Below are 72,089 nucleotides of genomic sequence, written 5' to 3' on the forward strand. Positions count from 1 at the left end.
GGCTGGATGGATTCAATGGAACGATCAAACACATATATTTATTCCATTCCAGCCACTGCACACATCATAATGTAATGTACCTGTATGCCTTAAAGTATTACCACAACTTTAAATTACAACTTTTCCATCCTGTGTAGCTAAAGGTAGTCAAGTGGTGTGTCCAGTCAAAAGTGTGGACACACCTACTCATTCAAGGGTTGTTCTTTATTTTTAGCATTTTCTACATTGTAGAAAAATAGTGAAGACATCAAAACTATAAAATAACACATGGAATCATGTAGTAGTGTTAAACAAATCAAAATATATTTGAGATTCTTCAAAGTAGCCACCCGTTGCCTTGAGAGCTTTGCACACTCTTGGCATTCTCTCAAACAGCTTCACCTGGAATGCTTTTTCAACAGTCTTGAAGGAGTTCCCTCATATGCTGAGCATGCTTTTCCTTCACTCTGTGGTTCAACTCATCTCAATTGGGTTGTGGTCAGGTGATTGTGGAGGCCAGGTCATCTGATGCAGCACTCCATCACTCTCCTTCTTGGTCAAATAGCCATTACACAGGCTGGAGGTGTGTTGGGTCATTGTCCTGTTGAAAAACAAATGATAGTCGCACTATGCGCAAACCAGATGGGATAACGTATCGCTGCAGAATGCTGTGGTAGCCATGCTGGTTAAGTGTGTCTTGAATTGTAAATAAATCACAGACAATGTCACCAGTAAAACACCCCCATACCATCACACCTCCTCTTCCATGCTTCATGGTGTGAACCACACATGCGTCTCACAAAGACACGGTGGTTGGAACCAAAAATCTCAAATTTGGACTCATCAGACCAAAGGACAGATTTCCACCGGTCTAATGTCCATTGCTCGTATTTCTTGACCCAAGCGAGTCTCTTCTTATAGGTTTTCGTTAGTAGTGGTTTCTTTGCAGCAATTCAACCATGATTCACACAGTCTCCTCTGAACAATTGATGTTGAGATGTGTCTGTTACTTGAACTCTAAAGCATTTATCTGGCCTGCAATTTCTGAGGCTGGTAACTCTAATGAACTTATCCTCTGCAGCAGAGGTAACTGGGTCTTCCTTTCCTGTGGCCGTCCTCATGAGAGCCAGTTTCTTCATAGCACTTGATGGTTTTTGTGACTGCACTTGAAGAAACTTTCAAAGTTCTTGAAATTTTCCACATTGACTGTCCTTCATGTCTTAAAGTAATGATGGACTGTCATTTCTCTTTGCTTATTTGAGCTGTTCTTGCCATTATATGGACTTGGTCTTTCACCAAATAGGGTTGGTATACAGAAGACAGCCCTAACTGATTGGATCAAACGCATTAAGAAGGAAAGAAATTCCAAAAATGAACTTTTAACAAGGCACACCTGTTAATTGAAATGCATTCCAGGTGACTACCTCATGAAGCTGGTTGAGAGAATGGCAAGAGTGTGCAAAGCTGTCATCAAGGCAAAGGGTGGCTACTTTGAAGAATCTCAAACATAAAATATATTTTGATTTGTTTAACGCTTTTTTGGTTACTACATGATTCCATATGTGTTATTTCATAGTTTTGATGTCTTCACTCATTAGTCTACAATGTAGAAAATAGTAAAAAATAAAGAAAAACCCTTGAATGAGTAGGTGTGTCCAAACTTTTGACTGGTATTGTATGTTTTGTGTTTTCAGTTAGAATTGAGATTTGTTATCCGTCATCATGCTGAAATGTGCAGAAATAGGATATTCAATTACATTAGCTATACACTCACCTCATATTCTGGAACTGTGTAAACGGGACAGAAAGAGGGTTGAATATCAAGTCATTGAAATTGGTCAATACAATCTAATAATAATAGTAAATGAATAAAATGTATTTATAAAGCCATTTTTACATCAACAGTTGTCACAAAGTGCTTTAGAGTAAACTGGCCTAGACCTGAAAGAGCAAGAAGAAGCACAACGGAAAGGAAAAAATCCCTAGGGCTCAGAAGGAACAAACTGAAACCAGACTGCCCCCTCTGGCTGTACCGGGTATAAGTTTAAGAGTACATACAGTGCATTTGGAAAGTATTCAGACCCCTTCATTTTCCCCCACATTTTGTTATTTCTATAATTCTAAAATTGATTAAATTAACTGTTTTCCTTATCAATCTACACACGATACGCCATATTGACTAAGCGAAAACAGGTTTCAGAAATGTTTGAAAATGTATTCAAAATAAAAAACAGAAACCTTATTTTTTTTTATTTTTTTTTTAAATCTTTATTTTAACAGGGAAAACAGACTGAGACCTAGATCTCTTTTACGGCTGTGCCCTGTGTAAACATGTTGACATGTACAGTTTTAGACATACAGACAAGAACATTTCAAAACATACACAATTCAACAGAAACAATCACAGACAACATCATATTGATCCTCCATAAACATTTTAAAATGGGCAAGGGACACCAGAGTGTCTAACTTAAGTTGGATCTGCAGTTTGTTCCATAAATAAGGTGCAAAGGAACTGAAGGCAGTCCTACCCAACTCTGTGGAGACCGCAGGAGTCTCTAATGTAATCCACATCTGTGATCTGGTTTTAAAATTAGTACATCTTGTGGAAATTAATGATGATATATATGGAGGTAGTTTTAAAAGAAGTGCTTTATAAATAAACAAGAGAGCATGTTGCTCTCGCCTCACAGATAGAGAGACCCAACCCACATGTTGATATAGGATACAGTGATGAGTTCTGTAACTATCACCCGTGATAAACCTGAGTGCACAATGGTAAATAGCATCCAGTGGTTTTAATGTGTTTGCCGATGCATGCATATAGATAATATCACCATAATCTAAAACGGACATAAAAGTAGCCTGCACAATTTTTTTCCTATTTACAGAGGACAAACAAGCCCTGTTTCTGTAAAGGAATCCTATCTTGAATTTGAGCTTTTTTCCCAATTCAGTAACATGTTTTTTAAAAGAAAGCCTATCATCTAACCATACCCCTAAGTATTTATATGCAGAGACCTTATTGATTTGAGTACCATCCAAGCTAGTGATTACAAACGTGTTTCTAACTGGGAGTTTAGACCTAGAAAAAAACATGACATTTGTTTTCTTAGCGTTTAAAACAAGTTTAAGCTGTAAAAGAGACCCCTGTAGTATCCTAAAATCAGACTCCAACTGCATTAAAGCTTGGTCCGCTGTTGGAGCAATAGAGTACATAACTGTGTCATCTGCATATAAATGGAATTTACAATATCTGACATCATCACCAATGTTGTTTATATAAAGTGAGAACAATAGTGGGCCAATTATTGAACCCTGAGGGACCCCTTTAAGTAACTGTAAGGGGTCAGACTTGACCCCATCGACCATGACGGCTTGAGTTCTATCTTTAAGATAGTCATAAAACCATCGGCAGGCATCAGTGCCCAGTCCTATAGATGACAGCTTACTCAAAAGGATAGCATGGTCTACAGTGTCAAAAGCTTTTGACAAATCTACAAACAACGCAGCACAGTGCTTTCTATCGTCTAAGGCATTTGCAATATCATTTACAACAAGCATAGTGGCCGATGTGGTACTGTGTTTAGATCTAAAACCAGATTGATTGGTACTAAGAATACTGTTAGCAGAAAGAAAAGATTGTAACTGTTTGTTGACTATAGATTCTAGAATCTTTACCAGACAAGGGAGCCTAGAGATGGGTCGATAGTTATCCAAATCACTACCGTCACCTCCCTTATGTAATGGCAGAACAAAAGCTGCTTTCCACACCTTAGGGATATTTCCTGTGCTTAATGTTAGATTAAAAATGTGTGTTACTGGACCAGCAAAAATAGGTGCAGCACACTTAAGTAAGTACGGGTCTAAATTGTCAGCGCCTAAGGATTTCTTAGTATCAATGGCACACAGGGCAATTAGAACCTCTGCTTCAGTTATTTTCTGGAAACTAAAAACAGGGTTACCATTTTTCAGAGTAACGGTTGAAAAGCAAGACGAAAAATCAACTAACTGGCCAGTACCACAAAGTCCACTTTTCCTTTCAAATAAAAAACCAGCAGAGATGAAATGCTTATTAAAAGCATCACAAATATCATTTTTTTCAGTTAGAATACAGAAGTCTGAGGTAATTTGTTTAGGAAGAGAAACAGCAGAATTCCCCCGTTTCAGTGAATTAACGGTTTTCCAGAATTTTGCAGGATCTCCTGCAGAATCTGTCATAGCATTAAGGAAGTAATTTGATTTTGCCTTTTTGACAGCTGCAGTACATTTATTTCTCAATTGCCTAAAAAACAGCCAATCAGCTGGAGTACCTGTTTTCCTCGCCAAGGCCCAGGCCCGATTCTTTTGCAGGAAAAGACCTGACAATTCAGGAGAGAACCAAGAACTGGTTCGGTTTCTTACTCTGTGATTCTTAAGCGGGGCATGTTTATCAGACATAGAGGTAACAATAGAAGACAAAAAAGCAAGGGCTAAAACCGGGTCCAGAAAGCAGCAAGTGGATAAAAGCTCAGAGTGATATAAGTCAAGGATAAAAGCTTGCTGTGAGAAATGTTTATAATTTCTCTTAGATTATACAGGGATCAGAGTGTTTCAGCCTGGTATCTCTAATACAAGCAATAGGGCAGTGGTCACTGATATCATTTGCAAAAACCCCACTGGCTGTGTATTTATGGGGGGTATTTGTTAGAATAATGTCTAGTAGAGTGGATTTTACTGGGTTCTTAAAGTTGGGACGGGTTGGTTTAGTTATCAGCTGAGTTAGATTTAGCTCAGTACAAATGCCTTTTAATTTATCGGATACTGGTGAGAGCCAATCCAGGTTAAAATCTCCCAAAATCAGTAATTCAGAGTTTGCATAATTAGACAGTATATCAGATAAATTGCATAGAGTACAAGGAGGAGCTGAGGGGGGGCGATATACCCCTGCTAGAGTTAAATGAGCATTATTACCAAGTACCACGTTTAAAACTAGACATTCATATTGCTTTGAGACAGAGGTTGATATGGACACAGAAACATTTAAGCAGCATTTAACATAAATCGCAATACCACCACCTCTACCAACTCTATCAGTTCTATAGATATTGTATCCAATCAACTGAACATCTGAATCTGGCACAGAATCACACAGCCACGATTCAGATACAATCAGAACGTCAACATTTGATTGTGAGACCAAAATTTCAATAAAGTCCAACTTTTGGATCAGGCTTCTAGCATTCAAATGAATTATTCCAATACCATTGCTACGGGAATTCATATCAGATGGAGTATCTAAGGTAGCACCTGAAGCTGCACTAGATGAGCAATAAACCATTTTCGAGCTATTGACAGAGCTCAATTTTATGGGGACAAGATTACTACTAACAATACCTCTCTGCATGTGAGTAGTATTCGCAATACGGTGATTGGACAATAAACTAGGAATTGCAGAAGGGTTGTTAACTGTAGTTTGTTCCATATTTGCAATTGAGGAACTAATTAATGAAACTGGGAGAGGAGCATTGAACATAGTCTGATAGGGGAGCGTACAATCCCAAAAGTCAACCCCCGAGAATACACAACGTCAGGTATCAAAGGCTCTACATGAGGCAAGAGTAAGAGACATGTTGGTGGAGAGGATGCTGGAGCCATACCTGTTAAGATGTAAATTGTCCCGAAGAAATAGACCTGGTCGGTCTGTAAAAGCTGCAAAGTTATCCACAAAAGGAATTCTCATCGTGCAGCAGTATCCCTTAAGCCAGGTGTGTAATTGGCGTATACGACTAAAAACCATATCCGTGTAGCGTGAGTTTACATAAGTATTCAGACCCTTTAATATGAGACTCGAAATTGAGCTCATGTGCATCCTGTTTCCATTGATCATCTTTGAGATGTTTACAACTTCATTGGAGTCCACCAATGAAGTAGAGTTACAAGGGCCTTCCCCAATCTTGTACATTCAATTGATTGTACAAGATTTCAAAAAGGCACACTGTCTATATAAGGTCCCACATTTCATAGTGTGGCACACTGTCTATATAAGGTCCCACATTTGATAGTGCATGTCAGAGCACAAAAAAAGCCATGATGTCAAAGGAATTGTTCGTAGAGCTCCGAGACAGGACTGTGTCGAGGCACAGATCTGGGGAAGGGTACCAAAATGTTTCTGCATTGAATACAGTGGCCTCCATCATTCTTAAATGGAATAAGTTAGGAACCACCAGGACTCTTCCTAGAGGTGGTCGCCCGGCCAAATGGAGCAATCAGAGAAGAGCTGTTGCCAGAAAATTTAAATGGATGTAGAAATTAACATTCAATTCTCTAGCAACAGCTCTGGTGGACATTCCTGCAGTCAGTATGCCAGTTGCACACTCCCTCAAAACTTGATACATTTGTGGCATTGTGTTGTGTGACAAAACTGAACATTTTAAAGTGGCCTTATTGTCCCAAGCACAAGATGCACCTGTGTAATGATCATGCTGTTTAAATCAGCTTCTTGATATGCCACTACATGGCGAAATGTGGACAACTGTTCGTCGAATATCTCATTCCAAAATCATGGGCATTAAATAGGAGTTAGTCCCCCCTTTGCTGCTATAACAGCCTCCACTCCCCTGGGAAGGCTTTCCACTAGATGTTGGAACATTGCTGCGGGAAATTGCTTTGAGGTTGAGGGTTGAGGTCAGGGCTCTGTGCAGGCCAGTCAGGTTTTTCCACACCGATCAAAACAAACCATTTCTGTATGAACCTCGCTTTGTGCACAGGGGCATTGTCATGATGAAATAGGAAAGGGCCTTCCTCAACCTGTTGCCACAAAGTTGGGAGCACAGAATCGTCTAAAACGGGTATTCCCAAACTGGGGTACACGCAATGCCGTCAGGGGTACGCCAAATAAAAATGTGATTCACATTTAAAATGTCTTCACATTTTCAAACAGTCCATTTATATTTTCCAACAGGGCTATAGTTTTTTTGAGTCCCCCCCCCCTCGCCTGAGTAGCCTTGTTTCACTGCCAAAAATAAAATTAAACCATCTAGTGTTCAACGAAATAACACAATGTCAAATACAGGTAGCTTTGTCAAATAATTAACATCCAATCAAATTAATCGTTAATCTCTCGCGGGAATTCCACTAACGGTCCGTATATAGCCAAACGTAGCTACTGCTCATTTCATTTCCTCAAAAACGGTTTTAAAAAAGTAAGGCCCGCGTCTAGAGACGCATACCAGCTCTACTGGTAGTAATTTTTTGTAATTTATATTACGATTCCCATTAGCTGACGCCATAACGCTAGCTAATCTTCCTGGGGTCCAACACCAATTAACAAGAAATTACAAACAACCACTATCAAGACTTCAAACATTCAACAAGTAGACAATACAGATAATTTAAATACCTGACAGGAAACACATTTAACATTCAGTTGATACTTTCTATTTGCTGTCCAGTCGTATGGTCTATCACATTAGTTGTTCTCTTATTTTTTTCTTGAAGGTGGATTTACTTTTTGTCTGAGAATAATGGATTGGTAAAAAATTCCATTCAGCTATAGCTCTATATAAAACTGTAGGCGATTTGTCCTTGGTTTGAGTTGTTTTAGCTGCCCTGAATTTGCCTGTCTGGTTTGGTGGTTATGCGTGTTGCTAGTATGTACTAATTGGACAAAAAAGTACTGTGGTTTTTCGAAAAATATAACATACCTAAATAAAATCAGAAGACTAGATAATAATTTGTTTTTAACGTGAAGCCATGAGAGATCGATGCATTTTAATAATATTAATTTGGTTAGAGCAATGAAGAGATAATCTGGCAGCCCTGTTTTGAGCCATTGAGCTTTTTTATATCTTTCTTTGCTGCAGATGACTATATAACCGGACAGTACTCTGTGTGATAGGACCAGGGATTGAATCACCTGATTCAGACTGCTAGATGTTACATACTCTGAACATTTTCTTCTAACAGCAATTCCCTTACCCATCTTAATAACAATATTATCTATGTGTTCTGACCATGATAAAGCTGCGTCCAACATGACGCCAATTAGTTTTGTTTTTTTCCACTTGCTCTACATGTATTCTAATCATCGACAAATTCAATTGCTACTACCAGCAGTACTACATCTGCACCTGTCGACAACACAAGCTGTTCTGCTTCCACGAGCACATCCAATTCTAGCGTCAGTAATTCTACATTTGTTGTTAACCCAGCTAGCATGGACACTAACAGTTGTGAATCTGATGCAGCCGAAGAGCTACTGCCCCCTTACCCGGGAAAGCACCGAACAACATAGGGACGTTGGACCATCGAAGAGGCGCAACTATGATGAGAACTACATTCATTTGGGGGTTCACTTATATTGGAGTAGTGCCTTTCCTCAGCCACAGTGTGTTATATGTGCAAAAGTACTCTCTCAGAACTCGATGAAACCTTCACTCTTGCAGACATTTAGAAACAAAACATGCCAATTTGAAAAATAAGCGACGGGAGTTTTTTTATCGAGAATTAAGACGACTTTCGAGTAGTACGACATTTATAAAAGCAACAGATACCATTAATAAGAAGAGGCTAGAAGAGTCATATACTTAGATGAGCTTGCAAAGTCTCTCGACGGATACTTCCCTACAAGAGAGTCATATCCAGCATGGGTGAAACAGCCGTTCACGTTTAGTGTTGAGACAACAGATGTCAATGATGAATACCTCAATGAAATCATTGAAATTCAGCAGAGCCAGGTTCAACAGCAACTCTACAGAACAACAACGCTTTCAACGTTTTGGTGTCAACAAATGGTAACGTACCCTGTTATTGCTAAGAAAGCTCTGGAGATTTTCATACCGTTTGTTACAACATATCTTTGCGAGCAATCCTTTGAGGATGCTGGACTTAAAAACGAAGAAAAGGAACAGACTTTGTTGCGAAAATGACATGAGAGTGGCACTTGCCAAGGTGAAGCCGCGCATTTCATACAAAAAAAGTATGAATGTATGTACTTGTAAGTCGCTCTGGATAAGAGCGTCTGCTAAATGACTTAAATGTAAATGTAAATTTCTGAACTGGTCTCTGAAAGGCAACAGCAGAAGTCACACTGATTTGCAGTAAATATTCATTATGTTTTTGTTTTTGTGTGAAAATCATGTTTTGATGATTTTGTTCTTTGAACACACAGTGTTGATGTTGATGCACGGTTCATTTTGTGCACCAGTAAAATACACTGCTCAAAAAAATAAAGGGAACACTTAAACAACACAATGTAACTCCAAGTCAATCACACTTCTGTGAAATCAAACTGTCCACTTAGGAAGCAACACTGATTGACAATAAATTGCACATGCTGTTGTGCAAATGGAATAGACAAAAGGTGGAAATTATAGGCAATTAGCAAGACACCCCCAATAAAGGAGTGATTCTGCAGGTGGTGACCACAGACCACTTCTCAGTTCCTATGCTTCCTGGCTGATGTTTTGGTCACTTTTGAATGCTGGCGGTGCTCTCACTCTAGTGGTAGCATGAGACGGAGTCTACAACCCACACAAGTGGCTCAGGTAGTGCAGCTCATCCAGGATGGCACATCAATGCGAGCTGTGGCAAGAAGGTTTGCTGTGTCTGTCAGCGTAGTGTCCAGAGCATGGAGGCGCTACCAGGAGACAGGCCAGTACATCAGGAGACGTGGAGGAGGCCGTAGGAGGGCAACAACCCAGCAGCAGGACCGCTACCTCCGCCTTTGTGCAAGGAGTAGCACTGCCAGAGCCCTGCAAAATGACCTCCAGCAGGCCACAAATGTGCATGTGTCTGCTCAAACGGTCAGAAACAGACTCCATGAGGGTGGTATGAGGGCCCGACGTCCACAGGTGGGGGTTGTGCTTACAGCCCAACACCGTGCAGGACGTTTGGCATTTGCCAGAGAACACCAATATTGGCAAATTCGCCACTGGCGCCCTGTGCTCTTCACAGATGAAAGCAGGTTCACACTGAGCACATGAGCACATGTGACAGAAGTGACAGAGTCTGGAGACGCCGTGGAGAACGTTCTGCTGCATGCAACATCCTCCAGCATGACCGGTTTGGCGGTGGGTCAGTCATGGTGTGGGGTGGCATTTCTTTGTGGGGCCGCACAGCCCTCCATGTGCTCGCCAGAGATAGCCTGACTGCCATTAGGTACTGAGATGAGATCCTCAGACCCCTTGTGAGACCATATGCTGACACATGCACATTTGTGGCCTGCTGGAGGTCATTTTGCAGGGCTCTGGCAGTGCTACTCCTTGCACAAAGGCGGAGGTAGCGGTCCTGCTGCTGGGTTGTTGCCCTCCTACGGCCTCCTCCACGTCTCCTGATGTACTGGCCTGTCTCCTGGTAGCGCCTCCATGCTCTGGACACTACGCTGACAGACACAGCAAACCTTCTTGCCACAGCTCGCATTGATGTGCCATCCTGGATGAGCTGCACTACCTGAGCCACTTGTGTGGGTTGTAGACTCCGTCTCATGCTACCACTAGAGTGAGAGCACCGCCAGCATTCAAAAGTGACCAAAACATCAGCCAGGAAGCATAGGAACTGAGAAGTGGTCTGTGGTCACCACCTGCAGAATCACTCCTTTATTGGGGGTGTCTTGCTAATTGCCTATAATTTCCACCTTTTGTCTATTCCATTTGCACAACAGCATGTGCAATTTATTGTCAATCAGTGTTGCTTCCTAAGTGGACAGTTTGATTTCACAGAAGTGTGATTGACTTGGAGTTACATTGTGTTGTTTAAGTGTTCCCTTTATTTTTTTGAGCAGTGTATATACCTATGTTTTGAATTCGAAAAAATCATAATTTTATTTTTCCAATTAAGAAGGGTTTGGTGAATGCGCATATGAAACTGGTGGGGTTCAGTACCTCCAACAAGGTTAAGAACCACTGTCCTAGACGTTTCCACTTCACAATAACAGCACTGACGAACTCACTTGTTGGAAAGGTGGCATCCTATGACGGTGCCACGTTGAAAGTCACTGAGCTCTTCAGTAAGGCAATTCTACTGCCAATGTTTCTCTATGGAGATTGCATAGCTGTGTGCTCGATTTTATACACCTGTCAGCAATGGGTGTAGCTGAAATAGCTGAATCCACTAATTTGAAGGGGTGTCCACATACACTATATATACACAAAAGTATCTTGGCAAAGGAGAAATGCTCACTAACAGGGATGTAAAGAAGTTTGTGCACAACATTTGAGAGAAATAAGCTTCTGGGAAATGTCAGATTTTTTTATTATTTCAGCTCATGAAAAACTACTTGTAGCATTTACATTTCTGTTCAGCGTATATATATATATATATATCTGAATCTGATAGCTGTAAAATATATTCATTATTTTTACTTTCCTCCACACAAGCAAACTGATTGAAAGGCCATTTCATAAACATACACATCCACGTAATATCACATTTGGTGTCACATGATTTCTCAGCACAAGGCAGGGACTTTCGTAGAGCCTTATTCTCTATCCATTAACTCACGTCATATAAATGTATGTGCTTAACAGACGTTGACCATAGTTTACAATCAACTTGGCAACACTGAACTACAATCCAAAACAAGCCATGCAGAGTACTTTGTCTTTTTTCAGTTGTTCGTCCAATGAGACAGTGAACAAGGATGTACATTCACAGGAAGTCCCAACCCCTAAGTACAACCTGCACAAAGCACAGTGGCCATTGAGATTGTAAAAACAAAAAAAACAAAAGGACATATCAATTGTAGATTATAAAATTACAGTCATTTGGCAAACTTATACAACCAACCTGTAATAGTTACACTTTTTCATGCAAAAGTAACAATCATTTTCAGTTTTCAAGAAACATTATAAAAGACAATTTATAAAGCAGATCATAGAAAAGCTCCTGAAAACTTTACACAGCAGATAAAAAGAACAAGTGTTCTTTGCATTGCTTTTATCTCTGTGGTCTAGCGGAAAGTGATCAAGTACTCAGGATATGCCTGAATGTCGTTGAATACAACGAACATGGATGGCCTTAATGGGTTGTCTGTCACGCTGTCGTAGAGTTGAGCAGATGTAGCGTTTTTAGCTGGAGGCACTATCATCCCCTGTCGTCCTGTTGTGAAATCTCCAGTCAGAACTCGGCAGAGAAAAATATACTTCTGTCCTTGTGGATCTGGTCTTGAGTATGTGTTACTGGCAGAGTAGCTGGCAGCAACTGCAAAATATGTGCCATTTCCATACACTGCAGCTGAAAATTATAGTTTAGATTTTAGACTATTGCAGAGACAAGACAGAGTATATGAGAATGACAATGTTTACATGTGGCTTTTACCAATGACCATAGGAGTAGGCAAGACAGCACAAACAGATCTGCGACCAGGCTACTTGTTCATTGGTATGTATTAGGGGTGTGCCGAGCACTCAAACGAAACAAATAAGAGGAATTTTCCTGATACGATTATGATCCAAGTATGTTTCAAAATTATTTTTCTCCCAATTTCAATCTTGTCTCATCGCTGCAACTCCCCAACGGGCTCGGGAGAGGCGAAGGTCGAGTCATGCATCCTCCGAAACATGACCCGCCAAACCACGCTCCTTAATAACCGCCTTCTTATCCCGGAAGCACCAAGCAGCTACTGCCTGTTGCTACTATGGTCAATCAAATGGCGAGGATGTTTGCTAGCAAACTATCACTGTGCATAATATGTAACAAGTGGAGCGAGGGTAGGAAAAAAAGATAGACCGCTGATGTGCCCTCAGAATGCCTGCTGCAAGTTTAGAATACACACGTCCGCTGCTTCTGATCTGCAGCTTTCCTGGTCTATAAAAGCACAGGTACATGATAAGGTATATTGCCAACCTCTATTTAGGCAATTTAAAACACTTCCATTTTTTCGACCACGAGTATCATCTGATCTGACTATCTATTGTCAATTTAAAGATACGAATACGAGTATGGTCAGATCGGCACAAGCCCAGTATGTGTATCTTACCATTTTTCCCAGCATAGCTCCGATTGAAGCCATGGTGGTTGATGTGATTGATGGTTGTGTGGCACATTCCATGGAAGAGCCTCTTCTCGTTGTTCTTATGACCATTCCTGAGCTCCATTTCATCCTTCTTGATCTGGAGGTTCCTCCACAGGCTTGGGTTCTGGATCCTCTCAATCTGAAATAAATCAGGGAAAAATAATTATTAATCTGCCATTAATAGACTCTAAAATTAGTCTTTCGTACATTCCATAAACCTTAGTTTTTAGATGATTCTTCGCCTTTGTGGGCTAAAATATATATTTTTTTAAATAGCTGGCTACCAGGAAGACTAGCAGTACTGTTTGGTGCTTTATTGTTATTCCAAGTGCCTAACCAAATACTAACAATCAAAGCCTATAATAAACAAACCATTTCATATGGCAGATTAAGGATGTGACAAATCAAACAATTCTTAACGTTTAAATTGCAATTTCTCATTGAAATGTTTTTTTTATCATAACATGACGTGAATTAACAATTCAGATATGGTCCTGTGTATAACCGCTACTAGGGTGTAATGCACTTCAATCTACCGCAGTATTGGCCTCTACCAGACGGCACTCCTTACTGCTGTCCCTCACCCACTCAGCAACAATGGTATTAATGCCGTTTTAGGTTCTCTGTTGTGTGCCTCTCCTCCATGTTCTCAGTTGTCAGTACATTAGACTTCATGTCCCATTTCTCATCAATGTGATAACTCGTCATAGTGATGCATGACAGCATGTTCATAGACGTTCAACAATCTGTTAACGCCACGTATGGTGATTGAAAGCTCACGATTTGTTCTTGCAGAGCATTCATTGTACAATTTCTACATCAGGGCCGTCACGGTTTTTCGACATGGCATCTTGTAGTCTGGTTCTAGATATGCCATTAGGGTATTGACGCCGACATCCTCTACCATTGACAATAGCTGCATATCAACTGCAATCATTTCTCTAATCAGCACTGATTTTCTCACTCCGTCCCTTCTCGCACTGCTGCCAGCACTGGGTTGGGTCTCACGGTGCCTCCCCTTCAGCACTGCACCTGTACAGCCAATGTAGCTCAATTCCACCTCGCAAATTTTGCATTTCATCCCCTTCTCAAAGTATTGCCATACAGATTTCGCTGCTGTCACTTCTTAGCTTCAGTCTTCACCATTTTTCAAACTGTTATCAACGACGACGTTCAGAACGCTTTAGAGCCGTGGCAAATAATTTGCCAGATGCATATCTCCTCCGACTTACAACATTGTTGCATTAGTTATTTGTTTAATATTTTTATTTGCCTTTATGATGATGATCAGGACCTGTTAGTGGTAGTTTTGTGATTTTAACTTGGTAAAAAATGAAATTAAAGGTTTTCGCTTAGGAATTTTTTCTAAACATTAACGATCCCAAATTTGTTTAAATGTCACACCCCTATGGCACATCCTGTGATCTCAAGAGACCAACAGATGAGTGAAAGTGAACAAATCATCCCTCACCCATGCTAATAACACCCAGCATATCCCAAGACATAACAATAACTACAATGGATGTAGCTTTAGGAACAATAAGTACCTTTAAAACGATGTTGGCGCAGGTGGCTTGGAACAAGTTTAAGACTTCATTGTGCTCTGGGCTTCCTGGCTGAATGAGGCAGGAATGGCATGACGTGTTTGCTGGCATGGCATCCCAATGCTGAGGGAGACTGTCAATGGGTTGAGCTGGAGGGAGCACAGAATACAAAGTTAATGTCCTTAAGCTGGCATCTTCATTAATTGTTTCTATATATATATATATATATATGATTCTGTGTCTATGCCATGTTAATCTTCTTGTTGGGGATTTCTAAACAGTGCATTTTCTGTATGTAAAGCACATTTGTGGACAACAGACAAATTGTATCTAATACATGAGGAACTTAGCTTATCCCCTTGGTAAGTATGGTTAAAATTGTAAGAGTTCACGCTGTATGGAATACACATATGCATTGTAAATACCAAAGGGAAGAGTACCTGCAAACTTGTCGATGCGTCTAATTTTGAGGCTGTTGTTATGGGTATCTGTAGCAGGCCCGTCAGGCAGGGTGACCTTGTACATCTGCCCCTGGAAAGAGACCGCTATGTGGGGCAACTTCCTCTCCAGCGCCTGCTCCAGATGGAAGTTGGGGATGGGGTCAAAGCTCTGGTACTGCCCCCCTGGCTGCTGCTGATACTGCCACTCCACCATGTTGCTGGCCACTTCCACGTTCCTGTTGAAGGTCTCTTTGTCCCTGGCCTTCCTCAGCATCTCCTGGATCTCGTTGACTGCATTGAGGACATCCTTGCTAAGGCCCTCGATCGTGAGCATAGCTTCCTCCCTGGAAGAATTGTATTCTATCCTCACACTCACTCCCATGGTGGTCTGCATTTCGTGGATGCACTTACGGTCAGAGTCAGACAAGTTGAGGATGGCGTCATCGGTGATGCTGTTGCTGACTTGCTCCTTCAGGATCAGGTCCTTGATCCAACGCTTGGCTTGGTCCACTCTGGCCTGAGATCCACCGCAGATATGGAAGAAAGCTGGATCTGCTGGCTGGCCCTCGATGACAAAATCCTCATCCTTTTGTGGCATGTCAGCTTTACCCCAGGTTAACAATGCTGTACCAATATTGGACACAGTACATTTATTTAGATGCAATCTTAGGGTATTAGTCAGTGGGAGCTAGTGCTACAGTTAACTTTGTTTAGGTCTATGTGGCAGTAAATATTAGGGGGTAAAGAAAGGCCAACACACAGTAACATATAATGGTGCTCCACAATGCTTTCTCCCGGTGCAGGAAGAAAGCACTGGGGAGTAGCATTATACCTTGTGCTGGCCTTTCATTTCTTTATCAACATAATAAGGTAGCCCTTACATTTAAGTTTTCCCCAGATGCTCCCCTTCTTTTGAGTGTCAACATCTGTGCCCTCTTTCTTCATCATAGATTTGTGGAACTCTGTGAGCATGGCAGGCTGGAAGATGACCATCCTGACCAGCTGCAGTGTGTTTTGGGACTTCTGACCCACCACCTCCACAACAGCATCCAACATGGCATCAGCCACCTGGCCCGCCTGTACATTGCCCTGACCTTCAATGAGAGAACAGGCTAGTTGCCACACCTAGCAAGTGTGGATATGAAGTTCAACAACATGTATATTATATTGCTGAAAGACATTGCCCAGGAATGAAACAAAGAGTTTATGAATATGCCTGTTAACTTTTACTGTCTAATGGAGGGCAAAGTTTAAAAAACAAAGCACTCAGCAAACAGCTAGTATTCAAGTGGGTCAAGTCATGTTCCTTCAATCCTATGGATTCTCACTAGGGTTACAAAATTCCAGTAACTTTCCCCAAATTCCCAGGTTTTTCCCAAAATCCCAGTTGGACAATTCCCAGAATCAGAGAGTAGGAGAGAGCAAGGTGAGAGCAAGGTGAAATGTAGAAATTTGGTAGTGCCAGCTATCTAAACCTTGTACCTGAGTATTCATTCCTGTTCTGTTTTGTAACTCACCTGTGCCGATAGCAGGGAAGGAGATGGATGTGAGGTTATTCTGTGCACACATTTGCAGTGCTCCTTTGACCGACTCCTGGATCTTCTTTGGGTCCGTCTGACCAACCATGTGGATGATCTTCTTACACCGCATGTTGCCCGGCTGGGTAAGTATCACTCCATTGTTAGGCTGGGCTCCTGGAAATATACATTGTATACATTAATTGTTTTACTGTACATTGATTTCAGTAGGCAGAGCAGTGCCCATATGTACTTGGAATTTAGAGATTCAGAACATTTCTAAGGGAGAGTTTCCTGATTGTATACCAGGACAAGGAACATATCTTGAGGCAAGTTTGTAGGTTCAAATACATTTTAAAAATCCATGACGTATTTTTTATATTTTCATGACAGGACAGTAGGAAGCAGAGGCTAGGGCAGTGGTTCTTAACCTTGTTGGAGGTACTGAACCCCACCAGTTTCATATGCGCATTCACCGAACCCTTCTTAATTGGAAAAATAAAATATGATTTTTTCAAATTCAAAACATAGGTATATATTTTACTGGTGCACAAAATGAACCGTGCATCAACATCAACACCGTGTGTTCAAAGAACAAAATCATCAAAACATGATTTTCACACAAAAACAAAAACATAATAATGAATATTTACTGCAAATCAGTGTGACTTCTGCTGTTGCCTTTCAGAGACCAGTTCAGAAATGCGCGGCTTCACCTTGGCAAGTGCCACTCTCATGTCATTTTCGCAACAAAGTCTGTTCCTTTTCTTCGTTTTTATGTCCAGCATCCTCGAAAAGGATTGCTCGCAAAGATATGTTGTAACAAACGGTATGAAAATCTCCAGAGCTTTCTTAGCAATAACGTTACCATTTGTTGACACCAAAACGTTGAAAGCGTTGTTGTTCTGAAGAGTTGCTGTTGAACCTGGTTCTGCTGAATTTCAATGATTTCATCGAGGTATTCATCATTGACATCTGTTGTCTCAACACTAAACGTGAACGGCTGTCTCACCCATGCTGGATATGACTCTCTTGTAGGGAAGTATCCGTCGAGAGGCTTTGCAAGCTCATCTAAGTGCGTGGCAATTGCTTGCTTCAGTTCCGCGGGTACAGAAATGTCTCCGATTCCAGATACATCTTCGATCTTACTTACACAGTCGTCCAGCAGGGGAAAGTTTGCGAAGTTATCGTTCTCTGTTCGTCGTTTCCATAACGGTAGCTTGTTTTGAAAAGCCTTCAGGTTTTCCTCCGCTTCGATGATGTTGACTCCACCGCCCTGCATCTTTTGATTGAGATGATTGAGAGCTGCGAAGATATCAGCCATGTACGCTAAAATGAGAATGAACTCAGAATGTTGGTGCTCTTGCAAAAACAGGGCTAATTCCACACGCACGGCAAAAACACGATTCAGCACCTGTCCCCGGGATAACCACCGAACGTTGGAATGGTACAGAAGAACCTCGAATTCAGAGCCCATTTCTTTACACAGCTCACTGAAGATGCGGTGCCTCAGAGCACTAGTTCGCACATAGGTCACGCATTCCACTACAATTTTTAATACTTCTGCCAGTTTGAGGCAACGCATGCCTGTGCAGAACACAATGCGTAACAATGATGTGTGGTGCATTGGCTTTCACTAGCGCACCAAAACCAGACTTTCTTCCCAGCATGACTGGAGCTCCGTCCGAACAAACTGCAGAAACCATATCCCACGAAAGATTGTTGTCTTTGAAGAAGTCATCCACAAGTTTCTTCACATCGGCTGCCTTAGTTGTTGTTGTAAGAGGCTTACAAAATAAAAAAATCTTCCTTTATCACGTCGTCTTTCACATAGCGCATGAATACAGCAAGCTGGCTTAGATTGGAAACGTCTGTGGTCTCGTCGAGTTGAAGGCTGAATTTTGCCGGGCTTGAAATCAGATCTGCAACTACTTGAGCCAAGATGTCTTTGCTCATGTCCTCTATTCTGTCGCTGATGGTGTCATTTGAAAGAGGAATTTGGGATAACTTAACTTCAGCCTCTTTTCCCAGCATGATATTCGCCATCTTCAACACAGCTGGTTTTATGAGTGTTTCACCAATGGTGTGTGGTTTGCCCTGCTTTGCGATCAGGTAAGCAACTTCGTACGATGCTGTGAGGATCGGTTTGTTGATGGGTACAAAGCCGAGAACAGGCAGAGTAGCCTTTTCATCGAATCTGGCTCTCTTCACCTTGAATTCAGCGAGCGTTGTGTTCTTGTATTTTCCATCTCCATGCAGCTTAAGGAAGTGTTCTCTTAGTTTTGCCGGTGCTAGACTAGAATTGCTCAACTTGGCATTGCAAATCATGCAGTTAGGACGCTGACTCCCATCACATTCCGTTATACATGTGAATCCATATTGTACATATTCGTCCGACCACTTTCTTTTTTTGCTCGACATAGTAAGTATGAAGGGATTAAAATATTAAGAAAGAAATCACAAGACGTACCATCACGACAGTCACAAGTCGACTACTGAGCGCACCAAATTCCCTGCAGCACAGATAGGCCAAGCGATGTAGCGTGATCACCTGCAGCCAATGATGGCCAAGCGGGGCGTGTCATCACGAATCATATTAGTCGGATGTGTGTCTTGACCTCCGCCGAACCCCTGAGACTGACTCACCGAACCCCTGGGGTTCGATCGAACCCAGGTTAAGAACCACTGGGCTAGGGAGACAGGTATGTACAGTTGAAGTCGGAAGTTTACATACACCTTAGCCAAATACATTTAAGCTCAGTTTCACAATCCCTGACATTTAATCCTAGTAAAAATATGGCTGTTTTAGGTCAGTTAGGATCACCACTTTATTTTAAGAATGTGAAATGTCAGAATAATAGTAGAGAGAATGACTTATTTCAGCTTTTATTTCTTTCATCACATTCCCAGTTGGTCAGAAGTTTACATACACTCAATTCGTATTTGGTAGCATTGTCTTTAAATTGTTTAACTTGGGTCAAAAGTTTTGGGTAGCCTTCCACAATAAGTTGGGTGAATTTTGGCCCATTCCTCCTGACAGAGCTGGTGTAACTGAGTCAGGTTTGTAGGTTTGTAGGTCTCCTTGCTCGCACACGCTTTTTCAGTTCTGCCCACAAATTTTCTATAGGATTGAGGTCAGGGCTTTGGAAGTATGCTTGGGGTCATTGTCCATTTGGAAGACCTATTTGCAACCAAGCTTTAACTTCCTGACTGTTGTCTTGAGATGTTGCTTCAATATATCCACAATTTTCCTCCCTCATGATGCCATCTATTTTGTGAAGTGCACCAGTCCCTCCTGCAGCAAAGCACCCCCACAACATGATGCTGCCACCCCCGTGCTTCACGGTTGGGATGGTGTTCTTCTGCTTGCAAGCCTCCCCCTTTTTCCTCCAAACATAACGATGGTCATTATGGCCAAACAGTTCTATTTTTGTTTCATCAGACCAGAAGACATTTCTCCAAAAGGTACGATCTTTGTGCAGTTGCAAACTGTAGTCTGGCTTTTTTATGGCGGTTTTGGAGCAGTGGCTTCTTCCTTGCCGAGCGGCCTTTCAGGTTATGTCGATATAGGACTCGTTTTACTGTGGATATAGATATATTTCCCATGATGTCAAGCAAAGAGGCACTGGTACACCTCCAATTGACTCAAATGATGTCAATTAACCTATCAGAAGCTTCTAAAGCAATGACAATTTTCTGGAATATTCCAAGCTGTTTAAAGGCACAGTCAACTTAGTGTATGTAAACTTCTGACCCACTGGAATTGTGATAGTGAATTATAAGTGAAATAGTCTGTCTGTAAACAATTGTTGGAAAAATGACTTCCAACAACAATTGTTGGAAAAATCTCCTAACCAACTTGCCAAAACTATAGTTTGTTAACAAGAAATTTGTGGAGTGGTTGAAAAACAAGTTAATGACTCCATCCTAAGTGTATGTAAACTTCTGACTTCAACTGTATGTTTCTATAAGCTTGGCACATCTAGCCACTGGGATTTTTGCCCATTCTTTAAGGCAAAACTGCTCCAGCTCCTTCAAGTTGGATGGGTTCCACTGGTGTACAGCAATCTTTAAGTCATACCACAGATTCTCAATTGGATTAAGGTCTGTGCTTTGACTAGGCCATTCCAAGACATTTAAATGTTTCCACTTAAGCCACTCAAGTGTTGCTTTAGCAGTATGCTTAGGGTCATTGTCCTGCTGGAAGGTGAACCTCCGTCCCAGTCTCAAATCTCTGGTAGACTGAAACAGGTTTCCCTCAATAATTTCCCTGTATTTAGTGCCATCCAACATTCCTTCAATTCTGACCAGTTTCCCAGTCCCTGCCGATGAAAAACATCCCCACAGCATGATGCTGCCACCACCATGCTTCACTGTGGGGATGGTGTTCTCGGGGTGATGAGAGGTGTTGGGTTTGCGCCAGATAGTGTTTTCCTTGATGGCCAAAAATTTTAGTCTCATCTGACCAGAGTACCTTCTTCCATATGTTTAGGGAGTCTCCCACATGCCTTTTGGCAAACACCAAATGTGTTTGCTTATTTTTTTTTCTTTAAATCAATGGCTTTTGTCAGGCCACTCTTCCGTAAATCCCAGCTCTGTGGAGTGTACGGCTTAGTGATCCTATGGATAGATACCCCAATCTCCGCTGTGGAGTTTGCAGCTCCTTCAGGGTTATCTTTGATCTCTTTGTTTCCTCTCTGATTAATGCCCTCCTTGCCTGGTCCTTGAGTTTTGGTGAGAGGCCCTCTCTTGGCAGGTTTGCTGTGGTGCCATATTCTTTCCATTTTTTAATAATGGATTTAACGCTGCTCCATGGGATGTTCAAAGTTTCAGATATTTTTTTATAACCCAACCCTGATCTGTTCTTCTCCACTGACCTGTTTGGAGAGCTCCTTGGTCTTCATGGTGCCGTTTGCTTGGTGGTCCCACTTGCTTAGTGGTGTTGCAGACTCTGGGGCCTTTCAGAACAGGTGTATATATATACACTGAGATCATGTGACACTTAAATAAAGTGCAATCTAACTAAGTGACTTCTGAAGGTAATTGGTTGCACCAGATCTTATTTAGGGGCTTCATAGCAAATGGCTTGAATACATATGCACGCACCACTTTTCCATTTTATATTGTTTTGAATTTTTTGAAACAATTAATTTTTTTCATTTCACTTCACTTCATTTCACAATTTGGACTATTTTGTGTATGTCCGTTAAATGAAATCCAAATAAAAATCAATTTAAATTACAGGTTGAAATGCAACAAAATTTAATGCAACAAGGGGGATGAATAATTTTGCTAGGCACTGTAGAGGGAGACAGAGAGGAAGGTTCGGCGACAGAGAGGAAGAGCACAGACAGTTTGCCGAGCCGAGGCTTGTTCAAATAGTCTTCTTTTTTGATCATATACTCTTTCAGATATATAGGTTCTTACCGAGTTGTTGGCATTCCGCTACTACAATCTGACCAGCCGCATCCAGAATGGCCTTAGATACCCCTGGAGAAGGAAGTATAAGATGAACAGAAGGGCTATAAAAATTGTGTACGAGGAGCTTGATAGTTATCAAATACAGCGTAGCCATAATGTTCTGTAATGTAAAGTTAGTACCTATTATTTGCTATGTTAACAATTGTGTAATGTACAGAAAAACAGGTCAACACCAGTGAAATGAGACAGAAGTAAGGTTAGATTTACCTGTCTGGAGACTGAAGGTGTTATTGGAGGAGTTGACGATGACATCAGTGGTCTCCTTGGTGATGTCTCCTGTGATGACCTGTATAAGCACCCCTCCCATCTTCGTCTCGTGCATCCCTGAGCTTGAAGTGATTTTAGAGAAAGGGCCTAGTAAAGAGGGAAGAAAAGTCAAGCCAATTACATAAGGGACCTCGGTCGATCCACAAAATGGATGCCTTTTGGACATGCACATTTTTAAGCAATGAACTTTTAAATATCTCTTCTTTCAACATTAATTTGCATGGGGGATATGTTTAGCCTATGGACCCCCCCCCATTTCAGACATTAAAATCCTATGAACTAAGAGCATTTTATCTGCACGTGTACCACACTGTCTGTCAACCCTGTTACGGACACTTATTCAACTGCCTAACTATTGTTTAAAAACATGTTTGCGATAAATCCAACATTGTCTCATTGATCAAGTATCCCTTGTACAGATAAACTCACATATAATATCAAACTGATAAAGTTATGTCATGCTGTTCGTAATGACGCAGCGCACTTCGAGTTCCACATATTTTAATGAAAGTGAAACTTAAGCTAATACAAAACAAAATAAAGAATAACTGTCACGGTTTTCTTCCATAGGTGAAGGAGAGGACCAAAATGCAGCGCAGCTAGTGTTCAACATGTTTAATTAGACGAATAAACGGTAACACTAATACAAATAACAAAATAACAAATGTGAAAACCGAGACAGCCCTATCTGGTGCAGACAAAACACAGAGACAGGAAACAATCACCCACAAAACCCCAACACAAAACAAGCCACCTATATATGATTCTCAATCAGGGACAACGATTGACAGCTGCCTCTGATTGAGAACCATATTAGGCTGAACACAGAAACAGACAAACTAGACACACAACATAGAATTCCCACCCAGCTCACGTCCTGACCAACACTAAAACAAGTACAACACATAAGAACTCTGGTCAGGACGTTACAATAACCGAACCGTGATGACAATGTAGTGCGAACAGGCAACTAAACATAAACAATATCCCATAACCCACAGGTGGAAAAAAGGCAACTTAAGTATGATCCCCAATTAGAGACAACGATTACCAGCTGCCTCTAATTGGGAATCTTACACAAAGACCAACATAGAAAAATAAACCTAGAACCCCACATAGAAATAATAAACTAGACTAAACACCCCTAGTCACGCCCTGACCTACTCTACCATAGAAAATACAGGCTTTCTATGGTCAGGACGTGACAAGTTACCCTTGGGCCTCTAACAGGCTTGACAATAACAGGGTGAAGATCAGTCATTACTCCTCATGGGGTGAAGAGCATGGGACTACCCATCTAGCACATCAAATTTGGAGAACCATATGTTTCTGAGAGCTTGGTGAGAGTGTGGTTGTCCTATGGTTATTTTGCATACAACCATTCCATAACGTTTCATATAGGTTTCCTCGTTCTATTTAAAGTAATGTTCTCAAATTGATCAGAGAACGATAAGAAACAACGTTCTTCTGTGGGAATTTCAGTACTTTAACATTACGCTTTCTGCAGGTTTCCTCGTGGTTCTTTTTAGTCATGTTCTCAGAACATTTAGAAAACTTACCATAAAAACCACAAGAAAACATTAGTAACGTTCAAAGAACGTTATTTAAAAACATATATTCTGTTTTCAGCATCAACAGAACTCTATCTTCTATCTTGTTAAGTGTGTTCTTAATGTGATCTTAATGAGTGCTTGTTTCCTTTCCCAGGGGTTGGAACCAAAATGATTTCCAATCGTTTTGTTCTGAACAGAAACGCAATTTTTGTTGGTTTCATTCCACTGTTCCGACCAGGAAAATAAAGTTATGAACCGGTTCGAACCCAAGAAATGTACTGGTTTATATCACATCTTACCTTAGGAAACCATAATTTGTCAAAATATACATATATGAATCTCGTAGTCCTCTATAGCTCAGTTGGTAGAGCATGGCGTTTGCAACGGCAAGATAGTGGGTTCAATTTCCAGGACTACCCATTCGTAAAACGCATGCCCGCAAGTCGCTTTGGATAAAAGTGTCTGCTAAATGGCATATATTTAAATGGCATATATTATGAACATATTTAAATGGAATATATTATTATTAACATACCTTTACTCTGTTGACTGGATGCTGCTGAGCCCCTTGACGTTCCCGACTGGGTTGTGAAACCTTTGTTAAATTCATCAGTGAAAGCCTGTGAGCAAAGTTAGAAGCAATTAAAAGAGGAAAACAAATTGCACCTTGAAGCAGAAAAGGGTTTTACATTTGACAGTAGTTTTATCGACTATATTATCGACTACTATACTCTTTTCCTTACCTGGATCGTCGATGCATCACCTGGGTGGAGGATGAAGACCACCTCCTTCAGGTGCTTGGGGTTCTTCTTACTGCTAAACTTGAGGACTTCTTCCAGCATCAGAGAGGCCACCAGGTCTTTGGGGAAGCCCAGGTTTCCCGTGCCGATGGCAGGGAAGGTGATCGAGATGAGTCCCTGATGCTCTGCCTCACTCAAGCACTCTTTCACGATCCCGCTCAATATCTAGGTACATTTCAGTTAGACATCAGTAAGACGTGGTTTAATACTACGTAGTACAGGGCTCTCCAACTCCTGTTCCTGAAGAGCTACCAACCTGTAGGTTTTCACTCCAACCCTTATCTAGCACACCTGCTAAAATTACCTGGTTGAGGAGCTGAATCAGGTTAGATACAACTGGGGTCAGAGTGAAAACCTACAGGACAGTAGCTCTCCAGGAACAGGGTTGGAGAGCCCTGACCTAGTACATCCTACCTAGGGATATGTAATTTCATCAAGTGTCGGACATTACATTACTTACATTTTATAGATATTTTATATATAGTGCATTTGTAAAGTATTCAGACCCACTAACTTCTCCACATTGTGTTACGTTACAGCCTTATTCTTTCACTCGTCAATCTACACACAATACCCCATAATGACAAAGCAAAAACAGGTTTATGTAAATGGTTGCAAATGTATTGAAAATAAAAAACAAATCACATTTACATAAGTATTCAGACCCTTTACTTAGTACTTTGTTGAAGCACCTTTGGCAGTGATTACAGCCTCAAGTCTTTTTGGGTATAACGCTACAAACTTGGCACACCTTCATTTAGGGAGGTTCTCCCATTCTTCTCTGCAGATCCTCTCAAGCTCTGTTAGGTTGGATGGGGAGTGTTGCTGCACAGCTATTTTCAGGTCTCTCCAGAGATGTTCGATCGGGTTCAAGTCCGGGCTCTGGCTGGGCCACTCAAGGACATTCAGAGACTTGTCCCCAAGCCACTCCTGCGTTGTCTTGCCTGTGAGCTTAGGGTCGTTGTCCTGTTGGAAGGTGAACCTTCGCCTCAGTCTGAGGTCCTGAGTGCTCTGGAGCATGTTTTCATCAATGATCTCTCTGTACTTTGCTCCGTTCATCTTTCCCTCGATCCTGACTAGTCTACCCGTCCATGCCACTGAAAAACATCCCCACAGCATGATGCTGCCACCACCATGCTTCACCACAGCGATGGTACCAGGTTTCTTCCAGATGCGACGCTTGGCATTCAGGCCAAAGAGTTCAATCTTAATTTCATCAGACCAGAGAATCTCGTTTCCCATGGTCTGAAAGCCCTTTAAATGCCTTTTGGCAAACTCCAAGCGGGCTGTCATGTGCCTTTTACTGAGGAGTGGCTTCCGTCAGGCCAGTCTATCATAAAGGCCTGAGTGGTGGAGTGTCCGCAGAGATGGTTGTCCTTCTTTAAGGTTCTCCCATCTCCACAGAGGAATTTTGGAGCTCTGTCAGAGTGACCATCGGGTTCTTGGTCACCTCCGTGACCAAGGTCCTTCTCCCCCGATTGCTCAGTTTGGCCGGGCGGCCAGCTCTAGAACGAGTCTTGGTGGTTCCAAACTTCTTCCATTTAAGAATGATTGAGGCCACTGTGTTCTTGGGGACCTCCAATGCTGCGGAAATGTTTTGGTAACCTTCCCCAGATATGTGCCTCGACACAATCCTGTCTCGGAGCTCTACGGGCAATTCCTTCAACCTCATGGCTTTTTGCTTTGACATGTACTGTCAACTGTGGGACCTAACATAGACAGATGTGTGCCTTTCCAAATCATGTACAATTAATTAAATTGAACACAGGTGAACTCCAATCATGTTGTAGAAACATCTCAAGGATGATCAATGGAAACAGGATGCACCTGGGGTCTGAATACTTATGTAAATAATATTCTGTTTTCTATTTTTTTATACATTTGTAAAAAAATATATAAAAACCTGTTTACTCTTTGTCTTTATAGGGTATTGTGTGTAGGTTGATGAGGGAAAAAATATATTTCAGCAATTTTAGAATAAGACTAACGTAACAAAATGTGGAAAAGGGAAGTGGTCTGAATATTTTCTGAACGCAATGTACACAACAAATACAGTACAAATACACAAAAAATGAAACTATATATCCTTAGATAAGGAACAACATAATTTACCTTCTGTGGTGCTCCTTGTCCATTGTCCCAGTGAGGGGCGATGGTATGAAACACCCGCTTGCTCTTCAGGTTGCAGCCAGTGGTGACAATGACTTCCCCAGCCCTTCCGGCTGTGCCCTGTTGGTTTACCAGAGTCTGAAGTTGGGGGCCAGCAGCGGTGAGGATGGCCTTGGAGACTGCACCATGGTTAAGTGCTAGGTCCTCACCCACGGTGTTGACCACAACTTCTGTCTGTAACAGTAAGATAATTTAAGAGTTAAACGTGCAATGTATTTGTTTACACATGGCAAATAAACTTGAAACAGATCTATGAAAATCTTCAAGTTGCATGTAACTGATTATAAACTGGATTGTCATTCAATGACAACTTGTATATGGTACCTCAACACAAAGGGTTCATGTCTGACTACACAAAACTATTGGCTCTTCTGATTTTATCGTCATGAAATCGAAGACATTTTTAACTAAGACTATTGAAATGTATACAATCAAAGTGAGCCAAAGTAACATTGGAAACAATTTACCACAGCATCTTGGATATTCCCTTTCGTCAGGGTAATAGCTAGCCCCTCTTTTGTCTGCACACTTGAACCACTTGTGCGTTGAACCCGATTACCAGGCTGGCTGTGTGTAGCTATGGTGGGTCGATTCTCTCGTGGATGACTAGTCCCATGGCTCCCAAACACCTTCAGCACCGCTGCCTCCATAGCCTGGACTGTCTTGTCATCATTGTTCACCAGATGGATCTTCTTCAGAGTATTGTACCCAAACTTGTCGTCACAGTATTCTTTAACCGCTTTGACGATGGTGTCTGCACACAGGGTCAGAGGAAAGCCTAGATTCCCGGAGCTAATAGCAGGAAGAGCCACATACAGGCAGTTGTGGGTCTCTGCTAGATCCAGACTCCCTTTCACCGCCCTCCTCAACTGTCCCATGGCCTTCTGGGGGTTTGCCTGGTCAAACCTGGGTCCCACTGCATGAATGATGTGCTTGCAGCGGAGCTTCCCTCCTGCACTAGTGATGACACTGTCCCCTGGCTTGAGCTGACCCTTGTTCTTGATGATCTGGTTGCACTCATCCTGCAGTTGAGGGCCAGCAGTATCCAGAAGAGCTCCTGCAAGACCGCCATTGTGCTTCAGGTCCAGGGCGGCGGCATTGACAACAGCGTCTGCAGAATATTTGCACATGTCTGCTTTGCAAACGGCTATCTCCACCCCATCAGGTGTTTGAAGCTGGTAGGTAGGTTTCATTCCTCCTCCTGCTAGCTTTATGCCTTGTCCGCCATTGGCATCATACTCTTCTTCAATCAGCTGGACCACACAGCCTGTCTGATTCATGACTGTGTCAACATACATGGGCTCATTGTCCTGGAAGAACTTCTTTGCTCCAGGCTTGGAGATTTTCAAGGCGTCAAAGAATGTGGAGGATACCAAGTTTTCGAATATTTCCTTGCAATCTGTTACGTGAACTCTGGTGCCACTCAGGTAAATAGCCTCATCCTTGAAAGAAACTTTAACTCCACTATCTCTGACTTTATCAGACCAAGCATCCCTGTGTTGTTCCTGGATGAATTTACCAATAGCCTCAGGCTTAACTTCGATAGTTTCGTCAACATGAGCATTTTGGTGTAAGAAATCATCCAATTCATTCCGGACTAAGAGAACCTTTTCCTTGTAGCCAGACACCACCACTTGTTGTCCTGAATAGGCACCTGATGTCTGGACCATAACTTTCCTGAAAGGAGTGTTTGAAGCTTCCTCCAAACGGTTGGCAATATCCTTCCACTCGGACATCCTCAGGAGATCGGAGTCTTCTACATCTATGTATTGAGAAATCAAAAGCGTATGCAGTTGATGTTCTGCTTCGCACAGGGCCTCCTCAGAGACTGCCAGAAGCTGCACTCCTTTTCTCTCTATTTTTAGTGCTGCATTGATGCTCTGTAAGGTGAGAAGGGAACTGGATAGCTTTTCCTGGTTTTCTTCCTGCAGGAACTCAAGGACGTAGTCATCCAATTCCACCAGCTTTTGTTTCAGGGCTACTACTTCACCTGCAAGCTTTCTGTTAGCACACAACACCTCTTGCATCAACCCATAGATGGTCACACTCTGGCTCTCTTGATTATACGTCAGCTTCAAGTCTGGGAATTCACCAACAATCTTGTCCAGCAGGCCGCCATGCAACAGTACCTGGTAGATTGATGGAACCAGAGGGAACTCCTCTGTTATGCTCGCCTTCTCCCTCTTGATTCTTCTAGATATCCTGTCCATGATCCCATCCAGTGTCTGCCTGAGCCGGTCCACATCTTCTACCAATCCTACCACTGCCAGAACACCTCTGGTCTCTTCCTGGACTACCATCACGGCCTCCCCAGACACCGCCTTGAGGATCTCCCCTTCAGACTCTTCCCATGCAGTGTCCTGAACCTGGAGCTCCAATGATTTAAAGTTAGACAAGGCTTGGATTAAAGCAACTTTGGTGGTGTCCTTCCATTGTTGTAAGTGCTTGGGTTTCACACCCTTCTGTTTGAGTAGAGATGGCAGTGGGCTTAACTTGATGGTAGGTTGTTGGAAGTCTACATTGCAGAAGTTTTTGGTCATTTCCTTGTGGATGGTCTCTGCAGCTTCCTGGTTGTCACAGAGGTATCTCCAAATTGCCTGGTTGATGTTTTCGGTGAAGGCAGAAGGGAGTTTCAATGTGGGTCTGTCTTTGCCGTACAAGGCCGTTCCCAGAGAATCATAGAAGGGGAAAGCCTTGAGAGGCTGCTTCTCGATGTAATGTGGCTTCTCTAGGACTCTGTGAACAGCTAATAAAAAACACAAAATATTGGATTATTCCTCATACATTATGAAATATAATTTTGTCATAACATATATAACATAACTATGTAGTACCAAGGACGGTAGAAGTAGGGGGGGTGGCAGGAGAGGCAGCCACCCTGCTCTACCGCACCTTTGATGTGTTAATGGTATAGTCATTGAAAACTGGACACTGACTGTAGACCTAACTTCTCACATATAGCCAAATATAAAATTCACTATTGGAGAATTAAGTATTTACTGCAGTAAAATTATACACCAATTGATAATTTTGTCTTAGGAACAAGAGGGAGAAATATGAGCAATTTTTTTCACCATCTGAATGCACATGTGCCTGTAAACATGATATTTTAAGCGATTTTGACTTACATAAAATCTGACAATATGAAGAGAGACAACTACTTTACCGATGTCAACTAGAGTATTGATGCATTAATTCTATCTATAAATGTATTCTTGTAGGTACCGATTCAGTTAGTCTTCTAGGGCAACAAGGTATGACCGAAGAGAAACTGCATATAGCCTATCTAATTATAGACAAGTTGAGTAACAAATAGTAAATCATTATTAGTAGAAACATACCTAAATAAGGCATACATTTTTTTTGCCCCTGCACCCTATGGAAAAATCATTCCGCTTTCTCTTAGTACTGTTTTTACCTTTAGGATCTTGAAAGGTGAGGATTGCTGATTGGTCCTCTTCATTCATTTCAGCGTCTTCCACCTCCTCGCCCCCTTTTCCAAATAACAGTTGGAGGTGGTCTGAACTAACATTTGGATTTATGTTTTCAACTTTCACTTTTGTGGTGAGTTCCAGGAGTTTAACAGATAGTTGTTTCTGTCTGAACATCCTGTTGCTGGTGCAGCTGGTGATGAAGTTCTCAGTCTCTGACAAATAAGATAAGTAGTAGAATATGCTGATGAGATATGGCCTTGCTTTCAAGAGATACTAAGTTATAACATTCAGTAAATAGTTGGTGTCTTTGATGACGTGTTGTATGTAAAAGGAATAAAATTCCATACCTCTCAAAATGGTATTTACATTTTAGTCATTTAGGAAAATTACAAGCAGTAAATTCTATTAAAGGTAGACTCAGCGAGATTACGTAAATGCACAAAGTAAACAGCAGTATTGGGTTGAAGAGCGAGGCAAAACTTCTCAGCTGTTTAAGTCCCGTAGCGTCCACCTTGTAGCAGTGTGATGTGAACCTGTGCGCATGCGCACATAATCTGTGTGAATGTGTGAGAGCAAAGTCTTGCATCGCCCTCATCGCAATATCTGCAGTGCTGCTCATGGCAATGTCATAATTCTATCTTTAAGGTGGAAAAAAAACTAATCATTCTTATTGTTTACCTTTTCCATTTTGGAAAGTCACAACAGCCAGGCCAGTGTCTAGGACAGGTGTCAGGATCTCCACACTGAAGGTTTGTGTTGCAGTAGGAGAGTCAGAACCAGAGGTGTTATACGCACTCAGGATGTTCTCTATCAGCATCTCCAGGAACTCCTTGTTCATGCTCTCCTCAATGTTCCCCAACACGGCTGAGGTGGACACCAGCTTGTCCTCGACTTCCATCGGTTCAATCTCCATCTCTGTCTGTGGCTCAGTAAGGGGAGTGTGTCCATCTCCATCCCCGCTCTTTGGTAAGTCTTTTGAATCAGTAGCAGCTGAGAATGATAAGACCATGTATTTTTGGAGGTGACTACAACTACTTTGTTGAATTCTACAACAACAACTGTAATACAACTTTATCAATGTATTATTAACCACTGCTTAGCCAAATCAGTTATAGTATGTTAACTTAACCATGATATAGAATGCAAACTTTTGTGTCGTATAGTTAAACATTATATATAATTCTAGAAAACATTCCTTTCACATACACTAGTGGTTCCCAAAACGTTGTACTGCGACCCATTTAACCTTTTCAAATGTTATTGCAAACAGCCCAATAAAAAAACTAATATATACAGTGGGGAGAACAAGTATTTGAAACACTGCCGATTTTGCAGGTTTTCCTACTTATAAAGCATGTAGAGGTCTGTAATTTTTATCATAGGTACACTTCAACTGTGAGAGACGGAATCTAAAACAAAAATCCAGAAAATCACATTGTATGATTTTCAAGTAATTAATTTGCATTTTATTGCATGACATAATTATTTGATACATCAGAAAAGCAGAACTTAATATTTGGTACAAAAACCTTTGTTTGCAATTACAGAGATCATACGTTTCCTGTAGCTCTTGACCAGGTTTGCACACACTGCAGCAGGGATTTTGGCCCACTCCTCCATACAGACCTTCTCCAGATCCTTCAGGTTTCGGGGCTGTTGCTGGGCAATACGGACTTTCAGCTCCCTCCAAAGATTTTCTATTGGGTTCAGGTCTGGAGACTGGCTGGGCCACTCCAGGACCTTGAGATGCTTCTTACGGAGCCACTCCTTAGTTGCCCTGGCTGTGTGTTTCGGGTCGTTGTCATGCTGGAAGACCCAGCCCAATGCTCTTACCCAATGCTCTTACTGAGGGAAGGAGGTTGTTGGCCAAGATCTCGCGATACATGGCCCCATCCATCCTCCCCTCAATACAGTGCAGTTATCCTGTCCCCTTTGCAGAAAAGCATCCCCAAAGAATGATGTTTCCACCTCCATGCTTCACGGTTGGGATGTTGTTCTTGGGGTTGTACTCATCCTTCTTCTTCCTCCAAACACGGCGAGTGGAGTTTAGACCAAAAGCTCTATTTTTGTCTCATCAGACCACATGACCTTCTCCCATTCCTCCTCTGGATCATCCAGATGGTCATTGGCAAACTTCAGACGGGCCTGGACATGCGCTGGCTTGAGCAGGGGGACCTTGTGTGCGCTGCAGGATTTTAATCCATGACGGCGTAGTGTGTTTCTAATGGTTTTCTTTGAGACTGTGGTCCCAGCTCTCTTCAGGTCATTGACCAGGTCCTGCCGTGTAGTTCTGGGCTGATCCCTCACCTTCCTCATGATCATTGATGCCCCACGAGGTGAGATCTTGCATGGAGCCCCAGACCAAGGGTGATTGACCGTCATCTTGAACTTCTTCCATTTTCTAATAATTGCGCCAACAGTTCTTGCCTTCTCACCAAGCTGCTTGCCTATTGTCCTGTAGCCCATCCCAGCCTTGTGCAGGTCTACAATTTTATCCCTGATGTCCTTACACAGCTCTCTGGTCTTGGCCATTGTGGAGAGGTTGGAGTCTGTTTGATTGAGTGTGTGGACAGGTGTCTTTTATACAGGTAACGAGTTCAAACAGGTGCAGTTAATACAGGTAATGAGTGGAGAACAGGAGGGCTTCTTAAAGAAAAACTAACAGGTCTGTGAGAGCCGGAATTCTTACTGGTTGGTAGGTGATCAAATACTTATGTCATGCAATAAAATGCAAATTAATTACTTAAAAATCATACAATGTGATAAAATGATGATAAAATTACAGACCTCTACATGCTTTGTAAGTAGGAAAACCTGCAAAATCGGCAGTGTATCAAATACTTGTTCTCCCCAATGTATATATTTTTAAATCAGGTCTTCAGACACAAACCAATAGGAATCCCCCACAACCCTGCACCACTTGAGAAATGCTGAGATATGATTTTAGCCTACTAACCAACAGCTGGCTTTTTGAAGCCAAGTAATTCCTGCTGAGGAGCATCAACCTCTGCCTTCCTCTTAGCTGACGCCATGAGCTGGCTGTCAATTGGCTCCCTATAACCTGCTGAATTGTGGGTAACAATTCACTTAAAGCCTGCAGGTGTTATGCTTTATAACATGTAAGCATGTAAGAACATACACTGAGTGTATAAAACATGTAAAGAATACACCCCCGCCTTGCTGTCAGAACAGCCTCAATTCGTCGGGGCATGGACTATACAAGGTGTCGAAAGCGTTCCACAGGGATGCTGGCCCATGTTGACTCCAATGCTTCCCACAGTTGTGTCAAGTTGGCTGATGTCCTTAAGGTTGTGGACCATTCTTGATACACATGGGAAACTGTTGAGCATGAAAAACCCAGAAGTTCTTGACACAAACCAGTACCCCTGGTACCTAATACCATACCCCGTTCAAAGACATGTATATGTCATGTCTTATAATACCACCATTTCTTTTAATAACACAAACGTTTGCATAGAATGGCATGTTGAATAGTTTAATATATATATTTTTTTATTTAACTAGGCCAGTGAGTTAAGAACAAATTCCTATTTACAATGACAGCCTACACCAGCCAAACCCGGACGACGCTGGGCCAATTGTGCGCCGCTCTATGGTACTCCCAATCACGGCCGATTGTGATACAGCTTGGATTCGAACAAGGGTGTCTATAGTGACGCCTTCAGCACTGAGATGCAGTGCCTTAGACCATTGCGCCACTCGGGAGCCCAATATGAGTGTTTAATATTGCCTGCCTTGTTAGCTGCCAAACACTATAGATGTTTTTCCAAAAATTAAATGTTTGATACTTGCCTGAGGTAATAGGAGACTGTGTTTCCTAAATATAAAAAAAATATTGTGTTATGTATTTAATACAGCATTGAGATTGGCCAACATAGTCACATGATTGGCTATAAAATTGTCACTTAAAACTTAGAAAATTCAGAACAAAGACTCAGTTGGTAAAAATAGGAAACTGGTAGTGCATCTGCACAATCTGGCTGTAAGAGAGAGGAATAGCCTATGGTTCACAATCAGGAAACTACTGACCTGTGCACTCTTTGGGACATCATCTGATGGCAGACCAATGGTCAGTTTCAGCACACCTCGATCCAACCTGATCTCGTGCTCCTGCTTCTCAAGAACTCTATGCCTGACTGTGCATGGGACAGAAAAGAACCGCTACTAATGATGCAATGTTCAAAACACATTCAGCCATGAATAACAATGTAATAACAATGTAAGGGACAGTTCATAATTTACTGGGGAGGGAGTCCAGAATAGGGGAAGGTTGTCAAACTTTTTTCTTTGCTTTGGGGAGGGTTGTGTGTTTTTTATTTTATTTTATTGGGCACAGGGGAGGGTACCGTGTATTTTGCCTGGTTTACATTTGCCCTTTTGCAGGTTTTACTATATACAGTTGAAGTCGGAAGTTTACATACACTAGGTCGCAGTCATTAAAACTCGTTTTTCAACCACTCCACAAATTTCCTGTTAACAAACTATAGTTTTGGCAAGTCGGTTAGGACATCTACTGTGTGCATGAAACAAGTCATTTTTCCAACAATTGTTTACAGACAGATTATTTCACTTAATCACAATTCCAGTGGGTCAGAAGTTTACATACACTAAGTTGACTGTGCATTTAAACAGCTTGGAAAATTCCAGAAAATTATGTCATTGCTTTAGAAGCTTCTGATAGGCTAATTGACATAATTTGAGTCAATTGGAGGTGTACCTGTGGATGTATTTCAAGGCCTACCTTCAAACTCAGTGCCTCTTTGCTTGACATCATGGGAAAATAAAAAGAAATCAGCCAAGACCTCAGAAAAGAAATTGTAGACCTCCACAAGTCTGGTTCATCCTTGGGAGCAATTTCCAAAGGCCTGAAGGTGCCACGTTCATCTGTACAAACAATAGTACGCAAGTATAGACATCATGGGACCACGCAGCAGTCATACCGCTCAGGATGGAGATGCGTTCTGTCTCCTAGAGATGAACGTACTTTGGTGCAAATCAATCCCAGAACAACAGCAAAGGACCTTGTGAAGATGCTGTAGGAAACGGGTACAAAACTATCTATATCCACAGTAAAACGAGTCCTATATTAACATAACCTGAAAGGCCGCTCAGCAAGGAAGAAGCCACTGCTCCAAAACCGCCATAAAAAAGCCAGACTACGGTTTGCAACTGCACATGGGGAAAAAGATCATACTTTTTGTAAAAATGTCCTCTGGTCTGATGAAACAAAAACAGAACTGTTTTGCCATAATGACCATCGTTATGTTTGGAGGAAAAAGGGGGAGGCTTGCAAGCCGAAGAACAACATCCCAACCGTGAAGAACGGGGGTGGCAGCATCATGTTGTGGGGGTGCTTTGCTGCAGGAGGGACTGGTGCACTCCAAAAAATAGATGGCATCATGAGGGAGGAAAACTATGTGGCTATATTGAAGCAACATCTCAAGACATCAGTCAGGAAGTTAAAGCTTGGTCGCAAATGGGTCTTCCAAATGGACAATGGCCCCAAGCATACTTCCAAAGTTGTGGCAAAATGGCTTAAGGACAACAAAGTTAAGGTATTGGAGTGTCCATCACAAAGCACTGACCTCAATCCTATAGACAATTTGTGGGCAGAACTGAAAAAGCGTGTGCGAGCAAGGAGGCCTACAGACCTGACTCAGTTACACCAGCTCTGTCAGGAGGAATGGGCCAAAATTCACCCAACTTATTGTGGGAAGCTTGTGGAAGGCTACCCAAAACATTTGACCCAAGTTAAACAATTTAAAGGCAATGCTACCAAATACTAATTGAGTGTATGTAAACTTCTGACCCACTGGGAATGTGATGAAATAAATAAAAGCTGAAATAAATCATTCTCTGTACTATTATTCTGACATTTCACATCCTTAAAATAAAATGGTGATCCTAACTGACCTAAAATAGGGATTTTTTACAAGGATTAAATGTCAGGAATTGTGAAAAACTGAGTTTAAATGTATTTGGCTAAGGTGTATGTAAACTTCCAACTTCAACTGTAATTTCTTCCATCCTAACCAGATTTCCTCATCTGCTTGCATGCACCTCCCCTATATCAAAGTGTTATGGTACTTCCCTTATAGGGCTGGGCGATATGGCTAAAATATCATATCATATGGTATTTTTCAAATTTGACAGTATTTTATGTTTTTGATTAATAAAAGTTCTAAATTTGCTTTATGAGTAGTGATTGACCATAGGGTGGCAACACATATATTCTAAATTATTTCAATGGGTCTTTCTCCACTCTGATTGTTTTATACTGTTCAATTCAACTTCACCCTAAAATAATTTCCTGCACTCATTTAAGATCATTTCCACACTGCCAAGATATGGGCAAAAATACCTTATTTTTAACCAAATGTTGCAATTGCGATTTAGATCAAAACACTTGGGTGAACTTTTGGAATCATGGAAATAGAATGTTTATTATAATTCTATAGTTAGAATATAAATAATAGTGGGCACATTCAATAGTGTGTTGTTTGACATGACAAGGAATGAAAACGTCATGGAAGAGTTATTGTGACAGGGTTGAGGAACCAAATTGATGTTCTGTATAATCTTTGGCTACATTAAATCTTTACTCATATAGCCAACATATTCATGCTTCGCCTATTCCTCTTTGATTTAGAAGATACTGTTGCACAAACAACATGCTGATTTAGGCCTCCACCATCACTGGTATCAAGCTGTATTAGCTAGCTACGTTTGCTCTGACTCAGTACTTTTATTAACTTAGCTAGTTAGCCAGCTAACTAGCGATTAGCATTAGTGGCTAACACAATTTAGCTTACCTTGCTAAGAAAATACAAACTAGCTGTTTGCAGATGTAAGAAACACAAACTAATATTGTAATTATAGAACGCTTGTGGATGTATATTAAGATCAAATTGGAAACAACATTGTTGTCATCAACATTATTGCATGTGCTGCATTGACCATGGAGACTTAACGAAAGTGTCGTTGTCAAGCAACAACAAATGCGCTCCTTGAGTGACAGGGTGGGACTAGGTCTGTGTGGAAATTGCCGTGGAGAGAGATAGAAAGCGGAGGGATGACTCAAATTGCGGAGTAAACTATACAAATGGACGTTATTCACGGCGTATCACATTTAACAAACCAAACATTCAAATAGCGTTATAGAAGGTAAAGTAAAAACCCAAACCGGTCCGTGCATCAATATCTGTATATAGTAAAATACGGTATACCACCCAGCCCTTTGCCATATGCACTACGCTTTTTCGCACGCCAACTGTAACTATACCACAGGTCAATATAGTCTACCAGTCTGTCTATCCTGCCCGCTATACACCATTCATAGTGACAATAGTGGTAGGTGGATCGTTTGTCCAGATCTGCAATAGGCTAACTAGCAATCATACCACACATAAAATCATGCAAAGCTGCTCCAATTTTCAATATAAATCCACATAACAAAAATGAATAGCTGATAGGCAACGGAGACGCCAGGTGCGTCATTGAGCAAAAAAGAACAGTGAAGACATGAAAAGCTCCACTATTGATCTTGTTTAGAGATCTTGTTTACCCAACAAATTGACCACAAGATGCCCAAACAGAAATAATATTTGTCTAAAACATAATAATTTCAAATCTTGCTTACATTTGTATATGATCACGTGTCTCTATTATTCGTGGAGGTACTTGGGAAAAGATTCCCCAAATTAAAATCCATTGTAGCTGATTTCCTGGTGTTACATTTTTTTGTCTAACAATGAAAAATAAAAAATAAATAAAAAATAAATATATATAATTTTTTGGGGCTCAGAAAACATGGGGGGGCGAATAAAACCACCGCAGCCAGTTGGGGGACCCTGGTCTATTTCATTGTGGTGTTGAAAATGAAACGCAAACCATGATAGTGTAATGACCCTGGGTTTATAAGCGCGGAAATCGACTCTGCCACACGAGCATGCTTTTGCTGCACAGTCGATAGCGCGCCGGACCTCGGGCTAGAAGGTCGAGGATTTGAGACCTGCTCCCTGCCTGTTTCATTACATTGGTGTCAGAAGTGGGATCCGACATGCCAATCAACCTGCTATCTGCCAATCACGGGAATGCCTGGAATGTTCTGATGCCAGGCATCCTGGTGGTTGGCGGAGTGGCGTGGAGGGGGGCTGGGCAGGGGGATGGAGCATTGGAAGTTAAGACCAGGTTTAGCCGTTGTTCTTTCTCTTATGTCTGGGCTTCACAAGAGAAGGTCACGGTTGGCTTGTGGGGTATCTTTCATTTATTTGGCATGGGCTACGGCCAAACAGTAGCCTGTGTAAAGTTGGGTTAATAAACCGTCAATTCGTAAACTCCATCCTCTGTCTGGACAATTGTTCCTTTATGATCTAGTCAGGTCATTACAATATTGAACAGTGGAGGCTGCTGAGGTGAGGACGGCTCATAATAATGGCTGGAACGGAGTTAATGTGTTTGATACCATTCCATCGATTCCCCTACAGCCATTACCATGAACCCATCTCCCCAATTAAGGTGCCACCAACCTCCTGTGATATTGAAATGCCGGAAGTCGGTATGCTTTGCTTATTGGATGTGTGGTGCATTGGCACAGAAACACAGACATTTGATTTGATCCCTCAACCTTCTGGCCCGTAGCCCTGCGTGTCATCGGCATGCCACAAAATAATGCTATGTAAAATTCGATATCCACGTTTATAAACACTGGATCGCTACCGTTATTATTTGTGGTTGTAAACATTATTTTGAGTTAATCATATGATGGGCAGGGTAGGCACAAGTACATGTCGAATTTCCCTAACAACATTGGTTGAATGTCATGTCTAACCAATAGATGATACAGGCCGTTTAAAACAAGCATTTGCAATTGATATATCACTTACCCTCCTCCGTTTTGAACCGCACTACTGCTTCTTGTCCATCTTCGTATTCCACAAGACAATCACCACCGTTAGACTTTTTACTTTGGAAATATTTTACCAACTTGTTTTTCAGTTTGGGAATATTGGGATTCCCCTCCAACTCAACAAGCAGGGAAAATGCGTAGGCTTCTGCCATCCTGCCAGAACAACTTCAAATGACGAACATATATATTCACTGTGGATGCGGTAGCGGGTAGCCTATCAGTTTAGTTTCGCTTTTGATTCTGGTGAAACCATGTTATATGTCATTGCAACTTGATCGGTATCGCCCATCACCCTATTTTATCCTGTGCATTGCCGTCTGGAAAATTGCTTTATTATTGAAAGGAATAGCCCTACACTTGCCAAGTGTATGAACACTTTCTTACAGTGTGCATAGTTCAAATTATTAGTATTGTTTTTTAAGCCTATTTCTTTGCATACAAAAGGGGGCGTCTTCTTTCTGATAACTTTCACTAGTTTCCTTCAAAGTTGCACTATGCAGAAATCGCTACGCCATTTCCTGGTTGCTAAAATTCGAATAGTTTGCCTCATTTCAGTTTGTGACAAAACAAGCAAGTATAGAATCATTGTACCGTCTAAACCGCTGTGAAATATATTTTCCTTAACCAAAAATATTGTACTTTCAGCTGTTTGAACGTAAAATACTCAAAAACAAAACTTAAGAACGGAAGCATATAAATAGCACACATAGAACAGATATACCGCTTTTTAGACTTGCTTTCAACAGTGGCTTGTATTCATGGATGCCAAGAGAAACCAGTCTTCCCCCAAAAATGTACCAACCAAAACATCTTTTTTTTTTTTTTATGTATCTTTTGTGTTTTTGTGTTTCATAACTGTCTTTCAATTCACAAGAGGCTGGATGTATTTCACTAGAGAAAGCATCCGAGCGAGAGAAATAGTGCCCCTATTTCTCAGTATGTGTAGCCCATCTTCGTTTGAATGTTAAATGACAAGACAGAGGCATTGATGTGAGTAACCAGTCTTGTTCAGTACATTGCAAAAACACTGGAGTTGCAGTAATTAACATTTACCAACAGATGGCATCACTGTGCCATCTTAAATCCATAACATCTTCCCTTTTATAAAATAGGACAGGAGCTGTCAATTCCCTAACAAAACAAATCTAGTAATAATTACCAACATGAAGAAAAAAAACCTAAACTGTTCAAGTAACAACTAAACACATTTTGATACTCTCTTCGCTTTTATCTCTGTCTGTCAACAATCCCTAATGGGAAACCTACAGATGAAGTGTTTTTGGTGGCTGGGACAGACGCCCGCAGTGTGAAAAGACAGGGGGCTTGTCTGCGAGGACTGCGGATTCCCACACAGGCGTGTCACCTGACTGTCTAAGGTGAGTATTGATGGGCGAGGGAGCGGCCGACCTGTGATCCCCTGGCTCTTCGCCCTGTGCCTCAGGCCCCATGTGACTTGCTGGGGTTCCGTCTTTTGTCATGCGACCCCTATGACCATCAGGGTTCTGAGTAGGCGCTGGCTCAGCAATCCGAAGGTCAACCCTGGTACAGTGATCCATTCACTTCGACCAAGTAGGAGCGTGGTGCCACTTTCTGTACACAGGATCCGAGTCTCCAGAGGCCCGTCCGGTCCCCTGGTAGTGGCTTCATTTGCACCGTTTCACCCACCCTGAGCTCAGGTAAGTCTTTTGCTGATTTGTCGTAGGTGAACTTGGAGACCTGTCTTCTGTGACGTAACGTCACCAGCACGTCTGTCACCACACATGGCTCCAGGAGTGCTGGCTACTATCAGAGCTGCTTTTAAGCGCCGTGCCATGAGGCGCTGGGCCGGGCTGCTTTCCATGCCTTCTGTCGGGGTATTGCGCCACTGCAGGAATGCTTTCCAGGCATCTTTGCCCTCTCGCAGAGCTTTTTTGCAGAGGTTCTTTGCGATTTTGAATGCCGACTCCGCCTTCCCATTAGCTTTTGGGTGTCGTGGGGATGAGGTGACGTGCTCGAATTCCCATTCTGCAGCAAATTTTCAGAACTCAAATCCGGAGAATTGAGGTCCATTATCTGAAATTACCCTATCTGGCTGGCCATAGCGGGCAAACTGAGCCTTGCAGCGTTTGATCGTTGTCTCTGCTGAGAGGTCGGGGAGGAGGTCAATCTCCCAGAAGTCTGAGTAATGATCGACTACCAGCAGAAAGTCTTTGCCACTGTGCTGGAAGAGATCTAGACGTACTATCTGCCAGGGGCGCATCGATAGCTCGTGGTACATCATCGTCTCTCTCTATTGCTCAATGGCATATTCATTGCAGATTGTTCATTTACTGACATAGTCTTTGATTTCACTCTGCATTCCTGGCCAATACAGTGTGTCACGTGCTTGTCTGTAACAGGCCTCACCTCCTATGTGACTTGAGTGCACGCGCGCCAACATCTCAGGGCGCAGAGACCAGGGAATAACGACCCTTGAATATTACTCCATTTTGAACACTGAGATCCTCTTTGACTGGCCGAGATCCTCTTTGACTGGCCAATATTCTCTGACGGCTATAGAAGTTTCTTCCTGATGGCCAGCCCATCAGAATCACAGACCTCAATGCCTGGAGTTGCTCGTCCCTGTCTGTGTGCTGTCTGATTTGTATAAGGCGCTGGTCCGTAACATTGAGGTAGTCAGCCTGGTTGATGTGTTCAACATCCACTTGCTGTTTGTAAGCTGCCCACTGCGTGTTGTTCATGCATGGAGAGTGTGTGTGTCCCTGATGCAGTAGCCCTGCTGAGCGTGTCACTCACATACATCTCTGGCCCTGGCTTATACACCACCTTGAGGTTGTAGTTTTGTAGGGCCAGTAGCATGCTCTGCAGTCGTTTCGGGGCATTCAGGAGAGGCTTGCTGAATATAGCAATAAGGGGCTTGTGATCTGTCTCTGCGGTAATATTGTCGCGCCAGTACAGGTAGTGGTGGAAGCGTTGGCATGCAAACACAATGCTGAGGCACTCCTTCTCTATCTGGGCATAGTTCTACTCTGTTGGAGTGCCACAGGCTGGCCCTCCTGCACGAGACAACAGCCAAGTCCATACTGGCTTGAGTCACTCTGAATCGTGACAGGTTTTGACACATCGGAGTATCGCAATACAGGTGTCTGGGTGACCAGTTGTTTCATTTCCCTCACCGCTGCGTCGTGTTTTGGGAGCCAATGCCAGATGGTGTCCTTGTCCATGAGCCTCCTTAGTGGCTCACACACTTCAGAGAGCCGCAGTAGGAACTTGGCCAGGTAGGTGACGAATCCGACGAAGCGCTGCACTGCCTTCATGTCAGATGAAGGGGGGGGGGGGGGGGGGGCATTTCCAAGACAGCCTTCGCTTTTTCATGATCTGCATTCAATCCGGTGGAGGACAAGATGTGCCCATGAAAGCGGACCTCTGGCACTTTAAACTGAAGCTTTTTTTATACTTAGCCTTAGCTTGACCTGTCTGCATCTGTGACAGGTAAAGCTAAGGGCCAGCAGCTTGGCGTCATGCTCACATTCTGCCTCCTCATCACTGTCCCCACAGCCCACCATGAAGATGTCATCTGCTATGGGTTCCACGCCACTGAGTCCCATCAACAGCTCGTGCTGTTTCCGCTGATACACCTCTGGAGCCACGGAGACACCAAACGGGAGCTTCAACCATCTTTTCCTGCCCCAGGGTGTCCAAAAGGTGGTCATATAGCTGCTCGGCTCGTCGAGCTTGCACTGCAGGAAGGCATCTCTGGCGTCCACGAGTGTGAAAACTCTGGCCTTCGGGAGCTTGTAAAGAACATCCTCCAACGTGGTCATAATGTAATGTGAACGTCGCAGAGCCCGGTTGAGGTGTCTAGGATCAATGCATATCCGTAGCCTGTCTGGTTTCTTGACGATAACCATATTACTTATCCAGTCTGTAGGCTCGGTGACGGATATGATGTGGCCATCTGCTTCGTATTTGTCAAGCTGAGCCTTCGTAGCTGCTTTCATGGCCACTGGTACATTGCGGGGTGCACACTGGACAGGCTGGATTGCTGCGTCCAACTCAAAGTGGACTTCGCCGGGAACTGACTCGACCGGTGCGTTGAAGACATCATGGTACTTGCTTAGGAGTGTCTCCATGCTCAGGGGCCCAGCCTGGACTTTGTATATAATGTTAAGATCAGCTGGGATGATGAAGTTAATAAGCCCAAGGCGCTCGCATGTAGAACCTGGCAGTAATGGCTGTTGACTAGCCTCAACTATTTCAAACTCAAGGGTGTGTTTCTGGCCACGTAAAAAACACTCTGTCACAAACAGGCCTAAAGAGGTCATGACCTGGCCTGAATACAGTTTCAGCTTGGTGCTACTCTGTGTGAGATTGTCTCTGGGCGCGAGCCTCCTTTTGCCTTTTAAGGCTCATAACGTTACATGTGGCCCCTGAATCTAGCTGGCATTGCTGTGGTTTTTTATTAAGTAGCAGTGACAAACCACTTTTTTCCTTTTGCACTCACTGCCCCTATGCACTTGCTAGCATATACATCCTCTGTGCTGTTGTTCCCTTCATCTGTGTTTGCTTCAATGGAGTGCACTTTACCCTCCTTTCTCTTGCTTTTCATGCAGACCCTTGCAGACTAAATCGTTTTTTGTATCGTTTAGTTGTCACTATATTAAACTAAGCATAGGTAATTTTATGATGTTGAAATGTTGCAGTTGAAATGGTGCTGGAATAGTGGAGGCAGCTCCTGTTTTCTTTTCGACTTGTGGTAACTCGCTGTGTTTCTAAATCAATGGTTGTTTAGTTGTCCAAAAATGTCAGAAACCATGCTGTAGGTCATGTAACTGTTTGTTACATGCAAAATGCTTTGTGGACTTCACCAGACAGAGGTTGCTTTCCGGTTTCGTGATGAAAAAAAGGTGTGGTTTAATTTATTCTACTATTGTGTCTTCTTATTGTCTCGGTCTTAGGTCTATTGTATCACTGTGGCAAGGCATATTGTATCACTAGGTCTATTGTATCACTGTGGCAAGGCATATGAACTAACAGGTTATAGAGCACACAACGCAGTTATCACAAAACAGGTTGTAATGTGGCTTTTTCTCCTGGATTGGCTTCCCCAGTGATTTTACCCACGCACCGCTACTGGCTTTCAAATGAGAATGACAGATTTATAACACTCAAATCAGGCATTCTTGAAAGTCAGGACAATCCTCGTCCAGCAAAAAAACATAGTTGAAAACAAATATTTTGCAAGAAGTAGGCATTTATAATTAAATGTGGAGTTGAACTTTATAGTTATGCGCGACATCACGTGATTCGGCAATCATAATTTATTCGTTTCCATCAAAAAAATTTGCAATAATGGAAAATCCACCCCGTTCGAACGGATACAATTTGTCAATCTTTAGAAAATTTCTCCTGCTGTTTCCGTTACACTTGTCGCAATTATTTTTTGTTGTTGCGACATTGCTTTTGTCAAATAAACCTGTGTCAATGGAAACCTGCATACTGTTTCTTTGCAACGTTGCTTGTTTGTTTGATGTTAATAAGTAGCAATAACCACATTTCCATCCACATTTTTTCAGTACAATTTTATAAATGCTGACAGATCATTTGTTTGTTCGACATGGTGAGATCTTTTTGTGTAGGAAAATTAATTATGCGAGAAATGCCAGTGGAAAACGCCTTTTTGCACAAATATTGATATAATAACCATCATACCATAGTAAACATGGAGTCACGCGATGACATGGTGTGTGGTCCTCGCAGTACGACACGGGAAACCATGACATTTAAAGTTGAACTAACAGCGTTATAGCAACATTACATCTTATTCAAAGCTGTTCATATACACCCACAGGAAGAATATTACACCTTTATTTTTTGTGAGCATGGTCATTTTCACGTTTTCATAAATTCATAGAATGTTTGGCATTTGTGAAAATTCTGTGGCAATATAGAGTGGGAAAGCTGCCATGTGTTTGGACAATTAATAGACACTGTAGTGAATAAAAACGAATCAAAATATCTGTCTTGTTCAGAACCGGAGTATAGCAGACCGGTGCGCCACAGCCAATCCGAGCTAAAGTAGGCCTATATGCAAATAAGCCATTTGCCACACGGGCCTGCCATCGTTCACTTTGAACTGGACTGTGTGTTTACAGGCCGTAGCAACAGCGCAACTTTAGGTCATTAGAACGCATTCGCCAAAAGCCACAAAATACACCTGAATGGATTTCTGCAAATATGTAAATACCACGAGTCCTCTTACACTTGGGAACATCACAGTCCTATTGATCAAACAATCATGAAAAGGTAGTCCATCTCTCCCTCAGTTGTGTATATTGTAGCGACCCGCACAGACATGTGTTAGGCTATCAGTTGGTTGTGTTGTACTTACCAGTACCCAGTGTTCGCGGGTTCCGACATGCCAATCAACCTGCTATCTGCCAATCACGGGGATGCCTGGAATGTTCTGATGCCGGGCATCCTGGTGGTTGGCGGAGTGGCGTGGAGGGGGGTTGGGCAGGGGGACGGAGCATTGGAAGTTAAGACCAGGTTTAGCCATTGTTCTCTCTCTTACGTCTGGCCTTCACAAGAGAAGGTCACGGTTGGTTTATAGGGTATCCTTCATTTATTTGGCGTGGGCTGCGGCCAAACAGTAGCCTGTGTGAAGTTGGGTTAATAAACCGTAAATTCGTAAACTCCATCCTCTGTCTGGACAATTGTTCCTTTATGATCTAGTCAGGTCATTACAATATATGCACATAAACAACAGCAAGATCAACTAATGCTAGCCAGAGCGAGATGAGCTCAAATCTAGGGAAAACTAGATAAACCCTCCTCACTTTTTATAGTAGCCTGCTCGTTCTTCTGCAGCTTGCCTGCCAATGCAGGCTTGTCTCAAACCATGTTTTGACAACTGAATGGGAACTTGCCTGCCCGCCCTTTTGATCGATGCCAAATACATTTGATTGACAACTGTGGACAAAGTTGTTCAAGTTCAGCATACCTAGCTAGCAAGCAAAGCGATTCACATTTCTTCCTAGCTAACCAAATAGCACATGCATCTCTTGCTGTAGCCACCGAAAAATGACAGGACATCCTCCCAGATGTTTAGCTAGCTAAAGTTAGGCTCCATGTTTTTAGCTTGTTAAATAAATAGCAAGCTACAACGCTAGCCCAGGGGTGTCAAACTCAATCAATGCACGGGCCATATTACAAAAAACAACAAATTTGCAGGCCAGACATAGCCTATTTCTTTTTACCAAACAAATTGCAACTCCGATCTAAACTGGCCATTGTTTTATTTGAAAAATAGACCCCTTTATAATGCCCACTTATGTACATAGGATGCTGTATATAGCATTTTAACATATCAAAACAAATCAAATGTATTTATATAACCCTTCTTACATCAGCTGATATCTCAAAGTGCTGTACAGAAACCCAGCCTAAAACCCCAAACAGCAAGCAATACAGGTGTAGAAGCACGGTGGCTAGGAAAAACTCCCTAGAAAGGACAAAACCTAGGAAGAAACCTAGAGAGGAACCAGGCTATGAGGGGTAGCCAGTCCTCTTCTGGCTGTGCCGGGTGGAGATAACAGAACATGGCCAAGATGTTCAAATGTTCATAAATGACCAGCATGGTCAAATAATAATAATCACAGTAGTTGTCGAGGGTGCAGCAAGTCAGCACCTCAGGAGTAAATGTCAGTTGGCTTTTCATAGCCGATCATTAAGAGTATCTCTACCGCTCCTGCTGTCTCTAGAGAGATGAAAACAGCAGGTCTGGGACAGGTAGCACGTCCGGTGAACAGGTCAGGGTTCCATAGCCGCAGGCAGAACAGTTGAAACTGGAGCAGCAGCACGGCCAGTTGGACTGGGGACAGCAAGGAGTCATCATGCCAGGTAGTCCTGGGGCATGGTCCTAGGGCTCAGGTCCTCCGAGAGAGAGAAAGAGAGAATTAGAGAGAGCATACTTAAATTCACACAGGACACCGAATAAGACAGAAGTACTCCAGATATAACAAACTGACCCTAGCCCCCCGACACATAAACTACTGCAGCATAAATACTGGAGGCTGAGACAGGAGGGGTCAGGAGACACTGTGGCCCCATCTGATGATACCCCCGGACAGGGCCAAACAGGAAGACTATAACCCCACCCACTTTGCCAAAGCACAGCCCCCACACCACTAGAGGGATATCTTCAACCACCAACTTACCATCCTGAGACAAGGCCGAGTATAGCCCACAAAGATCTCCGCCACGGCACAACCCAAGGGGGGGCGCCAACAATAGATAAATCATATTTGTCCAGCCTTTGCTGCTATGCCTGCAGATGTGCATAATATGCTGGGACAGTAATCAAAAAGTAATGTAACAGATTTCCTCTTCGTCTGAGGAGGAGTAGCAAGGATCGGACCAATGTGCAGCGTGGTAAGTGTCCATAATGAGATATTTAATAAATCAACAGAACACTGAACAAAATAACAAAAGTACAAACAAACAACCGAAACAGTCCCGTATGGTACTAACACAGGAAACAACCACCCACAAAACACAATAGAAAATAGGCTACCTAAATATGGCTCCCAATCAGAGACAACGACTGACACCTGCCTCTGATTGAGAACCATACTAGGCCAAACACATAGAAATATAACAACAGAACAAAACATAGAAAAACAACATAGAATGCCCACCCCAACTCACGCCCTGACCAACTAAAATAAAAACATAAAAAAGGAACTAAGGTCAGAACGTGACAAGTATTTAATAACTAGGGTTGTACATTTTGGGGAATATTCAGAGGTGGAAACTTCCCGTGGGAATATATGGGAAATATATGCAAATTAATATTAATACCATTTATAAATGTAGATGTTTTTTGCATTGGATATATTTACCATATCACATGGAGACAGAAACATAAACCTTTTACCTTATAATAAGTAGACATAATTGCAAATTATTAAATCCTTCCAGTGGAAAAAAATAATAATAATTTGTTACGAATTGAACATTAATTAAATGAGTTGACTCTTCACATGGGATGATTTCACTGAACAACAAAAGGGAATATTGAATGATCCCTAATGATCCATCACATCTCCCCAAAACGGTTTCAACATGCATCTGTAAAATGATAGTCTAGAAAGGAAAGATTTGGTTGTCTTCCTCTCAGGCTTACATGCCTTCTCCCTGGACCTATGTCCACCTCTTGAACATTAGACTCTGAGGCCTCATCTTCACTGTCACTTTCCAACCTTGTTGAGGATGGCTCTTTGTCAGGCTCAAAAAGCCTCAAATTTGCCTGGATGGCCACCAAATGTTCAACCCTTGTATTGGTCAGCCTGTTGCGTGCTTTGGTGTTTGTGTTCCCAAACAAGGACCAGTTGCGCTTTGAGGCGGCTGATGTTGGTGGGATTTGGAGGATGATGGAGGAAACAGGGGAAAGAGCCTCAGATCCACAAAGTCCCTTCCACCAGGTGGCTGATGAGATGTGTTGGCACGACTGCCATATTGCATCTCCATCCCAAAGCCCTTGCTTGGAAGTGTACTTCGCCAGACTGCCAATGACCTTGCCCTCATCCAGGCCAAGGTGGCAAGACACGGTAGTGATGACACCATGGACCTTGTTGATCTCTGCACCAGACAGAATGCTCTTGCCAGCATACTTGAGGTCCAAAATGTACGCTGCGGCATGTATGGGCTTCAGGCAGAAGTCTTTACGCTTTTTGATGTATTTCAGAACTGCAGTTTCCTCTGCTTGGAGCAACAGTGAAGTGGGCAGGGCAGTACGGATTTCTTCTCTTACATCTGCGAGCAGAGTCTGAACATCAGACAGGATGGCATTGTCTCCCTCAATCCGTGCAATGGCTACTGCTATAGGTTTCAGGAGTTTCAAGCTGCTTACCACTCTCTCCCAAAATACATAATCCAGGAGGATCCTCTTGATGGGGCTGTCCATATCGGCAGACTCCAAGAAATGGCCGTATGACAGAGACTCCTTCCCCTCCAGGAGAATGTCAAACATGATGACAACACCACCCCAACGGGTGTTGCTGGGCAGCTTCAATGTGGTGCTGTTATTCTTCTCACTTTGCTTGGTGAGATAGATTGCTGTTATAACTTGATGACCCTTCACATACCTAACGCTTGGCTCTCTTGTAGAGTGTATCCATTGTTTTCAGTGCCATGATGTCCTTGAGGAGCAGATGCAATGCATGAGCAGCACAGACAATGGGTGTGATGTGAGGGTAAGACTCCTCCACTTTAGACCAAGCATCCTTCATTTTCGCAGCACTGTCTGTCACCAGTGCAAATACCTTCTGTGGTCCAAGGTCATTGATGACTGCCTTCAGCTCATCTGCAGTGTAGAGACCGGTGTGTCTGTTGACCCTTGTGTCTGTGCTCTTGTAGAATACTGGTTGAGGGGTGGAGATGATGCAGTTAATTATTCCTTGCCCACGAACATTCGACCACCCATCAGAGATGATTGCAGTACAGTCTGCTTTCTCTGTAATTTGCTTGACCTTCACTTGAACTCTGTTGAACTCTCCATCCAGCAAATGAGTAGATAAAGCATGTCTGGTTGAAGGGGTGTATGCTGGGCAAAGAACATTCAGAAATCTCTTCCAATACACATTGCCTGTGAGCATCAGAGGTGAACCAGTTGCATACACAGCTCGAGCAAGACATTCATCAGTATTTCTCTGACTACGTTCCTTCATTGAGTCCAAAAAACTTCTGATTGCTGGAGGACCACGAGCTGTTGCTATCGATAAGGTGTCTGATTCATCATTTTCACCTTGAATAGAAGTAGAGGGACTTTTGTCAGAGGTTGCTTGTTGTGAGTGCTGGGGGAACTATATGCACTTGGCCAGATGATTCTGCATCTTTGTTGCATTCTTCACATATGATTTGGCACAGTATTTGCACATGTGCACAGCTTTTCCTTCTACATTAGCTACAGTGAAATGTCTCCACACATCAGATAGTGCCCGTGGCATTTTCCTGTAAAGATCAGAAAAAAATGAGCAAAAAAAACAAATACAATTCCATGTACAGATAAATAGTTAAGCAGTTAGATTAAACAACTCCTTTGTAAGATAAATGTTTTAAAATGAAACATGTATGGAAACAGGTGAATTAACACTCCTCAGTTAGCAGGCTCAAGCAAGCTAAAACCCACTTGGTAGCAAAAACTAACTAGCAGAAGTTAACAAGTTAGAAATTATATAAACACACTTTGCTGTAGGCTACTATTTACTAGTTAACAAAAAATCTTGTATGTCATATAAAATATATTCACGTATTATAATCAAAACTTACCAGAAAGCATGTAGTTCTTGGCTCAGACATAGTAGTGTGGGCTCAATAGCATCTCATCAGTGTGCAAGATCTTGAGAATCAGCTGTACATGTGATGGAAGAGTGCACTGGAAAAATGTGATGGAAAAATGCACTGTGCATGCAGAGGGTTGCAATTCCATTGAATTGGGGATAGTTTAACCAAAATATGCCACAAGACCTAGAATTGCCTTGTGTATCCCACAAAAAAAGTTGTGTTATAACTGTTATAAGCTAACTTTTCTGATGAATTTAAGCAGAATTCCCCAAATTCCAGGGCTTAACTTCTGATGGAAAATTTTCTGGAAAATTCTGGAAATTTTACGACCCTTTGCAACCCTATTACTAACTCCAAATAACAAAAACGTAGCTATAGGTTGTTGTAACATTTAAACTTAAAACGTGTTTTTCATTTTTCTGCACTGCATGGATCACCTGTGCGGTTGAATGCAGCATTGCTGTATGGCTCCCTCAAAATGTATTGTACACTGAACAAAGATTAAAAAACGCAATATGCAACAATTTAAAAGATTTTACTGAGTTACAGTTCATATAAGAAAATCAGTCAATTGAAATAAATTCATTAGGCCCTAATCTATGGATTCCACATGACTGGGAATACAGGTATGCATCTGTTGGTCACAGAAAAAAGTAAGGGTGAGGATCAGAAAACCATTCAGTATCTGGTGAGACCACCATTTACCTCATGCAGCACATCACCTTCGCATTGAGTTGATCAGGCAGTTGATTGTGGCCTGTGGAATGTTGTCCCACTCCTCTTCGATGGCTGTGCAAAGTTGCTGGATATTGGCGGGAACTGGAACACGCTGTCGTACACGTCGATCCAGAGCATCCCAAACATGCTCAATGGATGACATGGCTGGTGAGTATGCAGGCCATGGAAGAACTGGGACATTTTCAGCTTCCAGGAACTGTGTACATTATCATGCACATGAGGTGATGGCGGCGAATGAATGGCACAACAATGGGCCTCAGGATCTCGTCACGGTATCTCTGTGCATTCAAATTGCCATCAATAAAATGCAATTGTGTTCGTTGTCTGTAGCTTATGCCTGCCCATACCATATCCCTACCGCCACCATGGGCACTCTGTTCACAACGTTGGCATCAGCAAACCACTCGCCCACACAACGCCATACACACACTCTGCCATCTGCCCGGTACAGTTGAAACCGGGATTCATCTGTGAAGGGCACACTTCTCCAGCATGCCAGTGGCCATCGAAGGAGAGCAGTTGCTCACTGAAGTCAGTTATGACGCCGAACAGCAGTCAGGTCAAGACCCTGGTGAGGACGACGAGCACATAGATGAGCTTCTCTGAGACAGTTACTGACAGTTTGTGCAGAAATTCTTCAGTTGTGCAAACCCACAGTTTCATCAGCTGTTCAGGTGGCTGGTCTGAGACAATACCGCAGGTGAAGAAGTCCGGATGTGGAGGTCCTGGGCTGGCGTGGTTACACATGGTCTGCGGATGTGTGGCCAGTTGGACATACTGCCAAATTCTCTAAAATAACATTGGAGGCGGCTTATGGTAGAGAAATTAACATTACATTTTCTGGCAACAGCTCTGGTAGACATTCCTGCAGTCAGCATGCCAATTGCATGCTCCCTCAAAACTTGAAACATCTGTGGCATTGTGTTGTGTAACAAAACTGCACATTTTAGAGTGGCCTTTTATTGTCCTTAGCACAAGGTGCACCTGTGTAATGACCATGCTGTTTAATCAGCTTCTTGATATACCACACCTGTCAGGTGGATGAATTATCTTGGCAAAGGAGAAATGCTGACTAAGAGGGATGTAAACAAATTTGTGCACAACATTTTAGATAAATTAGCTTGTTGTCCATATGGAACATTTCTGGGATATTTTATTTCAGCTCATGATACATGGGACAGGCACTCCATGGAAGGAGTTTGACACCCTTGACCTATAGCTAGCTACCGACACCATATAGATAATTGTTGATAATTAATTCATACTGTACTCACCTGATGGTCAAAAGTTGGTATGTCAAGCTGTGTTAGCTGGGGCTAGATAGTCTTGAACGATCCTTGTACAGTACTGTAGGCACAACACACACACCTGTTTGGATTGGTATGATAACTAGCTAACGTTAGCTTTAGCTCGATGCTTGGTGGCTTTTAATATAAGCGTCCTGTCTTGTCTGTCAGTAAAGCCACCAAGCATCGAAGGCAGCTAACTAACGTTACTTGTTGGTGGCCCTTATTTATAAAGAACCTGGCGAAAGCTAGCTCGCTGTAGCGATGGTCAGATAGTCACACAGCTGTTACTTTGAAAACAGCTATCAAACATATCCTGTTGCAGCCAATGACGTATATAAACCCCCACACGGTCTCAGTTCATGAATTCAATCTTATGGACGACATAAGAAAAAACTATTAATGCAGTCGAAATTATTATCATTTTTAGTTGTTTAAATTCAGCTATCGATTGAACGAGCGGTACAAGGATCTGATCCAAATGTAATATTATTGAGAACTTGTGAGCGATATTATTGACTACTGTAACTTTGTTTAACCAGGTAAGTCATGTCAGTTTACTTTCAGTTTTGATTATAACCTAGTATCAAGGTCACAATGTTGTTCCAGCGAAAACAGCTAGATCTGCAAACCTGACATCTATCAAAAGTAAATGTAATTGATAAAATATTGTAACGACCCTGGGTTTATAAGCGCGGGTATCGACTCTGCCGCACGAGCACGCTCGTGATACAATGTTTTGAGGATCACTGTACATGGAGTATAAAACCTCAGCCATGTAGCAGTGTTCACTGGACTTGGTGACTGCGAAATGCAACCTAAGCTCCTCCCACTGGTCCAAAATGCGTGAAACCGCAGGTTCAATGGAGAGCCAGCGTGTGGCACATACCTTGGTTATCTGTAAAGGTTTCTCCCCACAGTTGATGGTCTCATATATGGCCTTATAGGCCTCCCTGCGCTTTAGAGACACTGAAAACCAGTTATATGTTTCTCGTACCAAGTACTCCATACTACGGGGGATGGTGTCATTGGAAGCATGAGAGTGGCACACACAGCGAATAAGAACCAGATATTTGAGGCCATACTCCTCCTTCAGCACTTTATGGACCCCATTGTTAATCCCCGTCATAACAGAGGCATTGTCAGTCCCTATCCCCAGGATTTTCTCTTTTTTAAGACAACACTTCTCGAGGAAAGCCACAACAGCACGCAATATAGATTTGGCATCTCCTCCCTCCAACTCAACAAGCCCCAGAAATGTTGATACAATTGTCTGCTTGGTGTCACTAAAGTACCTTATCACAACCCCCAGGTACTTAGAAACACTTACATCTGTGGACTCATCGAGGAGGAAGCTGAAACTCTGGTCACCCACATCTGCGACCATCTTTTTCAGAAAGTATGGTGCTAGAAAACCATGAATCATTTCTGTGCACTTTGTCCTGTGCATTTTGAAGTGGGTAGCAGCAGTGGAGTCTGAGAAAGCAGCTCTACATGCTTCTCCAATGTGATCACATGCCAGCATGGAACAGTGTTCAGCGATAGCTAATGCCATGGTGACTGGCCTCAGCCTTTTTTGCAGAGTCAATTTTGGTCAATAAATGGCAGCTTGTTTTGGGTGGAACTGTTATAGGCTTTGCCTTTTGAGGATGTTTTTGAGTTGTCATGTGTTTTTTTACATCGCTAAGTTTGGCGTAGAAATCAGCCTTACAATACCGGCAGTATGCCCATGTATCATCTCCAATAAACGGCTTCAACCAGCCTTTGAATTCAGGGTTTGATTCCCACTCCTTTCTGTATTTTTGAGTGTACAGTTTAGACTGAGACATGATGAGCAAGCCAGCTAGATGTTTAGCTTATGTCACAGAGAGGCACACACACAGTGGACAAGGTGAGTAAGTGCCTGAGGCTGTGTGAGTCAAAAGCAGTGATTTATTTTTGTGCAGTGATTTATTTTAGACAAAGAACATTTTACATTTACATCCCGCCCTGAATGTAAGCCAGGGTGGGATCAGCCAGCGCCGGCTTCCCGCATGCGCGATTCATTTGCAGTCTGGACGTGGAGGGGTGAACATCTCCTGCTCTGACTGCAGCTGGGAGGGACTGCTGCGCGAGGACTGGGCCGCGGGGCCCACGGCAGCACCCGCTGCTCGTTGAGAAGAGTAAGAACGATACGTGCTTTCACGTCAGAGTCTCCAAAAGTCTCCAATAACACCAGAAAAAGACACTAGATTTGTCGCTAGTCGATTTTTTAAATATGTGTCGCTAAAGGGGTCTAAGGACTCGCTAAATATAGCAACAATGTCGCTAAGTTGGCAACACTGGATCAGACCTTGCAACCACGACAGTGCATGTGCTTGGCCGGTGAGCTCGTTCCTATAAGACGTTGAGTTGCAAGCTAGCGCGAGAGTATTGTTACGTCATGTAACATTATCTTACACTCAAAAGTTCTCCTTATTCCTCAGATCAACATTGGATTCCCTGTGCTGTGTGAGTCCTGGCCAAGATAGAGAAGATCCTTCTGGAGGAGGAGTTGGTGAGCATCCTGGGCCAATGTGGACCAGCTCTGACTAATGTTCAGCATAGCAAGTTTGGATGCACTGCCGTGCTCCATGATGTGGGTATCGGTGCAGGGAAATTCAAGAAGCCAGGTGAGGAAAGGTTTTCTACCCAGCTGTCAAAGGGCCTCAAAGTATCGGTATGAAAAGATGACCTCACCACTCATAAAGTAGATGCTGTGGTCAACGCAGCCAATGTGAACCTCAGTCATGGGGGAGTACAGAAAGCTTTACGGAAAGTTGTTAACGGGAAATGCCATTGTTGACAGACCTGGACGCTTACCATGCTAGAAGATCATTCATGCTTTGGGTCCATGCCTTCCATACAAACCAATGCAATATCAAGTTGCTGATGCCATGCCAGAACTCTCAAAGACTGTTAAAAGCGTTCTAAAGATGGTAGAGCAAGAGAAGCTGCAGTCTGTCGCCATTCCGGCCATAAGTTCTGGCCTGTTCAACTTTCCCTTGCATATCTGTGCAGATGTCATTGTTCAAACCCTGAAAATGTACCATGATCAATATTACTCCGGAGCTCCTTTAGAGGTTCGCCTGGTCAATCACGATGAACTAACAGTCAGGGAGATGGAGAGAGCATACAGTCAGATTCTGGGGTTCTCGGGTTCACACAGTCAAGCAGCGGTGGCTCAGAGACAGGCTCCATACAGACAAGATGTTACAAACTATGGGAAAGGCTCCACCAAACCCTTAACACCCACGGTTCAGTTTGGGAATGTCAGTCTGAACATTAAAAAGGGGCACATTGAAGAAGAGAAGGTAAGACATTCGAAATTATGTCCTCTCCTGAAATAAATGTATGACGACACAAAATATTTAACTTCTAAGAATTCTATACAGTAATGTTTATTCATAAAATTATTAAATGTGTAAACTGCTGTGAAGAGAGGGCACTATTACTAATTTACTCATTCTTTCACTATACAGGTCGACGTCATTGTGAATACAACACAACAAGATCTCAAGTTAGCTGTCGGGGAAATCTCAAAAGCTATATCACAGAAGGCAGGCAGCGAAATGCAAAAGGAAATAGTAAAAGCACATTATTCACATGTTTTAAATGGAGATATTATTGAAACGAAAGGATGTAAACTAAACTGCTCCTCTGTGTACCACAATGTGTGTGCACAAAGAAATGAATATTCAGCTGATAAGGTATGATAAAGTTTATATGTAGGCATATTTTTTTTTTTTTGTCAGATAACTACTGAACTGCTCTCTCCCGTTTTGTGTTTTCCAGATCCTCTACAATGTGGTGTTAGGATGTTTAAGAATGGCAGCGACAAGTGGACGAAGGTCAGTCTCTCCCTGCTATTGGTACAGGGCAGCTAGGATTCCATAAACAGGAGGTTGCCAAGATGATTGCCGGTGCTGTGGTGGCGGCTGCCTAGAACCTCCAAGAGCTGAGGATGGATATCTATGTTGTCGTTTATCCATCTGACAATGATACATTTCAGGTGATGTAACAAACTACAAAAGTTCTGCTCTTTGCAATCATGCCGTCACACTTTGAGACTAACATTATGCTACAATTCATGATTATGCTCTTTTCCACAGGCTTTTGAAGATCAACTAAAATCTCACCAAGACGCAATTAAATATCCTAGCTCCTCCAACAGTGCCTCCAACAGTGTTGTATCAATTGGTTGATACAACACATTATACAACATACAGTATGGTACAATGTTCTTTCATGTGATACAACATTATATTGATACAACATACAGTATTTTTTTTTATCTACAGTTAGTAAACCAGCTCATGCAGCATTTTAGATTTTTAACAGACTTATGCTTTCATGTCTCGTCTGCAAGGATTTGGCCATGCAACTGATCAGTATGAGTCTCCAAGGGGAGGCGCAACACCGCATATCGAGCTCAGCAGTGCCCACTGTGACACGTTGAGGAAGGCCACATTTTGGCTCACTTTTATAATGTCCTCTGATAGCTTCACCATAGCTTCACCATTCACAACAATTTCATCCAGTGCTTTGGCCAGACAGAGTTTGATGAGTTGCTGTCCTTTCAGACCAAGTGGAAGGTTTCCATCGAGGAGAACTTAAAAGATGGCTGTGCCAGCATCACCATCCAGGGGGCTTCTAGAGGTGTAAGAGCTGCTGTGTTAGAGGTGGAAGCCATGTGCTGCAAAGTCCAATAGGGTTTTGCAAAAGAACTGGAGAATTTAATGGGCCTGAAATATCCCACCAGTTCCCCAAGGAAGCCTGTAAACAACAACAGTTTGGAACATAGAGAAATACAATTCCATTTTTCTGGGTTTCTAATTGTCAGGGTGAGTGTCAACACAAGAAACAACAGATTTAACATTAAAATATATAATCTTTGATAACTGATTTAAGTATGGTTATGGCTGATGTGTTACAGGTTGAGAAGGTGGAGAACCGTACTCTGAGGCAGCTCTTTGACCTTAAGAAGTTGCAGGTGTCTACCTCTCCTCAGCGGATGTACCAGCACCTGCCAGCATAATTCTGTGACCTGCTCAGCAGAGTGGGTTTCCAGAAGGAGTTCGCACCACCTGATGGTAAGGCAGAAGCCAGAAAAATACATTGAATAACATTCTATTAGTTCTAATGACATTCATTCTATGAATTGGAATGAATTATATGTATTCACCCCTCTGTAGACACTAAAGAATAGCTCCAAGATAGTTGTCAAGTAATAATTACTTCAGAAATCATAATATGCAGGTTTTAAACTTTCAATTAGGCCTTTTGAGTCAAAGCACATACCTATCCCTGGTGTGTAAAAGATACATAACACAACCGTTACAAAAGGGTTTTGTATTGTAATGGAGTCCATTTTCTCTTACATGCTGTAATAAAATGTTACTTTCATCTATAGAACAAAAGCTTGGAAAGGGCATCTACTTCAGTAGCAGTGTGTCTGGAGCAGAGAAGTTGTGGCTGAAGAGCTTCGCTGATGAAGAGAGTACATGTACTTCATTGAGGCAAAGGTGCTGACTGGGAATTCAACGGCTGGCTCTCCAGATCTTATTGTGCCACCTCCCTTTGGCAGAGACCCTCTCACCCTGTATGACAGCGTTGAAGAAGGTCTAGCCACCTTTGTCATTTTCAATGGTCACCAGGCCCTACCTAAATATCTGATCACCTGCAAAAAGCATTCATCATAATTTATGTAGCTAGAACCCTTACGTGGTTGGGTCGATAATCTGAAATAATTGTCTCATTAAATAATATTGTTTTAAAAGAAACATATTGATCTTTATTTTCTTCAGCGATTGTCTATTCTATTAATATATGCAGGAAAACTGGATTTGATCCACCAATTTTTTTAATTCTGAAATATTTGCATCATACTGGTCTTTAGTTTTAAATCATTTCTCAGCCGTGTAGCCAACACTTCATGCTGTCTGGTCTCTAGAGATTTAAATTCCTACCATTTCAACGTGCAGCCACCGCTCAACGTTTTTCTGGTCTCTATTGTCTAACGATTCGTGACGTCCGGCTTACCGTCTCCCTATTTGGTCTAATGTAAATTCTTCAGCGAGTCATTTTAAACACTTGGGGAAAAAGAGCATTCCCTCCTTTTGTCATAATGTCTGTGCTCACGTGTGCGTGGTTACTGACTGGGTAAAACTTTACATGAAAGACAATTCTCTCATTTAGAAGGCTACGGTCACATTTCATTTTCTCACAAATAGTTTCATATTTAATCAGATCAGTTCCACAACATTTAGATGTAAATCTGATAACTGGAACGTCTACATTTGTAGAGTTACCGTTATTTGGTTATACCATCCTTAAATGATATCACACAACAACAACTTATTTGACATGATTATTGTTTTGAGCCCCACGAACCATTTACCACATTATATACGTTAGAAATGTCCAACGTTTTTATGTCACAGTACTGCAAAGTCTCTGTGGTAACAAAGGGATTTTTAACTTACATTTCTAAACTCTGGTGGGAGGGGGGGGGGGGGGGGGGGGGCTGATCTGGTGCCTATGATCCTCACCCGAGAGGGAAAGTCTTGACAATTCTATACTGTATAATTGTACACAGGCTTGTCTTGTAAGACTTAGTCATAAATCTGAGCGTTAGGATTTATGACCTGCTTGGGCGCGACCACAGTCCTGTGTTTTCGATCGGCAGGAATTTAGCTCAGTGGGAAGTGCAGGGAGGAACAGAGAGTGGTGGCGATATCAGCTTTCTTGGTCTACACAGATGAGCTAAATTACTTTTTACAACTCTGTTCCCAGGGCCTGTTTCTGCACATCTGCTAATTGTCACAAAGATAAAAAATATGTACTTTCTATAAAAGGCGAAAGTTAGCTCTGTTCATTGAGCTTTTGAACTCTGACTATTCTTAGTGATGGTTGATTGCTTCATTTTTGCAAATGTTATAATAAAGTTGTTTTGAAGAATACGGTCTCTCCTTTTGGTTAGAATTATCAACACATTTGATTGACAACTAAAAGATATGTTAACTGCGATTCACATTTCTTGCTAGCTAACCAAATAACACCTGCAGCATCTCTAACTGTTACCCAACAAAAAAACTATATGAGGGGGAAAAGTCGGTCACTCATCCACTCCTCCAATGACATGGCATCCTCCCAGCAGGGAGTGCAACTGCGACCCACTGGCCATTGTTTTATTAGAAAAAATATGACCCTTTATAATGTCCACTTGTATGTAGGATGCTGTATATAGCAATTTAACATATTAAAACAAAATAGCTAAAAAAATATTTGCCCAGCCTTTGCTGCTATGCTTGCAGATGTGCATGATATGCTGTGACCCAAATTAAAAACGATTTAATAACTCCAAATAACTAAAAAGTAGCTGTAGGTTGTTGTAACATTTAAACTTAAAACATATTTTTCATTTTTTTGCACTGCATGGATCATTGGTGCGGTTGAATGCATCGTTGCTGTATGGTGCACTCAAAATGTATTGTAGTTGAGTAGCCAACCTAGGCTACTGCTCAAATGTTGCTGTAACATGCCTACATGTTTCTCTTTTGAATGGTGTTTTGTTGCAGGTTTTATTTTTTGGTTATTCATTGTCGAGCTTTAAAAACCGAAGGCAGGCTGCAACATTTTAGTAGCCTAGCTAGGACTGTGGCATGTGTCTGTACACTTTCCCTCCACTGCAGCGCTGTAAACAGGACACACGAAAGCAGCGCAGTTGAAGTTGAATTAACTATACAAGTGCATCAGGCTGTAATTTCATAAAGTAGAAGACTCAACTGTTGACTCATTTATACTCACTTATGTGTGTCTAATTCGGACGGCGGGCCTTGTGTTTGACACGTATGCTAGCCTATTAGCCACATTATGACTGACTTGTGATCATTGCCCTTGCTAGTTTGATTGTATTGACACTCCCAGCCTTAGTTACAGTTGTCCGTTTTTGTTCAAAATATTGAGTCATTGAAACTGAAACAGTGCATCCCGAATGGGTGGTGGCAGCAAACAATGTACCAGCTGCGATTTACAACCTGATAGCAATATTTTGGGACTAGCAAGTAATGCATTGAACTGCATCCATCTATTCTGCCAACAATGCCTTACTGTACATCATGGAATTTTGAGTCAAATATAACCTATTTATAAAAACTCTTATAAAGTTGGTTTTGAAACAAACAGGGAATTTGATATTTATGACTTATATTATGATTGTCTGTTTCATATCTGCTCCAATTCCTTTCAGCCTCGAATTAGTCCTTACTGAAGTTTTTCTTGGTAAGCACTTCTCATGTGTGTGTTTGTCAGATCTCTGCAAATGTTGAAGCAAGCCAAGTGTTTAACCTTGATCGAATGAACCCCATGAATATGTGATACATTAATTGATAATTGATGACAAGATAAACTGATTATGCGCAACTCAACTACAATGTAGGCGGCCTGGAACACGGCCATTCTCAAATCAAGAATCGCAGCAATCATTGGTCCGCTCCGACCATGTGATCTACAGTAGACTTCCTAGGAGGAGGATGGAGTGTTTTGCTGGATATTGATTCTTCTGAGTTTGAGGTTGCTATGATTTAATCGCTTTGAGATCCATTTCACCTCAATCAAATACGTTTTGGCGAAAGGACGACGAAAGACCATGGCCCAGGCTACACAGATGAACGTCCCCGAAATCAACACTCCGATAACAGTAGACCACGATAAAAAGAAGCGACAGTTTACCATACGACTAAATGGTAATGTAACGTTAGCTACGCGAAATCGTACGTGTTTTCCCTTTTATCAACTGTTTACCAAAGAGTGTGGTTAAGCTAGTTAGCTAACCAACTTTTTCATAGCGCAAAAGAGTCTTCCCTCATTGCAGTCGAACTGTAATTTAGATAAGGAACGTACTTTTTCCTAATGGTCGTTGTTGTAAACAAACGGACAAAAAGCTACTAGCTAGAACGCAAGTGGCATAGCCAAGGATTTGTAGCGTTAGCCAACTGGGATAATTGTTAGCTTCCTGGCATTGAGCGGTTGAATTGAATGCTCTTGCTGTCACGCATCTAACATGTTCTTCTCAGTTAGTTTGCGCATGCACATTCGCTCAAAAAAATACTTCTGATTTGAGAGAATCTGCTTGACTTTCTCTAAAAACCCAATTCCTCATTTATCTGCCCGCATCCCCATCTTTGATAGATCTTTAATTGAGGTCTGGTGGAGAATCATACTGTGTTTTAATAGTCGCCCAGGGTGTAGCCCTACTTATTTAGCATATAATTGCACCCTTTTAAATTCGGAGCGGCAGGTAGCCTAGTGCGTTGGGCCAGTAACCGAAAGGTTGCTGGATCGAATCCCCAAGCTGTCGTTCTTCCTCTGAACAAGGCAGTTGTTATGAACCCACTGTTCCCTGGTAGGGCGTCATTGTGAATAAGAATTTGTTCTTAACTGACTTGCCTTGTTAAATAAAGGTTACATTTAAACTATAAACTAGGTTACATTTAAACCCTTTTCTCTTTGTTTCCAGGCTCTCATGACCGTGCGGTCCTCTTGTACGAGTATGTTGGGAAGAAGACTGTGGACCTGCAGCATACGGAGGTTCCAGACGCCTACAGAGGGAGAGGCATTGCCAAGCACCTGGCCAAGGTTCGACTGTCTGACAATATGGAATGGAACCATGGCCCAATGCCAAAAGACACTACACCCTCACTCCTATTATGTCCCTAGATCTTTTTAACATTTATCTGTGCCTTTCAGATAAGCAATGGGAGTCCATAGGTCTCAGTATTAGTAGTTAGGCATTTGAGCCCATGGTCTTGTCCAGAAACAACTCATAATGTTACCCATCATTTGCTATATCACAACAATTCTGCAGGAGGACCTTCTTGCAATCTGGACCTGTGCAGCTCACTGTGTATGAAGAGAAGTCTTTGTACCTCTTTAACCCAGTAAGAGATAGTAAATATAGTTTCCTAAGCTGGCAGCTGAAACTGCTTTCATTGGACAGTTTGGACTCTTTCCCATCTAGTTCTCTTTATAACAGCTGCATGACAATATGAATGTTGCTTGTAATTCTGGAAATCCAAGCATTGGCCTGTTTATTTAGTCTAGGCAGTGCTTTGCCAGATGAGCTCAGCTCAGAGCGCTGGTGGGTAATATCAAGGGAACAGTTATGGTAGAGATAAGAGGAAGAAGGAAATTAAAACATGGTTTGTTTGAAGATCTGTGTAGACTGGAATGTTACTATTTTTAAATCTTTATATCAAATAAAATATAATAGAGCAAGTGTCTCACCTTTCATCTGCAGTCTCTGATTACTGCATGTATTAAAATAAAACCAGAGTGACAAAGACAATTACTTTGTAAACTCAAGCTACAAAACAACTCCTAAATTAAATGGAAATGTTCTGTTGATTGCAGGCGGCCATGGATTTTGTGGTGGAAGAGGATCTGAAGGCTCACCTGACCTGCTGGTACATCCAGAAATATGTCAAAGAGAATCCCCAACCTCAATACCTGGAGCACATCCACCCCATGTGACCCCATGACAGAGAGGAGTGGAGAGGGAGAGAGACTGAGGTAGAAAGCATGGCCTCATGCTTTCGGTTTGGAGGACTTTGTGCTCTGTTTTTTGGGCTGGTAAGGGAGAGGGAAACCATACTATAGCTATCCTTATCTCTACGGACATAAAGACTCCCTGTTGGAGAGGGGTGGTAGAGGAACTGTCCGAGTGCCATTGACATTACTCGTGGCCTGTCCTCCATGGGCATGGACATCAGTGTGTTTGTGTGTAAAAAAAAAAAAAAGGAATGTTGTAGAGTCTTGCTGTCTTATTGTATATACAGTGGCAAGACTGTATGCAGGATTCCTGTTTTTGTACTGTAAGAAGCAATGTCTCATCACGCTTTGGCCGTATTGCTTTCACCTATCTTGTCTTGGCTGGTACTTTGAAGAGGAGTGAACAACGGCAAGAGGAAAGGAACAGCTTTCTGGAGTGGAATGCAATCTTGATCATTCAGGATGTTTGTCCTCTTGTCAAAACCATCAAGACAAACAGCTGTTCATCAGGACCTTGATTACCTGAATCAGGTGTGTTAGAGCAGGGTTGGCGCAATAGTGTGCACATCCAATAGCTCTCCAGGAGGGTGGACCACACCTGGTTTACTTTAGACCATCAACTTGTGGGCTATATCCCCTACATGCAGTCATCCTGTCATGGGCTAGTGAGGCGCTTCCCTCTATTCCTGCTATGCTGCCCCCATGTTCATCAGGACAACCACTCTTCAGTAGGCCTACCCTTCACCTTAAATGTTACTGTACAGAAAGCTGCTGTGCTCTCTGACATGAGACATTGCCATAGAACCTTCATTGACAGTGGGGGTAATCTTCTACTGTCTGTAAAAGCACTAATTCAGGGCTGTTCTACTACAGTTTAAATCTTGTGACAGTTTCTCTATACAGTTTATAAGCATGGCTTAACAAAACAAAACAAAATTCCAATATCAAGTAACAGGTTTTATTTTTTATTTGCTGAGTATCTTAAACTACAGTAGGGATTCTCTCTGGCTTTGACCTAGGTGAGATGTACTAGTTGCTAGGTGACTGAATGCATACTGGTCAGGAAGGCAGTACAACTGATGACACAGTCTTCAGGGGATGGCTCTGTATGCCTACTGTCTGACAGAGATGGGTATAAAGTCTGCAGACAGTCTGATTATTTTCCATGTCTCTCTTGTTTTAAATTAAATAATACCTTATTTGACTAACCATTGAAACATTGATTTACAATCATTTAGAAGTGCCTCATACATTTTAAAGTAGTTTCCTAGTATACTTCACCTCTGAGCTGCAGAATACCAAGGTGATAACAATTTAAAGGTGCACTTTATGCAATTAATCTATTGGCGAGGGGGGCAGGGAGCAGGCTAATGGATTGCACATGTTACCGTGGTTTGCACTGGCTTGGTACAGGGTTACAACACACTTCCCAGTGTAGTGTTGATATCAACTCACTAGAGAAACTTGGATAGGACAGGACACAATATGGGTAAGTATAGCAACCTGGGGCAGGAAAATATCACCCCCACTTCAGTGTGACAGTCCGTTGCATTGAAGCGTTAGTGTAGCCCATAATAGCAAGTGGAACAATTTACCTGCTGCGCAACCTGGCTATAGAATGGTTTGTCCTACTCTTGAGTCCCATAGTGTTGTCCTTGCTTGTGATTGGTCATTTCTCAACTGTTACAAAACAAACATGATTTGTGTAGGCAGCATTTTCCGCATTTGTTTTGAGCACATTTTGGATTACAGATTACGTCAAAATGTACTAGTAGTAAATTAAACTGACCTCTACATTTACAAAATAAAAAGTGGTACGTCCTACATGCATTCAATTAATTATGGGAAATGTAGTACGACAAAGTACATTAAGTCGTCCTCGCAGTGTATTACAAGTATAACATACACTACACCTCCTAGCTTGCACTGCGTCGACAGCAGTCGTGTATTGGTTCTCCAAGATGGCGTCGTTGGGAAGGAGGCGCGGTGTCCCAGTCAACAGGGAGAGGTCAGTTAGACTCAATCATTGCCGTATCACGACTATTTTTGTGTACAAGGTCTAATTTATGATACCTACACGTTCACTATTCCAACATATGGCCTTTAAAAGCTAAATGCAGCTGTCACTCCCGAATTCCTTCCTCCATAATTGCTCATGTGATGTTTTGATTAGCATGTTTGCTATCGTCGCTAACTTCGCTAGCCTGTTCATCAAAGCTTCAAAGTCAAGTTCTGGATAGGTTAGCCATCCCAACTAAAATAGTGTGAAAACATGCCGTAACGTTATAACGTAGATATACTTGCACATATCAAACATATCGGTCGTATAACACAAAACTAACGTTTTACTCGCCGCTTGTAATTTATGTACTAGCTAGTTTTCAGAGCAGCTAGCTTCCAAATAGCGGTGGAGTTGACAAATGTAACGTTATGACCTGACGTTATGCAAAGCTGCGTCCAATTCAGCAGCAGCTCCCATGTTATACGTAGCTAATATAGATGTTACTGGAATTGTTGAAACAGTTGTGAATGATCAACATGCTCGCTAACCCAGAGTTTTATTTACGTTAGCTAGCTAACAGTTAGCTACTTGACGGGTGCGTTAGTAAATTCGCTCTGGAGTGTCTGACTCCGAGTGCGTTCAGCCAGGGTGAATTTACGAACGCAGCCTTATTTAGCATGTCGTGTTAATCTTGTTGGGGAGCTAGCTAGCGCTCTTGCGCGTGGAATAATGTTTGCAAAGTGAGAGAGTCGAGTTTTACACGTAAGTTATTTCCACTTGATATAGCTACATTTGGTTTTCTCCTGCATATTGTTTATATTGTCCATAGCTACGTTAACGTTCCCTGGTTTCACAACAGTCCCTGGTTCGTATCCAGGCTGTATCACATCCGGCCGTGATTGAGAGTCCCATAGGGCGGCGCACAATTGGCCAGGGTAGGCCATCATTGTAAATAAGAATTTGTTCTTAACTGTCTTGCCGAGTTAAATAAAGTTATCACCATAGCTTATTACTAACAGACAACTTGACAGTGAACTCTGAGAATTCTAAACATGAGAAAATACCCTACTTTCCCTTTGTTTCAACAGCTCTTATTTATGTCAAACATGCACAGGCAACACATGTCAAAGTTCCACAAAAGTGTCTTGTTTTTACCATACAGTGGGCTGAAAAAACAGGTGTTATGCACTAATCTGATATCAAGGACATGGACTATATGTAAAAAAAAAAAAAAATAAATAAAAATTAAGTAGTTCCCCTTATTTCTACACAAGTGGTATTCATCTGTACATCATCATTAAAAACTGGTGCAACCACTTGCCTTAGGCCCCGAAGCTGCACAATTGCTATGAAGCTTGGAAAATAATTGGGAATTTAATATTGTGATTCTCTTCCTTTTCCATCTACTTACTATTTCTAATCCCCTCTCTCTCCCTCATTATCTAATCTCTCTGTACACAGGGGAGTAATGGCGGCAACGGACTGCTACATCGTTCACGAGATCTACAACGGGGAGAATGCGCAGGACCAGTTTGAGTACGAGCTGGAGCAGGCACTGGAGGCCCAGTACAAGTACATTGTGATCGAGCCCACGCGCATTGGCGACGAGACGGCCCGCTGGATCGCCGTGGGCAACTGCCTGCACAAGACGGCCGTCCTGTCGGGCACCGCCTGCCTCCTGACGCCGCTCTCGCTGCCACCTGAGTACTCACGCTACGTGGCACTGCCCGCTGGTGCCCTCAGCGTGGCCTGCTCCGCCCTCTACGGAATCTCCTGGCAGTTCGATCCCTGCTGCAAGTACCAGGTGGAGTACGACAGCCAAAAACTCTCGCGGCTGCCCCTGCACACACTCACCTCCTCCACGCCAGTGGTGCTGGTGCGCAGGGACGACATCCACAGAAAGAGACTCCACAACACGATAGCGCTGGCCGCCCTGGCCTACTGCGCCAAGAAGATCTACGAACTCTACGTGGTATGAGCATACTCTGAAGAGGGTTAAAAAAATTAAAAAAATAAAAAAATATAACGGGAAAAGAAAGAATCCGCCAAGTGGAAGCCATGTGCTGAATCGAGGGTTTGCCCCTAACCACCCCCCCCCCACTCCACCTGCGCGGGCGCTTACTTTTGGGCTGTTTGATGGATCAGAGGGATATAGTTCAAACTAGAAGGAATTATTTTTCCCTTATTTTCTTTACTTGTAAGTGACATCACCAGTGCACTTATCCATATGGGTACCCTTGCGCCTCTTCCCCATCCCAGTACCCCTCTCAATACACTAAGTTAGGGCACAAGGGTAGCTAAGTAAAAATAAATAGACTGAATTGTGTTGCAGTTGAAACGGACAGGCTTAAGTATTACCAACATGTCTATTCCTTGTAGTTTTACTGTACCCCTTTCTTGCTGATCAGTATGTCACCCTTTCATTAAACATTAGGATATTTCAAACCTCTTTCTGTATTTTCTTTTTCATTAAACAAATGTTACACCATGTCTTGAATCACAAAGGCAATAGCATTACCTTTGTTTTCAGATTTGTCTTTCTAGGTTTACTCAGTTTTTGTTCCAAAGTCAAGACCTTTAAACATACTTGTTTGGTCATCCTTCACCAGTCAAAGTTAAGGACAAAACAGACCAACACGAACATCGGCCATGCGCAGCAAGTCCTATTTCCTTTCTGTTCATTTCCCAACTATTCTACATGTTGAACCGCCAACATTGTGTTGGTCTGTCTTGTCCTTTACACACATGCAGTTATGGGCAAAAAGACTGTCCAGGTGGAGCTCTTTGTGGGATTGTTAGACACTTAATGGGGACTTTCTGAGTGTAGGAGTGGGTTGTGTATGTAAGGGAAAAATACACTGAGTGTACCAAATATTAAGAACTCTTGCTTGTTCCATGACAGACTAACCAGGTGAAAGCTATAATCCCTTATTGTTGTCATATGTTAAATCCACTTCAATCAGTGTAGATGAAGGGGAGGAGACAGGTTAAAGGATGTTGTTTAAGCCTTGTGACAATTGAGACATGGATTGTGAGCCATTGATTGCTGAATGGGCAAGACAGAATATTTAAGTGCCTTTGAACGGGTTATGGTAGTAGGATCCTGGCACACCTGTTTGTGTCAAGAACTGCAATGCTGGTGGGGTTTCCCAACTGTATCAAGAATGATCCACCACCTAAAGGACATCCAGCCAACTGCGGGAAGCATTGGAGTCAGCATGTATTAGGAAGGTGTTCCTAATGTTCCTAAGTCCCAAATGTTGCCAGTAGTCTTCTTGTGGTGTTTTTTAAATTTTAAATCAGGTTGTTTGCTATGTAAAATAGAACATGACAACCTCGTGTACACACGACTTAGTCAGGTTACAAGAAAATGATCATTCATAGTTACATTTTTGTTTATATATATCAAAAAATCTCACTAAGGAGAGCAATATTAATTTTAGTGTTTCTAATCATTATGGCTTTCAACTGTATTTAGTTTTATTTGGAATATTATTTGAAATTGTAAGGCTTTGCAGCCTGATAGCCAAATACTTGTTTCGCAATCATCAATACAGGGCAACTTACCCTGTTTGCCTGTGTTTTCTTTCACATTGCTGCTTTGCAATATATTATACAAACTAAACAATGCCCATCCATGAACAACCTGGAAAGTCTTTGTTGGGACTGCAGTTAAAATACTTAGAAAATGTACAATGTTTTTTCCTAGTAATTGTGCTAGCTTATTACCTCCAGCTCTATCTTTGGATCATCTTGATATGCATTTGAGAGTCGACATCAGTTGAGAATGTTGATACCAGAGAAAAGTCCCAAGTCGGTGGTCTGCCTCCACCAGGTGGCGTATTTTCGTCGTTTTGCACACCAAGCAATGAGTTTTTCTATGGAGGTCAATGAGTGTCGAATTTGGTCAACAAAACATTAATGGCTTATTTCCTACGTGACGTTTATTTGATGAAATAGAAGTTTCGTAATGCTTAAGTTGTTACGAGTGTACTGATATAAGTAGGAAACGTGACTTCCCGGCAACTCCGATATAAAGTGTTTTTTCTCAAGAGTTGTCTGAGATGACTACGCATATTCATGACATGAGGCTATAGCATACAGGCAGTTGACGTCAACAACCCTAATCGGATATTCAAAACAGGATTACAATAATGAGATGTGTCCACCAATCCAAAGAAAGGATAGAAGGTTGCTAGACAGCCCGCTGTGTTTAGCTGTTCTGCATCGTGGACAACGACTACCATTGTTAAGGCGGAGAGACATGTATCTTGTCAGTATATCCATAATCTTTGGTGACGCGTTGGCGTGGCTGTGACAGATATAAATATAATGTGTTGAGTTGAAACTATTGTAAACTAAAGGAATACAACCTGTTTCCACTGGTTAAAAAACGGAATACCCCGGGTTAGCAATAATGCGCACTGATTGACAGCCTACACGTGATTGGCAGAAATCCTTCCAACGTCACATACAACTGATTGGCTGGAATTAAACTTTCCTAGCTGCTTCCGGGTTACTTTCTATTGTCAGTGTTCAGATTTAAACAAAGATTACTATCAAATATTATGATCAAACCTTTATGTTGACGACGATTCAAACGGACAGGTGTCAGGTGTGTAAAGTCATTCGGCATAGCTACATAAGATATTTGCGGCACTTTGGTTAGTCATGTTGAGTTTATTAGCCATCTGTCAGTAGCTGCAGTACTAGCTAGGCTCATATTTTAGTAAGAAGACTTGGTTGTGGAATATTTTTTATGATTTAGCACCTGGTGTAGCTAGTGACTGATTCTTCTGTATTTAATGTGAGGGTTCTGCCTTGTAGCAAAGTAAACTAACTAGAAGACCAAACTGTGTGTCATTGTATACGGTCGGAACATAACAGCAGCTGTTACTGTTGTGTGTCTCTTTTTATTTAGCCAGCAGATCCGCTTACTTACAGCTAGCTGCATTAGTGTCGATCCGCGCTATAAAGTATGTGTGTAACGCATACGAACACAGGCTGGAACGAATCTTGGATCTGCGTGAGTAGCGGGTGCAAGATCCCCAATGTACAATTGGCTCATTCATTCCCGGTAACTATTCCACAGGTCGTTGCTGTAAATGAGAATGTATTCTCAGTCAATTTACCTGGTAAAATGGAGAAAAAAAGATTCAGATTACCAGGTATTGTGACACGGCAGCGTGAGTCGCGTGGAACTTTTTTGCCCGTGTAAACAAGCTAGCTCCCTAACATGATATAGTGTGTGTGTTTTACTAATCACACCCAGAAACTTTTTAGGTGTTGTGAAAGCAAAACGTTTTGTGTAGAATTCAAACAAATACTCCAGGAAACCGAACCAGGGTAAAAAATGTAATATGTGAAAACGCCCTAAGACATTGCGGAGCCGGCGGAAAAAGAACCTCAACCCTGGGATGAGAAATGCATTGTACTCCGAATCAATGGATTTCCTCAGTGAATGTCATAAAAATAGTGAAACAATAAAGTTATCCTCTTCAGATAAAACTATAATAAATATATTTAACCAAATAATTGATTAAAACCCACTGTTTGCAATGAAGTTCTACAGTAGCCTCAACAGCACTCTAGTTAGTGTAGCACCATGGTGTAGCCGGATGACAGCTCGTTTCTGTCCTCCTCTGGGTACATTGACTTAAATGCAAAACCTAGGAGGCTAATGGTTCTCACCCCCTTCCATGGACATACACAGGAATTAAGACAACCTCTGGAGGACGTCCTCCAAACTATCAGAGCTCTTGCAGCATAACTGGCATGTTGTCCACCCAATCAAAGGTTGAGATAATTAATCTAGTACTGAATGCATAAGCTACAGCTAGCTAGCACTACAGTGCATACAATGTGGTGAGTAGTTGACTCAAAGAGAGCGAAAGACAATAGTTGAACAGTTTTGAACAAATTAAATTCTTAAAAATGAAGAGAGAACTAGCTATTTGTTGTGTTTTTTGCACTTTCACTTGTGCAGCTACCTAGTTTAGCTAACTCAAACAGAGAGGGATGCTATGTTAGCTAGCTGGCTATGGCTATCCAACACTGGAACTCTTCAATGTCAAGGTAATCTTTTGGTTTTATTAATTTATTGCCACAGGAGGCCCACTGGTGTAACTGCTTGCTGACTGTACACTGTACTGTATGATTGTAGCGGGTTTACTAACACGTTAGTTCTAGTAGCTATGTTGACTATGACGTTCGCTAATATGGTGACAATGATGTAGGCTGTGTAGTGCTTATGAACGTTTGGCTTGGAAAGTTTTTTTTTTTGCATGGTCACAGACAGCTGATGTATTGTGCACTGAAGTCCACAGGCGAAGGGAAAGGTGTTATGAGAGCGCGTAGATGTGATCATGCTGTTTGCATGTGGCTGCTATGAAAGTGAACTGTGTTAGCATGTGATCGGGGGTTTTCATTCCAACGATTCTGTTGTTGAAATGTTTCTTAAACGGGGATAAACATACCTGAATTTGTCCAATAAACTTTTGTTTGCAAATGTTGGGACTAATGATTACACCCTAGATCAGCTAGATGCAGGCAAGAGTGTGCAAGGCGGTATTGAATGTGTCACTGTCTGTCACCTTGATTACTTAAAATTCTCTCGACCTATAACAAGGCCATGCTATGTTATAAACTTTCATTCATAGGCTAGGTTGTAGCAACCTCATGAAGGGTATAGGGAAAATTTTACAATCATGTAGTAGCCTAAACCTATCGATGTTACATTGAGCTGAGGGGATGGAAAATGAATGACAGTCATCCAATATGCTGTAATAGAAATAAGGCCATGCTCGTTAAAAAAGTGTCCTCCCTCAACTAACCAAATTCAACCTAGCTAATTTCCGATTTATACGAAATTGTTTGACTACAGAAGTAGCAAAAATGTACTTCAAATCTATGATACTTAACATACTGCTTGACTAGTTGGGCCCAAGCTTGCTGTACAACATTAAAACACATTCAGTCTGTCTGCAAACAGGCTCTCAAAGGCTTGATAGGAAGCCCAATAGCCATCATCACTGTTACATCCTCAGAAAGCATGAGCTCCTG

The 72,089-nt window shown here is 42.1% G+C and overlaps 4 protein-coding genes across 6 annotated transcripts in view; 3 read left to right on the forward strand and 1 right to left on the reverse strand.

Moving 5' to 3' along the window:
- Positions 1–11,193: 11,193 nt before the first annotated feature.
- Positions 11,194–39,312, reverse strand: LOC120033465 (protein mono-ADP-ribosyltransferase PARP14-like). 3 transcript variants are annotated; one of them, XM_038979834.1, is made up of 17 exons: positions 39,085–39,311; positions 34,229–34,335; positions 33,992–34,016; positions 30,857–31,168; positions 30,163–30,390; positions 27,212–29,490; positions 26,688–26,918; positions 24,519–24,740; positions 24,311–24,395; positions 22,163–22,309; positions 21,902–21,964; positions 16,475–16,651; positions 15,839–16,051; positions 14,958–15,581; positions 14,521–14,666; positions 12,938–13,112; positions 11,194–12,192 (listed from the first exon to the last, which is right to left on the reverse strand). In XM_038979834.1, exons 1-17 carry the CDS (start codon positions 39,257–39,259, stop codon positions 11,909–11,911), a joined length of 5,493 nt encoding a protein of 1,830 aa, XP_038835762.1. In that variant the 5' UTR covers positions 39,260–39,311; the 3' UTR covers positions 11,194–11,908. The 3 variants fall into 3 exon arrangements, with proteins under 3 accessions (XP_038835762.1, XP_038835771.1, XP_038835778.1); XM_038979843.1 differs by lacking the exon at positions 15,839–16,051 and having other exon boundaries at positions 39,085–39,312; XM_038979850.1 differs by lacking the exons at positions 33,992–34,016; positions 39,085–39,311 and having other exon boundaries at positions 34,229–34,334.
- A 21,682-nt stretch (positions 39,313–60,994) lies between these two features.
- Positions 60,995–64,849, forward strand: natd1. The gene is made up of 3 exons (XM_038979871.1): positions 60,995–61,221; positions 61,995–62,113; positions 62,888–64,849. The coding sequence occupies exons 1-3, from the start codon at positions 61,125–61,127 to the stop codon at positions 63,005–63,007; spliced, it is 336 nt and encodes a 111-aa protein (XP_038835799.1). The 5' UTR covers positions 60,995–61,124; the 3' UTR covers positions 63,008–64,849.
- Positions 64,850–64,919: 70 nt separating this feature from the next.
- Positions 64,920–67,515, forward strand: tmem11 (transmembrane protein 11). The gene is made up of 2 exons (XM_038979861.1): positions 64,920–65,033; positions 66,489–67,515. Exons 1-2 carry the CDS (start codon positions 64,987–64,989, stop codon positions 67,003–67,005), a joined length of 564 nt encoding a protein of 187 aa, XP_038835789.1. The 5' UTR covers positions 64,920–64,986; the 3' UTR covers positions 67,006–67,515.
- A 1,993-nt stretch (positions 67,516–69,508) lies between these two features.
- The window catches only part of dhrs7b (dehydrogenase/reductase (SDR family) member 7B), an 11,978-nt gene continuing 9,397 nt past the window's right edge, over positions 69,509–72,089 (forward strand). The window contains exon 1 of the mRNA XM_038979883.1: positions 69,509–69,642. The gene's annotated coding sequence lies outside the window, so the exon portion shown is untranslated. The remainder of the gene's footprint in view (positions 69,643–72,089) is intronic.

Source organism: Salvelinus namaycush, chromosome 3 (assembly GCF_016432855.1).
Source record: "Salvelinus namaycush isolate Seneca chromosome 3, SaNama_1.0, whole genome shotgun sequence".
Lineage (NCBI taxonomy): Eukaryota > Metazoa > Chordata > Actinopteri > Salmoniformes > Salmonidae > Salvelinus > Salvelinus namaycush.

Excerpts from the sequence above, each read along its gene's own strand:
- LOC120033465 (XM_038979834.1), bottom strand. The coding sequence starts at position 39,259 with ATGGCAGAAGCCTACGCATTTTCCCTGCTTGTTGAGTTGGAGGGGAAT. Across the intron at positions 31,169-33,991 it reads ACAGTCTCCTATTACCTCAG|CTGCTACTGATTCAAAAGAC; the intron begins GCAAGTATCAAA and ends TATCATTCTCAG. Across the intron at positions 22,310-24,310 it reads ATCCAGTCAACAGAGTAAAG|GCCCTTTCTCTAAAATCACT; the intron begins GTATGTTAATAA and ends CCTCTTTACTAG.
- natd1 (XM_038979871.1), top strand. The coding sequence starts at position 61,125 with ATGGCCCAGGCTACACAGATGAACGTCCCCGAAATCAACACTCCGATA. Across the intron at positions 61,222-61,994 it reads GTTTACCATACGACTAAATG|GCTCTCATGACCGTGCGGTC; the intron begins GTAATGTAACGT and ends CTTTGTTTCCAG. Across the intron at positions 62,114-62,887 it reads TTGCCAAGCACCTGGCCAAG|GCGGCCATGGATTTTGTGGT; the intron begins GTTCGACTGTCT and ends TGTTGATTGCAG.
- tmem11 (XM_038979861.1), top strand. The coding sequence starts at position 64,987 with ATGGCGTCGTTGGGAAGGAGGCGCGGTGTCCCAGTCAACAGGGAGAG. Across the intron at positions 65,034-66,488 it reads GTCCCAGTCAACAGGGAGAG|GGGAGTAATGGCGGCAACGG; the intron begins GTCAGTTAGACT and ends CTCTGTACACAG.